General features: G+C 52.1%; 2 protein-coding genes and 1 pseudogene across 2 annotated transcripts; 1 reads left to right on the forward strand and 2 right to left on the reverse strand.

Moving 5' to 3' along the window:
* Positions 1 to 210: 210 nt before the first annotated feature.
* LOC149333606 (kelch-like ECH-associated protein 1) lies at positions 211 to 23,213 on the reverse strand. The gene is made up of 5 exons (XM_089557757.1): positions 23,166 to 23,213; positions 20,580 to 20,803; positions 16,928 to 17,231; positions 7,033 to 7,280; positions 211 to 851 (listed from the first exon to the last, which is right to left on the reverse strand). Exons 1-5 carry the CDS (start codon positions 23,211 to 23,213, stop codon positions 566 to 568), a joined length of 1,110 nt encoding a protein of 369 aa, XP_089413883.1. The 3' UTR covers positions 211 to 565.
* Positions 23,214 to 24,637: 1,424 nt separating this feature from the next.
* LOC149333607 (uncharacterized) lies at positions 24,638 to 25,549 on the reverse strand. Its single transcript, XM_089557758.1, has one exon. The coding sequence runs from the start codon at positions 25,547 to 25,549 to the stop codon at positions 24,638 to 24,640; it is 912 nt and encodes a 303-aa protein (XP_089413884.1).
* A 24,675-nt stretch (positions 25,550 to 50,224) lies between these two features.
* LOC149333608 (uncharacterized) overlaps positions 50,225 to 51,728 on the forward strand; it is a 2,048-nt pseudogene continuing 544 nt past the window's right edge.

Below are 51,728 nucleotides of genomic sequence, written 5' to 3' on the forward strand. Positions count from 1 at the left end.
GATCGTCCATGAAATAAGTGAAGCAAGAAATAAGTGAAACAAACAAGAAATATGTGAAGATCATCCATGAAGGCAAAGTTCGTGTCCCGAGGTAGTGATAAAAAAAAAGCCAACCTTACTGGCAACAAGGCAAAGCACCCGTTCGCTCAATTGCCGACTTAGCCTCTTGTATACCTCCCCTGTAAGACTTGTCTCGAGGAAATAAAACAGAGCTGTATGTAAACATCACATCTGTGAGTGTGAAAACGAAGATGCAGCCGGTAACCAATGGGCTTAAAAATTTCTATCAGCTCGCATAGAATAAGTCTAGACTCGTCCCAGGGGCAAACCTTCCAAAATGTCCGCAATATTCAAACTCGTTCTGCTTTCATTTCACTCTCTACTAATTTCACATTTTTACTCTTCGCAGTGGTTATCACCTTTCTTGCAATTTTTTTATTCTGGATAGCCTTTGAGAACGCTTACCGTGGAAATAGGGAGAAAGCCAGTGCAGGACAACCTTGCGCCTTGCACATAGGCTTTACGTAACACTTAGTCATATTAGGCATGCGCTCTGCCGCCGTCATTAATAACGGTGTTGCGTGGACTCGCAGAATCCCGGCGGCAGCGGCAGCGCCCCGTTGGACACGATGTTCCGTAACACGCACAGGGCCTCGTCGTCGTCCATGATGCCCCACGTGACCGGTCCTCTGATGAACTCCACGGTGGTCATGGTCAGGAAGCGCAGCTTCGGAAAGAAAGGACGCATCACAACTTTCAGCTGCAGCGGGGAATCCGTGCCTTGGCTCCTGACGCACTGCTCCTGGGCCCAGCGCATGGCGAGTTCAGCCAGCGCTATCTCCGGGACGCACCTAAGAAGACATGGGAGACAGAATGACTTTTCTTTTCACACCTGGGCGGGAAAAATGCGAATGTTCTCAAAGCTCATTGTGCGGACGAGGAAACGGCGCTACAAAAGTGTTACCAGTTTCCAAGTAGAATGTCTAAAGGACCATCAGCTTTCGATAGCAAACATACGAAAGTGGACACAGCCACCCATCTGTGCACTGATATTTAGTTCTAAGTCTAGTTCGTGAATGTGTCAAGCACCTTTACGTGTGAGGAGGAGGAGGAAAGCATTTATTTAGTAATTTTCAGAGAGGTGCTCGGGGAGAGGCCCCTAATGGGTCTCACCCCTTACAACACTAGGCGGAGTCCCTCATTACCGGATCCCGTTGGTCCAGACCGCTACACAAGTCCGCCGAACCAGGGCCTGTTGGGCCGATAGTTCCTGGCAGCTGAGCAGGGCCGCCTCCCAGTTCTCTCGGGTAGGGGAAGGGGTGATTGGGGGGAGAGAAGGATTTTTTCTGCATGCCCAAACCATGTGGAAGGTGTCGGCCACCTCCCCACAGAATGAGCAGCGGCCGTCAAAAGAAGGATTAAAGTGCTTGAGAACCGCCGGGCACAGCAGTGTGTTTGTAAAGAGCCTGAGGAGAATTCGTTCGCCAGCTTTACCCAGTCCTTTAATAGGAATTGGGTATCGCCGGTGTTCGGCACGATAATGCTCAGTAATTTCTTTAAAACAAAGGAGAGGGCTGCGATCTGGGTTAAGCTCCTCCCAAGGGACGCCTGGTGCCCGGTGAGTGAGTGCGCGGGCTGCCTCATGGGCGGCTTCATTACTTGGCATGCCTTGGTGGCCGGGGACCCATATGATTGAACGATGAGTTGGATCGCCGTCGCGAGTACTGCGGTGTAAAATTTGGTGAGCGAGTGGAGTGATCCAACCGAACTCAAAGTTACGACAGGCTCCGCGAGAGTCTGTGAGGATGAATTTAGAGTCGGGATGGGAGGCTGCGAGGGCGATCGCCACCTCCTCCGCATGCGTTGAGTTGAGCGCTCTGAACGAGAGGCCGTCCACCTGTTTTCCCTCGTGTATGACTGCAGCCGTGTACCATTCCCCCCTGGAGCGGTAGGGGCCTGCAATGTCGACGTAGAAGACGTGTTTCTTTGAGCCATAGTGGCGGTGCAGGGCATTCGCCCGCGCCTGGCGCCGGCCATTATGGTCCTCCTTGTTCATCTTAGTCGGAAGGGGTCGAACGTAGAGGGCGCTTCTCCACAGTTCTGGCACTCGAATCCGTTCCATGGTATGGTGATCATGTCTGATATGTAACCGGTCCAAGATGCGGCGACCGGACACGGTCTGGGCGACACCCGTGTATTGGTTAACGAGATGCGCCTCGCGGAGTTCTCGATAGGTGTTCACCACCCCCAACGCGAGGAGTCGCGCGTTGGAAGTGGATATCGGGAGGTCGAGGGCTCTCTTGAAAATTTTGCGGAGTACAATCTCCAAGTGATCTTCGTCATGTTTCCGTAAGCGGAGGTAAGGAGTCGAGTACAGTACTCGACTTGTTACGAAGGCATGCGCGAGCCGCATCGCATCCTTACTTCGCAACCCTCCTCGCTTGTTGGAAACGCGGCGAACCATTCGGCCCACCTGGTCGCCGACTTTGCGGAGTTTGGCAAGAGTTGTGTCTGCCTTACGATGTTGATTAATGAAGAGACCGAGTATTCGTAGCTCCTTCGCTTCACGGATGGGGCCGCTTGCGAGAGAAAGCTGAACGGAGATGTTGCATTTCGGAGAAGGTCGAATATGCACAAATTCAGACTTGGACGGGGAGCACTGGAGGCCGCAGTATGTGGCATAGTGGTAAACTATGCTCGCCGCTGCTTGCAGGCATTCTTCCATCTCTCCTATGTTTCCCGTAGTGGCCCAGATGGTGATGCCATCGGCGTACAGCGCATGCTGAACACCGCCGACTGCCGCCAGCTGTGCCGGGAGATACATCATAGCAATGTTAAAGAGAAGCGGGGACAACACAGCGCCTTGTGGTGTGCCCCGCGTTCCCATCTCAAACGGGCCGTACTCGGTCTCTTGTATACGTATATAGGCCAAGCGGTGTGTTAAGAAATCTTTGATGTAATTGAATGTACGAGGACCACAGTTGATCTCGCTAAGGTGTTTTAGTATGACGCCGTGTTTAACATTGTCAAACGCACCCTTGAGATCGAGTGGTAGGACTATTTTGTCGCTGTGTGGGTGTTATATGGGTTCGAGAACCTCGTGATGAAGCTGTAAAAGGATGTCTTGTGCGGACTTACTGGGTCGGAAACCGAACATGGTGTCAGCAAAGGAGTTCTTGCTCTCGAGATATTCTGAGAGGCGGTCACGGACCATCGTTTCCATCAGTTTCCCTACGCATGAAGTGAGGGAGATGGGCCGGAGGTTGTCTGTGTTTACCGGTTTCCCCGCCTTTGGGATAAAGGTTACCAATGATGTCTTCCAATCCGGTGGCAACGAAGTGTCCCCGGTCCAAATGGCGTTAATATATTCGAGTAGGGTTTCGTATGCCCGATCAGGAAGGTTCGCCAATAATTTGACTGTGACCTTATCCCTCCCGGGCGCCGTCCCCCTGCGCATTTTGGCAAGAGCCGCGCAAAGGTCGTGAAGCTGGAAAAGTTGATCCAGTTCCGGATTATCGCAGCCTGCATACGAATAATCCCGCCCCGCGCGGGTCTTGATCCTGATTGAGGTATTATGAGCGCAAGGTGTTCGCTAGCTGCTTCGTGTTTCCTTGAAAGTTGTGTATCGCGCGCTTGATGTGTTTCTGTGTTTCCGAGCGTGTTTGTGTGGGGTCTATGAGAGTCCTGAAGAGCCGCGAAGTGTTGCGGCTGGACATATGTCTTGCTGCGCTGTTGCATCGATCTACCCAGTTAGTGTCTGCGAGCTGGGCAGCATACTCGGCAGCTTGCTGGGTGAGGTAAGAGATGCGAGCGCGGAGTTTACGGTTGTGTTTCTGCCGCCGCCATCCTGTACGCCGATGACATCACTCTGTGGGCCACGCAGGGCAGCACAGGGGATATTGAAACCAGCCTGCAAACAGCGGCGACGATAGTAGACCGCTACGCCCGCCGCTGCGGTCTTCAATGTTCCCCTCAAAAATCAGAATTTGTGCACCTCCGCCCCTCACAGAAGTGCACAACTAAAATATCTCTTTCTCTCGAGAGTGGTCCCATACGCGAAAGTGATGAGATACGGGTACTCGGACTCTGCATCCACAAACACAGGCGGCCAGACACTACATTGGCCAAACTCCGTAAGGTGGGGGACCAGGTGGGCCGCATGGTCCGCCGGGTTTCCAACAAACGCGGAGGGTTACGAAGTAAGGATGCCTTGCGGCTGGCAAACGCCTTCGTAACTAGTCGAATTCTCTATTCGACTCCTTATCTCCACCTACGGAAACAAGAGGAGGATGCCCTTGAGGTCATCCTTCGCAAAATTGTTAAACGTGCCCTTGACCTCCCCATCACTACTTCGAACAGCCGGCTTATGGCCCTTGGGGTGGTGAATACTTTCCGGGAGCTCCGGGAGGCGCACCTTACAAACCAGTACACGCGTTTGTCGCTAACGGAGTCGGGTCGCAGCCTTCTTGCTCGACTCCATATACAACACACCCCTCCAATGGAAGACAGGTTTCGCATCCCGGAACTGTGGAGACGTGCCCTCCACGTGCGGCCTCTTCCAGCAAACATATCACATGAAGACCATAATGGTCGGCGCCTGGCACGAGCGGAAGCGCTAGCCCGATATTATGGCAACAAAACAGGTGTATACTACGTGGACGCCTCCGGCCCTCACCATGGGGGATGGTACACGGCCGCGGTAGTTCACAACAGCAACACAGTTAACGGCCTCACTTTCAGAGCCCGCAATGCAACACAAGCAGAAGAGGTCGCGATTGCTCTCGCGGCCTCACATTCCAATTCAAAATACATAATTACCGACTCGCGAGGGGCCTGTCGGAACGTCGAACAAGGCAGCACTCCCTTCCTAGCCTATCGAATATACCAAAATTGCATACGGGATACGGACCCCGCACACCGTCACCTCATATGGGCCCCTGCTCATCAGGGGTTGGCAGGAAACGAGGCAGCAGACGCAGCCGCCCGCGCGCTCTCTCACCGGGCTGTTTTCTCCTCCCCACCTGATCAGGAACCCGATTTTAATCCGGTTTATACGTTCAAAAATATCGCAACCTACTTTCAAGATAGCCATCGCCTTTACCCTAGCCCATGTAAAGGCCTCAAGAAGGCGGACGAGCGGCTTCTTCTCCGCCTGTTCACCAATACATTGCTGTGCCCGGCAGCACTAGAACATTTTGACCCCTCCTTTAGCGGCAACTGCCCGCACTGTGGTGCGGTGTCTTCGGACACCTATCACATGGTGTGGGCCTGCCCCTCCAACCCGGCCATTCCCCCTATCCCCAACCCAACCCGGGAGGACTGGGAGGCGACCCTGCTCGGCTGCCACGACTTACAGGCCCAACAAGCCTTAGTCGGGCGCGCCCGGGCGGCGGCTACCGCCACTGGGGTCCCAAACTAGGGACCTCCACCTAGTGTTTGTAAGGATCGGTCCCTTACGGGCCGATCCAAACACCTCCTGTTCTGAATAAATGTTTTCACCACCACCACCACCACCGCCGCCATCGCTTAGTGAGGCTGCGGCGAGCTTCCCAGAGGTGCATCAGGTGGTTATCCACGTCAGGTGCACGCTCCGTAAGCTGGATATGGTTTTGGTGCGAACGGAGTGTTTGCATAAGTCCGTGTGCCCAAGTGGAGTAGTCCTGTTCCATGAGAGAAGTTACTGGGAGGGCCTGGCGGAAAGCGTTCCAGTCGGGAAGTTTGGCTTGCACAAGGGGGCGACGTAAGGGCCGAGTGTAAATGATAGTGTTCAGTATGCAGTGGTCGCTACCGAGGGTGTCCTCGGTGTTGATCCACTCTGCGTGTTGGATGTGTTTCACGAGGGTAAGGTCGGGGCAAGTGTCCCGAGTGACGGAGTTCCCTACACGTGTTGGGTGGACCGGGTCGGTTAGAAGAGTGATGCCCAGCGTAGATATAAGTTCCGCCAACTTACGACCACGCGTCTCTTCCTTGCAATAACCCCACATGAGACAGGGCGCGTTAAAATCGCCCACTATCATGAGGGGGTCGCGACCCGCGATCCTTAGCGCTGCGCTAAAGATGTTAGAAAAAGTGATGTTTTTGAGTTTCGGGGGGCAGTAGATATTAAGTATGTGTGCGGGGCTATCTGTTCGCCGCAGGGGGAGGACAGAGACCATCACGTACGAATATTCCAAATTTAGGTCGAGATCAACCTCCTGCGCTGTGTAACCCTTATGGACTAGGATACAGGTGAACGGGTCTCGTTGAAAAGCGTTATAGCCCGTGAGCTTAACCGCATCTCCGGTTTCTTGCAACGCAAGGACTGCGGCGGGGTGTTCAAGGTTGTCAATATACGCCCTTAAGTGGGCGCGTTTGGTCCTGTTTTTGAAACCCCGACAATTCCATTGCACAAGGGAAAAAACTTGCTGTCTTTGCGGGGGGCGGCGCCCTTTAGGGTGTTGGTTGGGAGGGGACGCAGCCATGTTGATTTGAAGGGAGACTGCCTTGGAGAGCCGGCACAGGTTCCGTCACCTGCGGCTGGATCGGTTCGGGCTCTTCCTTGAGTTCGGTTAGATCGATGGGGCGGTTGAATATTGATGGGCGGTTTGCGTCTTTGAGGGGCCCCATTCGGCGTAGAAGCCTGGGGTTTGACTCCAGCCACGTCTTAATATTGGCCGTCACGGTGGCCGTAACCGTGGCCGTGACTGACTTGAACAGGTTTTCTTGAATTTGGCCGAAATTTGACATCTGAGTCGCTAATGCGGCAAGGGCGTTTTCGAGGGCGGTGAAACGCGCGTCAGAGCTAGATGATGTCGGGTCCACCGGCACTTGTTGCATCGGTTCCGGAGCTACCTGGGCAATAGGCGGGGAGGACCGAGCCGTTTCTAGCGCATGAATTTTGGCCTGGAGTTGAGCATTTTGAGCCCGGAGAGTCTCGAGCTCACGGCGGAGGTCCGCAACCTCCGAGTTAAGAGGGGGAGGAGGAGGAAGGGTTGGTGGGGAAGAACGTAGGGGAGTGCGGGGGGACGGAGGAGGCCCGTCTCGGCTGCCTACCTTTGGCTGTGATGTCTTCTTTGGTGTGCCAAGCGGACGGCCCTCGAGAGGCGGAAAATCTCCGTTCTGGAATACGGGTGCGCCTGGATCACGTGACGACTTTTGGCTTGTTGATGGAGGGGACTTGGAGACACGCCCGGGCAACGCGCCCGCCGGTGGCGCTGGTCCGGATGTGCCTTGCACCAGCTTGTTGCCAGGCGTGGGAACTTTTGGAGTGGTGTCAGCTCCTGGGGGCACTGCACACTGACGTTGCTTTCGTTGACCGGTTGGGTTTCCCGGTCGTTAAATGTTTTAGGGGAATCCCCCAAGGTGGAGTAGATTTGTAATAACGGAGTAATTACTCATTGGCATGCACCCGAGCGCAGCCACACGGCTACAAAGGAAAGCTATACAGCTTTCTCAGAAACTTCGTAGTTAAAGAAAAATTCGTCCTGATCCGGGGTTCGAACCCAGGACCACCGCTACACGGGAGCAGTCGCTCTACCAATTGAGCTAACCAGGACGGCAAGCTTATGGTAGGGCGAGATCAAATTGATCAATAACTCGAAGTGGGAACAGTGTTGGTCAAAAGTTTTAGGGGAATCCCCGTTGCAGCCGCCGGAATTTTGCTTTGCAGTCTTGCGAGCCCGTAAGGTGGCCGCCACCGCAGACGATGCAGGAAGGGATGCACTCGTGGGTCTCCAAGTTTCCGTCTTCGAGGTCTGCGACCGTTTGGCCGCAGTGTCCGCAGCGATTGCGTTGAGGATCCGGGCATAAGTCCACACGGTGGCCGATGGTGCCGCATCAGAAACACGCGGGAATAGTCCGCTTGTATTCGCGTACCAAGGTCACCACACTGTTATAGTGCACGTAACGTGGCACTTTATGCCCCACGAAGGTGAGCAGGGCAATCGTCGACTTCCCCAGCTTGCGGATGAAGGCTATCTCTCCTCCGCGCCACTGGACTTTCGATTTCAGGGTGGTAGAAGTTTCCTGCTCATGGACGGTAATGATCCCCCTGCAGACTTCACCGTTGACTTTGGCGTGACCGACCATCGGGATGGAGCCTTTGGAAGCTTTCAGAGTAAAATCACGAGCGAGCGCGTTCGCCGCATTCACGTCTTGAGTGGTGGCGATAACGATATTCTGGTCCCAGATGGGCCAGATACTAAGAGTGTCCACCGAGGAGGCATTAACATAGGCGGAGAGCAAAGCACCAAGCTCACCGTTCTGCAGAACCGTCTTCAGGGAGACCGTCATTCTGGGCTTGATGACGATCGTGAAGTCTTCTTTACGGAGTCGAGGCATAGCGGTAGGCCGCCATTTCGTCGATCCAGCTGTTTGCGAGAGCTGATGGTTTGAACTTGAAGTATTTGGATGCACAGAAGCAGGGGCACTCACGGTGGGTCCGTTCACAGCCGAGGTGTTCAGGCGCTGCTGGCGTTTGCGAAGTGCCACCAACGAGAAGAGGCCTTCATCCACGATCTCCTGCGTCGGATTGGAGGTTTCAGGAGAAGACGGGGCTTCTGCGACGACTTCAGTCCATGCCATCGTCTCGGGATCGTACCCGCGGCGAGCGGAGGCCGCCATGGCGTCCGCGGAGAACGCTGGAGACAGGCTGCTTGGCTTTAGGCCTGGCTAGGGCTCCCACGGGATGAAGACATAAATGGGCCTAAAAGGCGCAAAAATTGGCCCACCCGGTCGAGAGCGATGTCTTCGGGTGCCGGGTGATGTTAACCGTCGAGTACAAGCAAAATTTTCGCGGTCGTAGGGAATTTTTCGGTAATCCGGACGAAAATTGTCGGAGCCGAAATGAGGCGCGTCCGCTCGAGACGCGGCCGGCGATCGCTTTTCTACGTGTGAAGATGCTCAGAAATTGACACAGAAATATTAAGGCGAAAGACTTTAATGCCTCATACTGTCGTTAGCAGACGCGTCGGCAGGAGTGTCGACAGACGCGCTGGCAGCCGTGTCGACAGACGCGTCGGCAGGAGTGTCGACAGACGCGTCGGCAGCCGTATCGACAGACGCGTCGGCAGAAGTGTGGACAGACGCGTCGGCAGGCGTGTCGACAGACACGTCGGCAGGAGTGTCTGGCGCATACTGGAATATAGCTGTCGATGCGAAGATCCAACTCCACACAACCTGATTTGGGCTCCCGGTCACCAGGGCCTCCAGGGAAACGAACAGGCCGATCAGGCCGCCCGCGCACTCTCTCCCCGGGCTATCTCCCTGTCCTTGGAAGGGTACTCCCAATCAGACAATCTGGCCCTTACATTCAAACAAATCACCGATTACTACAAGGAGGAGCACCGGCGCTACCCGGCCCCTTGTAAGGGTCTGGATCGCGCTGACGAGCGCCTCGGCTGCCGACCAAGCCATGGACCAGCCTGTGAATTCCTCTACCGGGAGCCAGGGAAAACCTCCAGCTGCGCCACCGCCGCCTCAAGCCGGTGCAGCGAAGCCCCTCGGACCTCCCCAGAACGGCGGCTCCAAGACGTGGGCAAACGTTGTCAAGCAACACTCCCAGGTGAGCGGCGCGGGCAGGGCAGCTTCTCCCTTCCCTCCCCCTTCCCAATCCCAACCACGGACAATCTCTGCCGAACAAAAAGAAATATCTGCTCTCCGCGAGCAGGTTGCAAATTTTCAAAAGCGCCTCGCAATAGCGGAGGCCCGCCAAAATTCCCCCAACCACACCTCTGCCTCACCCGCAACAGAGGCAATGGAAAGCGACGCAACCCCTTCAGGACAGGCTGCGCATGCCCTCACGGCACTCGAGGCGAGAGTGAGCGCGCTCGAAACTCAAGTTAACAACAGAATATCCGCATTGAAAACGCAAATCAATGCCACACTTACGGCGGCACTCAACAAAATTAGCCACCTTGCGGCATCTATCCCAAACCTCATAACCGCTCAGTTCGCTCAACTCACCCGCGCTCCCAAGCGCGCTGGCCCGCTCAAAACCTTCGCAGGCCGGCAGCTCAAAGCGTCTAGGCGTCGAATCGCCGGAGAAGAAGAAGAGGTCCCCTGTGCCATCCCCAGTATAGAGAACGCTCCTCTCTTTGGAGCCACTGGCTCTCAAGCCTCCTCTCTCCAAACTCACAACTCTACCCTTGATCATGGCGGGCGCCCCTAGAAATAGGAAGCATCCGCGAAGCAATTCGATCCCTATTCAAATTGTACAGTGGAACTGTCGCGGATTCAAGGCACGCACAAAGCGAGCCGATCTACGCCTTTTCCTTACAACTTCCCAGAATTACCTGGTGTGGTGGCCCTTCAGGAGCCAGGAAATGGCGCCACCCTTGCCAGTTACACGGTGTACCAGCAGGATGCGCAGAGCTGCCTCTGCGTACATAAAAATTACACGGCCTCCCTGGTTGACCTGGATCTTAGCGCTAATTTCTCCTATGTAATGGTGACGATCCTTCCGCTACGCAAACAGGACCCCCCATTGCACATACTCAACATTTACTGTCCCCCAAAGCTACCAAATGTTACATTCGGAGATGTCTTCAGCCGAGCTTTGAAGGTTGCGAATCGGGATCCCCTCATAATCGTTGGGGACTTTAATGCTCCCAGCACCTTATGGGGGTACACACGTGAAGAGAAACGCAGACGCAAGTTGGCGGAGCTTGTTTCCACACTGGGCCTTACTCTTCACACGGATCCCGCGCAACCCACTCGTATAGGTAACTCCGTTACACGCGATACGTGTCCGGACCTCACCTTTACGAAAAATATTCGCTATGCAGATTGTAGGAACACCGAGGAATCCCTCGGTAGCGACCACTGCATAATTACCACTACAATCCATACCAAGCCACTCACAAGACCACAGGCTAATGCAAAACTACCCGACTGGGCCAAATTTAGGAGCAGCTACACCAATCCTCAATCGATAATGGACCAAGGATACTCAACGTGGTCCCAACACCTAGTATCCCACTTGAAATCAGTCGAGAAAAATGTTCAACTCTCAGAGGCGAGCCCGGCGGTGGATAACCACCTCCTCCACCTCTGGGAGGCACGACACAGCCTAGTCCGCCGCTGGCGTCGTCAAAAACACAATCGGAAACTCAAAATTCGCATCGCGGATATCACCCAACAGGCGGCACAATACGCGGCCCAACTCGCCGACTCCAATTGGGTGCACCGATGCAACACTGCAGCTCGGCAAATGTCGAGTCGGAGTACGTGGCGCCTCTTCCGCGCCCTTATTGATCCGGCAAAAACCCGTACTGAGACACAAAAACAGCTTCAAAGGGCTATACATAACTTCACTGGAGACACGGCCAAACTGGCCGATGCGCTCCGCGACAAATATTTGAGTATACACCAGGATCCCCGTGGTCAGGCGTACTCGTATGCAGGTTCCGAGAACGCGGATTTGGATCAACCGTTCCAGCTCCATGACCTAAAAGCGGCCCTGGCTAAAATGAAGCGAGGTACAGCACCAGGCCGGGACAAGGTGACGGTAAAGCTTCTTGCCAACCTCCCAGATCCCGCCTACGAAACTCTCCTCGATTACTTCAACACTATCTGGATTGGAAGCACACCACTCCCCATAGATTGGAAAACGGCACTAGTAACTTTCATTCCCAAGCCAGGTAAAGCCATTAACACCGACAACCTCCGGCCCATCTCCCTCACTTCGTGTGTGGGGAAGCTGATGGAGACTATGGTCCGCGACAGATGTCGGCTTTCCTGGAACAGCAAAACATTTTCGCAGACACCATGTACGGTTTCCGCCCACACCGGTCCGCACAAGATGTCCTGTTGCAACTTCACAAGGAGATTCTCGACCCCGTCGAGCACCCCAGCAATGATAAAGTAGTCGTCGCACTTGACCTGCGGGGGGCTTTCGACAATGTGACCCACGAGATCATCCTATCCCACTTGTCGCAAACAGACTGTGGGCGCAGTACTTTCAATTATATCAAACAATTCCTTACAGATCGCCAATCCTATATCCGGCTGCAAGACACAGAATATGGCCCATATCAACTTGGCACACGAGGGACCCCACAGGGAGCTGTCCTCTCGCCATTACTATTTAATCTGGCCATGATGAAGCTCCCTACCCAGCTGGCAGAGGTCGCCGGTGTGCAGCACGCTCTGTATGCGGACGACATCACCCTCTGGGCAACACAACAATCGGTTGGAGACATCGAGACCAACCTGCAACAAGCGGCAGCTATTGTGGACGAATACGCTCGTCGCTATGGTCTTGAATGCTCCCCGAGCAAATCGGAATTTGTGCACATACGCCCCAACTCAAAGTGCACAACCAAAATTGCCCTTTCCCTACTTAGCGGACCGATACCTGAACACGAGGAGATCCGGGTACTGGGGCTTTTCATTCATCATAGGCGCAAGATAGACACTACCCTAAACAAGCTACGTAAGGTGGGGGACCAGGTGGGTCGGATGCTCCGCCGGGTGTCCAATAAAAGGGGGGGACTACGATGCAAAGATGCCCTGTGGCTGGCCAATGCATTCGTGACCAGCCGGATTTTATATTCGGCTCCCTACCTCCACCTACGCAAATGCGATGAGAATGCCTTAGAAGTAGTTCTCCGCAAGATTTATAAGAGAGCGCTCGACCTCCCCATAACGACGTCCAATAAGCGTCTCCTCGGTCTGGGGATGACCAACACCTTTGGGGAGTTACGAGAAGCTCATCTTAACAATCAATACTTGCGCCTAAGCAAAACACCTGCGGGGAGCCGCCTTCTGACCCGCTTACACATATCCTACGCAACACATACAGAAGAACGGGTCCGCATCCCTGAAGCCTGGCGCTTTGCACTCCAGGTGCGACCCCTTCCGAAGAACATGACTGCAGACACCCATGATGGTCGCAGTCTCGCGCGGGCGGAGGCTATTTCTCAACAATATGGCCATAAGCCAGGTGTCTTCTATGTGGATGCGGCCGGCCCACACCATGGGGGTTGGTACACGGCGGCCGTCATCCACCAAAACACTACAGTTCAGGGCCTTACTTTCCGTGCCCCAAACATTACATTTGCGGAAGAGATCGCCATTGCACTGGCCGCCGAAGATCCAGAGTCCCGAGTCATTATTACGGACTCCAGGGGCGCCTGCCGCAATATTGAGCAAGGGTATATTCCAGACCGTGCTTTCAAAATTCTCCACGCATGCGAATACACAGGGTTTCCGACCCATCGTACCATCGTGTGGGCTCCGGCTCATGCGGGTCTTGAGGGGAACGAGGCAGCCGACGCTGCCGCCCGCGCGCTTACTCACCGGGCGTCGCCTCATCCGCAGCCTGATCCGGAATTCAATTTCAATCCGGCCATCACCTTTAAAGAGATCACCTCTCTTTATCAAAATTTTCATGGTCTCTATCCCCCTCCCTGTAAAGGCCTCACCTCGGTGGAGGAGCGCTGGCTTCTCCGCCTCTATACCAATACTGTACTGTGCCCGGCAGTACTTAAGCACTTCAATTCTTCTTTCTCGGGCGCGTGCCCACACTGTGAGGAGGAGTTTTCGGACACCTACCACATGGTGTGGGCATGCCCTTCCAATCCTGCCTACCCACCCCACCTCCACCCCACTCGAGAGGACTGGGAAGCTGCCCTGCGCGGCTGCTCCGAACTCCATGCCCAACAGGCATTGGTAGCTAGAGCCCGGGCCGCTGCGGAAGCTACAGGGATCCCGGACTAGGGATCCCTTCTAGTGTTTGTAAGGGGCGGGCCCTTCCGGCTCGCCCCATCGACCTCTCACTGTAAATAGAAATAAAAGTTTTCATCCTCCTCCTCCTCCTCCTCCTCCTCCTCATCAAAATTCATACGAACACTGTACTGTGCCCGGCGGTGCTTAAACATTTCAATACATCCTTTGATGGCACGTGCCAGTTCAGTGGGGAGGTAACTGACGCCTTCCACATGGTTTGGGCGTGTCAATCAAATCCATCTATCCCCCCCAACCCCAACCCCACCAGAGAGGACTGGGAGGCGGCCTTGCTCGGCTGTCAAGACCTAAACAGACAAAAGGCTTTGGTTCAACGGATGCGGGCGGCGTTGCTTGCCAATTGGGCACCGGAATAGAGGCTCCACCCAGTATTGTAAGGGGAAAGGGCCAATACGGTCCTACCCCAATCACCTTTCTGTAAAAAACTTCATTTCCGATAAATGTTTTTCACCACCACCTCCACAGACACGTCGGCAGGAGTGTCCACAGACGCGTCGGCAGCCGTGTCGACAGACGCGTCGGCAGATTCGTCCACCTTTCGGCGTCACTGCTTAAAAGGCTCAAGGTTCCAGCATGAATAAAGGCGCATCTAGTGAATCCATGGGCTTCATAAATAAAATAAAAGGAGTAAAGTCAAGAAAAGGAAAATAAAAATAAAAATAAGGAAATAAATAAACAAATGAGATGTGAAAATAAAAATAAAAACAATAAAATTATTTAAAGGAGCAAATATAAATAAAATATATGAAAAATAAATAAAAACAAACAGTGGCCAGGAAACGCTTTCGCCTTGCAGCACTTTAGAGAGCCAAAGAGCCGCCTGAATTTTTTCGCAAAAAAAATTGGTCGGTTCGAACCCGACCGCGGCGACCGCGTCTCGATGGAGGCGAAACGCAAGAGGCCCCCGTGTGTTGTGCGATGTCAGTGCACAATAAATATCCCCAGGTGATCGAAATTATTCCAGAGACCGCCACTACGGCACCTCTTTCTTCTTTCACTGCTACCTTCCTCCCTTCTCTTACGGCGCAGTTGAGGTGCCCGCCGAGATATGTGAGAGAGATACTGTGCCATTTCCTTTCCTCAAAAACCAATTTACCAATTTAGCAAATGTTTACAACGCCAACGCGAATGAACACAATGAACGCCGGTGGCCTATGGCTTCAGCGCCGCGTTTCTGGCAAAACGTTGCCAATGCCAACGCATGCAGCGCAAACCTGCCACTACCGCCTATTAGCGTAAAACATGGTTAAGGTGTCCACTATTCCAGGAGGGCAGTTATGCGCCTCCCCTCTGATTCAGGTGTCCACCGAGATGTGGACACCTAGCGCTCACCTCACGCTACGTATGTCCTGGCATACCATAGCTAAGCCACTGACAATTTTATATACACCACAAACCACGCAGATGGCGATGCGCAATCGCTACTGCTCATCAGAGACGGAGACCGTCGGCGAGGCGATGGAGAGCACGCGGAGGCGGCGGCGGCGGCGGCCCCGGCCAGTACCTCCTAGGTATTGCCCCGGCGCGCCAGCTGTGCCCCGTGTGACGTCACCCACTCCTCGCGCATGCGCAGCTTGGCCTTTCCAGAGCTCCGCGAAATGGTGTGATGTGCACACCACACTGTCGAGGAACTTTTGGAACGCGGCAGTGGTGCGTCGGACATCGGAGCGCCGTGCGTGCCAGTCCCGCGTTGCGCGTGTGCGCGTGCGACTGGTGTGCACGAGGCAGGCACGAGGAGCGTAAGGCTACGTGTCAGGAAACCGAGGTGTAAAGGAAGACACCGCACGAAAAGTCTAGTCGTTCAAGCGTGGAAGTGTCAGCGGTCGGACGTTGGGTTCGAGCTGCCAATGACTTCCCTTGAATCACCGACGCAAAACTAAGCCTCATTCAAGCGTGGAGGTGGCAGCCGTCAGACTTCGGGTCTGTGCTGCCGTGGACCTCCCTTAAATCAACGACGCAGGCCTACTGCGATCGCCACTTTGCTGCCACGGTTTCCTTAGATAGGCTGCACAAGCCTACGGTGTTTACGGAACGCCATCTACAGGACCCGGCTACAGTTCTCCTGCTGCAGCTGCCCAGTTCTTTGCGGCGACTGACAAGAGTTGGTCAGCGTCTCCCGTGTCATCTCCGTTCCTCATTTTCTGGCTCTCTACCACCGCCTCCCTGAACGCAACGCCAGCGACGCATCGCAACTCGCCAACCCGCGTCTGTGCTACCTGCAAGGCATGCCCGCACCATCTCGGACGCTGTGTAGCCGGTGAACACTCTCCTTTTTTATCTGTGGTGTTTTACGCGTGCCTAGTGTGTGTTTTCCTTAGTGTTTTCGTATCTTTTATTGGCTCCTTTCCTTTAAAATATAAACACGGCTTCGTGCTGTTTTGTTTGATTTCTTTGTTCCTTTCTTCGAACCTGCACGCGAAAGCGTTCCCCTTCAGCAGTCGGGGACGCGTCCACCCGATTCGCGACAAGTGGCTCGGCTACTAGCATAGTGTTGCTTTCGCAACAAAGGCGTTGAAATTCAGCCAGACGGGGAGGGCTGGCGCCAGGATATTCAATAGGGTGGCGCGAAGACTGGGTCGGCGAAAGGGGGGGGGGGGTGATTCATTTAAATTTTTGGTAGGCATGACCGTTGGTTTTGATGTGAACGCGTTTCTACAATTTCAGGACGATGTCTGAGATTGCCATGAACGGGAGCTAAAAGCATTTCATGTCTGATGCCCTAAGACAGACTGGCCCTCCGAGAGTGTATTCCTTGCCTTTGAAGTTCCTTACTGGAAAACGTGAACTACAGTTTGCAACCATGTCACGTCAACCACGTGGCAGAATGAGATATATGCCACGGATCCCTTTTGAATGTCAATAGAAGTCAGCGCAATGTTCATTTACGCTGTTTATCTTTGAGACGAGGAAATATAACTGAGTTATGCCGCTATTAATGATTACTGTTATGAATATGATTCTGGACTTGACAAGTGTACAGAAAGCGCCTCTCGAGAGCAGAGGTTCAGAAGAGACATTGCCCACGAAACGGCACATGCTCACAATAATGACACAAAATACGGCAAGAATTTCTCGCCAGTTCCGCATTGACGGTTCGTTAAGTGATGTCATGAAGTTAGTGGGTATATCATGATTATAACGCTGGATGGGGCAACGAAAATTATTCGCTAGCTAGCTACAGCAGCACTGAGCCATACCTGACGTGTTCCAGTATAAAGTGGATGGTGTACGGCTGTGCTTCCTCGAGGTCCTTGAACGACAGAGCAGGTGTGGGCGACGACAGCGGCCAGGATCGCATTATTTCTGGAACAAAGTAGTCCATAGCTGGGTCGCCGGTCACCGCGTAGTAGTCCAGGTACGAGCACAGATTTTCGGGACTCAGATGTTCTTGGATGTAGTCGCTGCATCCTTCTACCAGTGACGTTATGAGGTACTTTCTGGCCGTTGCTCTTGTGTGCAGTGCATCCAGTACAGTGTTGATTCGGGCACAGCCAGAGTAGAGGTACCTGCATCATGTATGCATGGATGGATGATAAGTGCGTTTCCTCTGAATAGGGGCGGTGGCAGGCGTAATCTGATTTTCCCGTCTTCATTTTTTAATCCGTCAACATTGGAGCCCCATTGTGGGCACACGCCGGTGTCGGCGTAAGCAAAGTTGCGTACACGGAAGATCCACCTGCCACTTGCCACGGCCAGCAGCTGGCAGAGTGGAGAGAGAAATCTCCACTTTTAAGAGAGAGAATGGCTGTCACTGGCAGAAATCTCTCTAAACAAAGTGTGATTAATGAAACGAATTTGCAAAACGGATAATGAATAATGAGTAAGAATGACTCAGAAAAAATCAAAATGTGAAATGCATAAAAAAATGAGCAAGAAAAACGAAATATTAAGAATAAACTGACAATGAAGAATGAAGAAGAAGCCGAAGCAATTTTATAATCAGGCAAGGTCGCCCTGAAACTTCACAGCTACACAAATGGCCACGCAGTGCTCACAAGCTTCTAATGTTAACGTATTGGAAACGGGCAATGAAATTAAGCTCCGATAATTTTCTAGACCTTTTCAACAGCATTAAATGTACTGCAAGTTCACCCTTCTTTCAAATAAAAATTATAATAATGTTGAGGCTACGATAGACCTGACCTCTAATTGCGCGGAAGACAACGGAAGCAAATCAGGCGCACCACCAGCCACTCCTGTTCTACCCCTGTGTTGAACTGAGACACTTTTATTCGTAGCATTCGAAGGGTTCAGTATCCGCCTAAAGAATAAAAAAGTTTTACCATTTTGCAGACAAAGTGACCAGCACACTTTGGGCGGCGAGAGGTGGCCTACAAGTAAATATAAAGGCAACGAGTGTCTGCGGTACAGAACTTTCAACGGGAAGTCGAGAACCGTCTGGAGCAGTCTTTCGGCTGAGAACGGCTTAATGAAGATTGCTGGTGTCTAATCATAAGGCGTTTACGTTGCGTCACTCAGCCTTTTGCCGAATAAAAGCGGCTGCGCTAAAGCTACCTGGATGTAAGCACCTTGGTCAGACGATGGCGCTCCTCAACTTTCCTCTTCACATCTCGTGAGGAACACTTATGGGGTTATGGTATCGTTCACGCTCCTAATTTTGTTACGTCTCTCAAAAGCCAGGTCACTGCGAGGGTGTCTATTTTTCTTGACTTATGTGCCCAGCTGGAGGCCAAGTCACACTTTTCGCATCACATATTAGAAGTGAGAGCAGCTGTTCGCGCATGCTTGTCTGGTACCAGTAGCATAGCCAGAAATTTTGTTCTGTGGGGGGTCGTGTTGCAGCGTGGCCTCATATAATTTGTGGAGGGATCAAACGCAAGAATAATAACTGTATTGCCATTGACAATGCCACTGTGTATTAGATAACGCCAGGCACTGTGTAGACAAGTGAAATATCTATTTTTGTAAATAAAAGAATGTATTGGTATGCCATAAATGTCTTGGCATAACTGATACCAATTCTTCCCTGTTTTTGCGTATTTGATAAGTAAAGAAAAAATCACACGAAGTCTAGAACTATGTCAATCCTAAACGAGCAAAGCAGTGCATGCCGCTGATATGAAAAACGTAAAGGCCATAAAATCAGCAAGTAGGGGACAAATACATTAATGAATCTTTGTCGTACAAGAACTTTTACAGTTTTGTGCATATGCAACGGCCAGGAAAAAATCTCAATCACGGTGTCCTTCGTTCCAGTGTGCTGCGCAGCAGCAGCTGTCATCGTTCATGTACTGCGAGTAATTGCACTGAAATTTTAGTCGCAGCAGCGAGCACAGGCATAAACCAGCAGTTCTTCAAAATATACACTAGAAGTGCAAATATAAAATGTATGCTGTTCACTTTTGGGGAATGACGGCACAAATGAATCACCACAACGCTTCGTCTCATCTGACCTCGCTGCGTGCTTTGTCAACTTGTCTGATAGTGTGTGATTTGGCTTGTCTCGTTGTATGGTCCGATGAACGAGATTAAAAAAGACAGTGCACCTTTGGCGTCAAAATTTTATAAGAATAATAAATGAATTGAAGTTCTCCATTTGAAAATCAAAAGCACGACTTTTGAAATCTCAGGTCAGATTTCGCCTCAAGAGTTTATGGGAACTTTACGCGCGTTAAGTTTTAGAATTGAAATGCGTGGCTGCATAGACTCCGTGGCCGCCTCGAGAAGCCGCGGCGAGCCCGCTTTTGGCGGCGATCCCGCTGTTTTGGTCAGCGGTGCGTGACAGTTCGAAAGATTGGTTCTGGTTTAGCTCTGGTTAACCCTAGCTGAATTGCGAAAGCAACTGAGCGCGTTCTCTCTGCCTCTCTTCGTTCGTTTGTTGTGGACCCTCTTTTACGCTCTCCACAGCGACCAGAATCCACTGAGGCGAAGCGCATATGTATATACCCCCCGCGAGGCGACACCTCCTCTCCCTCTACTCCAGCGGAGCACAACTGGTGGAGCGAGCAGCGACGGCCGCGGCGTCGACCGCAGCCCTCTCCTCCCTTGATTGAGTATGCTGTGCTGTTTGGAATGAAATCTGCTGCTGCTTTTGCCAGTCCTCAAAGATGCGCAACAGAGGTTCGTCAGGAACGTGATGTCTCGTCTTAACTGTGTATCCGCGTCCCACGGCGAATATAGTGTTGACCTGTGAGCTTTGCGCCCTCCGACGATTCGCATATGAGCCGGCAGTGGCTGGACCTCGCTTTCCTCCACAAATGGAATCATGGACACGATGTCCACGGACCTGTACAGACTTTCCGTACGGCGATCGAGGCTGGGGATGCACGAGCTGTAAAGTCACGCGCTCAAGTGTTCAAGCTACCTTTCTGGGACAGCAGCGTAGAAGGCAGCGTTGCTTTGGCGCTGTGTGTTCGTTTTTGCCTGCATCCCACGCCGCTGCCGATCGCAGCGTCGCTTTTGTTTACGTGCACCCCTGTCAAAAGTACACAGCCCAAGCGGTTTCCTTGTGAGGTCTGCAGCATGCCTCGTTATGCATCCTTTGTGACCGTAATGTATGGAGAGAGGAATGGCCCTGCGTCCTCAATGCTCCCAAGGTTTGTACTGCTTGATGCACCAGGGAGCCAAGCTAAACAGCTTCGAAGCAAACCACTTGGGCTGTATACTTTTGACGGGGGCTGTACATGACGTTTGTCTAGGCCATTTCACCTGCTCTGGGGAAACCTGCGCGAGCGAGTGGAGCCCTCCTTCCATTTGAGCATGCGCCAGTATCTCTCTCGCAAGTTGCTTTTGTCTGAAGGCACTTTGGCATGGGTTGCCTCTTTCTGACTGGTGTACCACTCAAGATGGCGGTATGCCCAGGCGAAAGAGGTTGATACTTTTCTGGTCCTCACCTGAGCATGATGTCAAAGCCGTCTGGGTGGACGTCTGGTACGTCGACGACGCCCCTCTCAGCAAGGTCCCCGAAGAACATGGCGTGGAAAACTTCGCTCCTCAGGGCGAGGAGGAGCTTGTGGGCGCGAAACTTGCGTTCGCCAACTTCGGGGAACACATCCGTGCGAACCGTGAAGTCGACGTCAGTCAGTCGACCGCTGTCTAGAGATGCTTCGAGCTCGATCTGCAGCGAGGTATCAGAAATTACGGCCGCGGATGACAGTGGGAGGATGGGAATAAATAGTAAATAGATTCGTGCAGAGCTACAACAATTTAGTGGTTTAGGCTTCTAGAAGGCGTCGTCTCCACATAGGACTAATGTACAAGGCTCATGAAATGGTGTTCAGCAATGTGGCTGTTTGGGCGTGTTATTGAGACATGATATAAAGTTGAAGCTCACAAATAGACGAGGACGGTGAAAGAGACGAGAGACAAACGAGCGCTAACTTTCAACAGTTTATTGTGAATAACAAAGCAGCATATAAAGGATAATCGTGGCCAGTCATTACACATGCGCAGTCCGCAACCACTCAGTGGCGACGCAAGTAATGTAATTCCTTGCGGGATAAAGCTGTAGGGCGTAAGCTGCTCGGAGATCCTCACAGAAGACAAGACGTCTGTTCTGTTCAACCGTTTATTCTCTGAGTAACGGAGCTGCGGCGGGGAGCGCGGGAGGCGCGCCCCGCCGCTGCGAGAGGGAAAAGGGAGGAGAAGGAAAGAGCGCGCCAGATGCGGGGCGCTCGGGGTGCGGTCGGGTTCCTTTGAAGGGACGCCGCAGACTTCGACCGCAACGGCGTTCACCTCACGTTGCCGGAGGCATGGGGAAGAAGCACGCGTAAGTTGTGCCGGCGAGGGCTGGCGCCATGGCTGGCGCACTACACGGCTCCCCCCCGAGAGAGGAAGCCAAGGCGACGAACGATTTACTTCTTTGGGCAGCTGGGATGCCAGTGGACGCGACGAGCCGGTGGTGCTTGCTGTCGGTCGGAAATGAATGGGGCTGTCGCAAGTGCAGGCGCCGAAACGCAAGAGACTGGGGCCTCGATGTACGCTGGCTTGAGTCGTTCGAGCGCCACTGCATCTCGTGTTCCGTTCAAGTCTACCAGGAAAGTGGAAGGACGGCGCTCAAGGACGCGGAAGGGGCCGAGATAATGGGGTTGGAGGGAACCACGCACAGGGCCGTAACGCACGAAAACATGGCTTGCTGTGTTTAAGTCTGGAGTCACATAGACAGTGCGTTGGTGTTCTCGCGTCGGCTGTGGTTGAAGGTGGCGGAGGATATGCCGGAGCCTGTCGACGTATTCACTTGCTGTGGACGGGACGGCGGGTTTCGCGCTTTCCAAGAAATCGGCTGGAAGACGAAGAGAGGTTCCATAAACAAGCTCGGCACAGGCGCACGAAAGGTCCTCTTTGAAGGCAGATCGGATTCCGAGCAGTGTGAGCGGAAGAGCTTCGAGCCACTTGACGGGGGGTCCGTGCGCCGTAAGCGCTGCTTTGAGGTGCCGATGGAAACGCTCTACGAGTCCGTTTGTTTGTGGATGGTAAGATGCAGTCCGTAGCCGTGCTGCTCCGAGCAGTTTGAGGAGTTCTGTGAAAAGCGATGACTCAAACTGACGACCGCGGTCCGTGACGATGGTTGTGGGGCAGCCGAACCGCGCTACCCAAGTAGAGACGAAGGCCGCGGCGGCAGTGGCTGCTGTGATGTCGGCGATTGGTGTAGCCTCAGGCCATCGGGTGAAGCGATCGATGCATGTCAATAAATACCGGTAACCTTGACATTGGGGTAGAGGGCCAACGATGTCGATATGGACTACTGCGAAGCGTTGGTCGGGGTGCAGGAAACGCTGCGTTTGGGGCACAGGGTACCGGTGTACTTTCGCACGCTGGCAGGGTGCACACGCGCGGACCCAGTCGCGAATGTCGGTGTTCATGCGGGACCAGACAAAGCGGGATTTGATCAGCTTTTGAGTTGCACGAATTCCAGGATGGGAAAGGGTGTGCAAGGATTCGAAGATTTTCTTGCGGAAATCGATGGGCAAAACGGGCCTTGGCGTACCTGTGGAGGTATCACAAACGATTGGCACGCCTTCAATGAGGACTGTCTCGAGCTTCAGGGATGTTTGCGCTGTACGTAGGCGGGAAAGCTCGGGGTCGCTTGCTTGCGCTGCAGACAGTTCATGTATGTCGAAGGGAAAGGAGGACGAAGTCGATGTTTCGGAACGACTGCGCGTGACGGCATCGACGCGACTGAGGGCGTCAGCCGGGGTGTTGTCGGCACCACTTATGTGTCGGATGTCAGTCGAGAACTCAGATATGAAGGAAAGTTGTCTCACTTCCCGTGGCGTATATAGGGATGCAGAACGGCCAATTGAGTAAGTAAGAGCCTTGTGATCCGTGAAAATGGTAAATGCTCTGCCCTCAAGCAAGTGGCGGAAATGACGCACTGCCAGGTATATGGCGAGAAGTTCGCGGCCAAAAACACTGTATCGTGTCTGGGCAGGAGTCATGCGTTTTGAGAAGAATGCGAGGGGTTGCCACACGCCACTGACCTGCTGCTGAAGGACAGCTCCGAGCGCAGTGTTGGAAGCGTCTGTCATGAGTGCCAGCGGATAATCGAGGTTTGGGTGGGCGAGTAGAGTGGCGTCGGCCAGAGCGCGCTTGATGGCATTGAAGGCATCGTCCGCGGTGGTGTCTCAGTGTAATGTTTTCGCCGAGTGCTCGCCGCACAGCATGCGGTCAAGTGGTTCGAGCAGGGTGGCACAGTTTCTGATAAATCGGCGGTAAAAATTTACGAGGCCAAGAAACTGGCGGAGCTTCGTGCTTGAAGTGGGCTTGGGAAACTCGGTGATTGCTTTCACTTTTTCGGGAAGCGGGCGGATGCCGTTGTTGTCCAAGTGATGGCCGAGGAATACGAGAGCTGGTTGCCCAAACTCACTCTTTTCGGTGTTGACAACAATGCCGTTAGTCGAAAGACGCTCGAAAAGTTGGCGGAGGTGGTGCAGGTGTTCTTCAATACATGAACTTGCCACGAGAATATCATCCACGTAGGCGAACACGAAGGGAAGGCCACGTACAACGGAGTCGATGAAACGCTGGGAAGTCTGCGCAGCGTTGCGAAGTCCGAATGGCATTCTTAAAAATTCAAACAGTCCGAATGGTGTCGTGATCGCTGTTTTGGGGATATCTTCTTCTGTTACAGGGATCTGATGATAAGCCCGAACAAGATCTATTTTTGAAAAGATGGTTGCACCGTGCAGAGAAGACGTGAAATCTTGTATGTTGGGCAATGGGTATCGGTCCGGGACGGTCTTGGTGTTCAGAAAACGATAGTCTCCGCATGGTCTCCAGTCTCCTGACTTCTTCGGGACAAGATGGAGTGGAGATGCCCAGCTGCTGGATGAAGGTCTAATAATACCAAGTTCCAGCATGTGCTCGAATTCTGCACGGGCCACCTTGAGTTTGTCCGGAGCCAGGCGTCGTGGGCGAGAGAAAACAGGTGGTCCCGATGTTATTATGTGGTGCTGAACGTCGTGGCAGACGGGTTGAGTCCAATCCGGGGGTGACGTTAGCTTTGGAAATTCATTAATCAGGGCTGCAAACGGCTCTTTGGCAACTGTAGCACATGAGGGTGCTACATCGGTAGTTGCACGCGCTGTTATGCCGTGAATAAAGAGTTTAGTTGTGGAGTCAATGAGACGCTTCCGCTTGACGTTTATGAGGAGCTCGTGCTTCGTTAGAAAGTCGGCACCAATTATGGCAGAACCAACGTCTGCGACTAGAAATACCCACCGGAAGACCCTTCGAAGCCCGAGGTTGAGCGTCACAGAGCGCTGTTTGTAAACAGGTATGCGCGTTCCGTTCACTGCTTGCAGGTACGAAATTGTAGCGGAAGCACGCTCTGCTTTTGTGGCTGGGAGAACGCTCACCTGGGCCCCGGTGTCAATAAGGAATTTCTGTCCGGTGGTTCTGTCGTAGACGTGGAAAAGGCGACACTCTTCTTGGCACAGACCGCTCGTCGCCGCTAGTGGTCGGCTGGCCGGTTTTCCGTCCAGCTGCAAGGCAGGAGGCAGTGGCGGGCGTTGGCGCCGAAGCGACGGTGGTAATAGCAGATGCGTGGGCCTGCGGATGGACTTCGCTCACTCTGTCCGCGCTGTCGAGGCGTTGAGCAGCGGTGACGTTGGCGTCCACGGCGTAGAGGCGGCTCTGAGTGCGTGGTTGCCGCAATCAGTTTTTCGAGCTGCTGACGAAGGCGGTCAACTTCGGAAGGCGTAGCGGTGGTGGATGCAACATGCGACGGCTGAGGAGTGGTGATGGGAACGGCCAACGGCGACGACTGTGTGGGAGTGCTGACGGCAGCGACGGTCAAGTGCGGGGTGGCCACTTCCATCACCTTGTCGGCTAGCGCGGCGAGTGATGTTAAGTCCATGGTTGTGGCTGTGGCAAGCACCATTTGGACGTTGGACGGCAGGCGCTGCAGAAAAAGTTCACGCAGCACAGCATTGTCCTTGGTCTGCGCACTGCTACCGAGAAGCTGCGTCATCCGCCGCAAGAGCTGACTTGGTCGCCGGTCACCGAGCTCCTCGGAGGAGAGTAGCTGCTGTATTTTCGTCCTTTCGGACGCCGCCGTTCGTTGCAGTAGGGCTGCCTTGAGGTCATCATATGGATGTGCAGGAGGATTGGTGCTGAAAGAGGTGAGTAAGTCGGACACCTCCTCTGCAGCTGTTGATGGCAGTGCGCCGACCACGTGGTGAAATTTCTGCTTCTGTGATGAAATTCTCGAAAGTTGGAATTGAGATTCCACTTGCAGGAACCACACGGCTGGGTTGCGTTCCCAGTACGGTGGCAGACGCACTGTGACTGCAGAGACGGCTTCGCCGGGCACATCTGGCGTTGTCTGGTTGAGGTTGGGCGTAAATGGCTGATTTTGTTCCATTTCAGCTGCTTGCGTTGACGTCCTGTCTTCAGCGTGGGGAAAAGCTTGGCTCTACGTTTCTTAGGTTCGTGGAAAACCGGGTCACCAATTGTAGGGCGTAAGCTGCTCGGAGATCCTCACAGAAGACAAGACGTCTGTTCTGTTCAACCGTTTATTCTCTGAGTAACGGAGCTGCGGCGGGGAGCGCGGGAGGCGCGCCCCGCCGCTGCGAGAGGGAAAAGGGAGGAGAAGGAAAGAGCGCGCCAGATGCGGGGACGCGCGGGGTGCGGTCGGGTTCCTTTGAAGGGACGCCGCAGACTTCGACCGCAACGGCGTTCACCTCACGTTGCCGGAGGCATGGGGAAGAAGCACACGTAAGTTGTGCCGGCGAGGGCTGGCGCCATGGCTGGCGCACTACAAAGCAATAGACGGCTTGGACACGCAGTTTTCCCCTGAATTATCTATTATCTGTGCCTCGATAATTTCACGCGTTCGATGGAAGGTACTTCTGGTGACAATGATGCATTCTGTGCGCACCGTAGAAAGTGTGAGTCAAGTGATGACCCCAATGAAGCACCAGTTCCGATCAAAGTGCGGAACCCTGTGTGAAATCCAGCTGCGTGCCTTTATACAAAGAATGCACCATTGTCACCAGAAGTATCTGCTAACTAACGCGTGAAATTATCGAGGCTGAGATAATAGTTTAGGAGAAAACTGTGTGCCCAAGGCTCCGTGTTGTGCGCTTCAACTTTATATCTTGAAATGGGAGCGACGACCATATTCCCCCTGCACAGATACTCCAGTTAATCCCGACGAGTGTGCAACAGTGGTGTGTTTTCGACGTTCCTGTATTTTTGTAAAACCAGAATTGTAAGTCCTTCCAATTTACTAAAACGTTTGCGTTATCACGCCGGTGTCGTTTAATTAACGTGCAAATTCACTTTAAATATACCGTTTCGTGCTCTCTTAACGGTGATCTCTGCGGATGACATCGGGCTTATTACGTCACAACGGCGTTCGCAAACATCAAACACTTGTGGGACAGGACATCGGCTCCGTGTTTGCTAGCCACGAAGCGATCCTTACGGGCCTAGACAACCTGGATTGCGGACGCAGAATCCACGGCTTCGTCAAAGCCTTCCTGTCCGATAGAACTGCCACCATCGGCATAGGAGACCTTCGATCGGACAAAATTCGCACTCCAAACAAGGGAACACCCCAAGGGTCAGTTATCTCACCCCTACTCTTCAACTAGCTATGATAGGCCTAGCTCGAAAACTAAAGAACATCGAAGGCATCAGGCATGCAATGTATGCTGACGATATAACAATCTGGACAAACACGGGCTGTCTCGGAGAGAAGGAAGAAAGGCTACAGCAAGCGGCCTCTTGTGTAGAGCAATACCTCGCAGAAAGAGGACTCGCATGCTCGACCGAGAAATCGGAACTGCTGAGAGTCTGGAGAGGCAAGCAAAACCGGACCGTCCCAACCAACGAGGACCTAAAACTCAACGTCTACCTAGAAGGGACGCCCATACCCGAAAAGACAACAATAAGAATTTTGGGCATGTGGGTTCAATCCAACCAGCGCAGTACTCACACTTTTACCCTACTGAAAGCAAAAACGCTACAAGTCGCACGCATGATCACCCGCATCACCAACAGGCGACATGGCATGCGTGAAGAAGACACACTAAAACTAGTGAGCAGCCTAGTAGTTAGTCGAATCACGTACAGCCTACCCTACCAGTGCCTCAACAAAAATGAAATACAACAAGCGGATGCCCTGCTACGCAAAGCGTTTAAGACAGCGCTCCGACTACCACGCAACACGTCTAGAGAAAAACTAATGGCCCTGGGATTACACAACACCTTTGAGGAGCTACGAGAGGCGCAGCTTGAGTCGCAAAAACTCAGGCTGTTGAAAACAACGACAGGAAGAGCGCTCCTGCAGAGGCTCGGATACCGCGAGCAGATGCGAGAAATGTCGAGGACAGCAACGATCCCCGACGAGCTTCGCAAGACCCTCAAGGTAGCTCCAATACCAAAAAACATGGATCCCAACCTCCATCGAAGCAGAAGAGAAGCGAGGGCCGAATTCATTGAGAAAACATACGCTCATCAAGCCACGACCGTGTATACAGACGCGTCTTGGAGAGGAGGAGATACCAAAATCGGTTTAGCGGTGGTGGTCGATTCGTCTTTACGCGAAATGACCAGCGCGTCTCTCCGAGGCTGCACAGCCGCAGAGTCCGAGGAAGTAGCCGTTGCTCTAGCGGTGGCGGAGGGCTATAGAACCGGGCGGTCACTAACAATACTCACGGACTCTCAAACAGCCTGCCGAAATTACATGAATGGCAGGATAGGTCGTCACGCGCTCCGTATACTCCTCGCAGCGAGCGGCAGAATTAAAAACCAGGAACAACAAAACGACAAGATCCCACACAAAATTGTGTGGGTACCGGGGCACACGGGGGTGGCAGGGAACGAAGAGGCCGACAGGATAGCTCGAGGATACATTACTTTCCGAGCATCCGACGAGACCGCCGAACTCGCGCCAGCACCCAGGGAATATTCGGCCATACTACAAAACTATAGAGGCAGAAGAATGCGATATCCCCCACCGCACAATTCTCTCAGCAGAGAGGAAGCTGTCACTTGGAGACAATTACAAACAGGCTCTTTCCCAAACCTATATATACTAAACAAAATGCACCCAACGATATACACGAACAAATGTCCCTGGTGCGACGAAAAACCTACACTATACCACATCACATGGGCCTGCCAAAACATACACGTGGTCCCCAAAATACAAAACCCGAGTGCGGAGCAGTGGGAGACTCTGCTGTCCAGCGACCGCTGTGAAGACCAACAAGGTCTGGTGCAGCGAGCTCAACGGGCGGCAGTGGCCAGCGGAGCCCTGGACTGAGGGCCACCGACCGCTGATTAGAGGCGGACGACTTCGACAGATAAGGCTCCTGGGGGTAGAACCAAGACGTCTCTGAAGATGCCCCCAAACCTCAGGAAAAACCATTAGTGTAAATAAAGTTTTCCCTTCCTTCCTTCCTTAACACACATTCGCGTTTCACGCAACTAAGCAGCATAAGAAATTAGCAGGATCAATCACTGCCTTTTACATAATTGCACTTAGTACACCCCGAAAAGCAGCATATTTCTAAACTACAAACTAACAGCCACACAACGGGCTTCCACAGATTTATGCATAGGGCGCAAGAGAGCGGTATCATAAGGACATTAGAGGAATAATGCAGGTGGTTGGGCAAGTGAGAACCACAGTTGGCGTTTTTTTTTCCCTTTAAAGGGTGCTCCACAAAAAAAAGTAATGCTCACGAAATGCCGGAAAGCAGGCAGGTTTTTCAGAACAGCCATTGTGTCCGGATCCTTCAAATGGAAACGCTGAAAAAAAAAGGAAGGCATGGCGGTGAATACAAATGAAAACAATCAAAACTACTCTGTTTTTACGCCTCTATATGGCGCAGGTTCGATCCCGGCCGCGGCGACCGAATTTCGATGGAGGCGAAATTCTAGAGGCCCGTGTACTGTGCGATGTCAGTGCACGTTAAAAAACCCCAGGTGGTCGAAATTTCCGGAGCCCTTCACTACGGCGTCCCTCATAGCCTGAGTCTATTTGGGACGTTAAACCCCAATAAACCAAATTACACTGTCTCAAATTATTGGATCCATTGCCTAATAATACATTAATGATGTCCTCTACAGACTTTGTTCATAAAACAATTCACGAGCAACTCGACACAAGCTTGCACTCACTCGAATTCTTTTTCCAATAATACCTTCCGATGTTCATTTTTTCCGTAAGTAGTCCGAGGTTGGAACTAGTTGCACCCATAAATCGCAGTTCAGCCTAACGTGGACCAATTTATCAGGCTAGCTGAGAGCTCAGTTCTTCCATTTACTTCGGCGTGAATCTGTTCTTTTTTCTTTTTATTTAAAGTATGCAGGGGTCATTCCTGTTTTATGACTTGATTCCTTCCTTGTCTATGTGACATGAGTTGCCTGCGTATGAGCCTTTGTTAAGCTGCAAACTTCATTCACGGAAAAATTATTTGTATACCCAATGCTCTTGTCCACTCCTGTAAAAATCCTTAAAAGAGATTGGCAGTATTCTGAAATAAACAAATAAATAAATAAAAATAGATGTCCAACCCTAATTGAGCGTGCCCGACAAAGGGCGACCTCAAAATTTGGCCTGGGTCATTTCGAAAAATGTGGTCCGGGCCACCCACCGAAAAGTATTTCACAGCGTTGAGATTTCTGTCATATCGTTGCTATGGTGTCGCTTGTGGCGCCACCATTTACGTCACCGCTCTTTAGCTTCCATGTTCATCCACGTTAGCCTCCGTGTTCATCCGAGAAGCCGCGCCTCGGCAGAAGGTGCTTAACACGCCTGGCTGCGAATGCGAAGCGAGATTCTTCTTCTCTTGCTTTGGTATATTCTAAGGGTTGGCCTCTACCCCCAGCGTGATAGCTGTGGCGAAGCAGCCTGTGACGTCGCATACAGGGCGAGCGCTCTGTAATTGGCTGCGCCGACTGTGACGTCATGTGTCACACGTACATACCTCCCATTGGCTCCTCAGCGCCGCAGCTGTGTGCTCCCTCTCATCCTCTTCATCTTGGGCGCGCGCATAGGTGCAAGAGTCTTCAGGGGCGTATAGACCTTTGCATCGTGCAAGGGAGTTGTCGAAACTCCCCATCCCTGGACTGCCGGAAACGGCCGATTCTCGCCCGCGGCCCGCGCAACACGTGTTCATGCGTCAGCACATTGAGAGGCGCGCTGACTAGGCCGCGGGCCGACAGCGCGTCTCTCAATGTGCTAGCGCGGGGTGCTCACGACAGTCCAGTGAACAATATGGCAGCGCCCAGGGAGCCCTTAATGTGTGCCGTGCGATGTCAGTGCACGTTAAACATCACCAGGTGGCTGAAATTATGCGGGAACCGTTCACTACAGCACCTCTTTCTTCCTATCTTCTTTGACTCCCTCATTTATCCCTTTCTTACGGCGCGGTTCGGATGTCCGCCGAGATATGTGAGACGGTTACTGCGTTCTTTTCTTCCCGAAAGCCAATTTTCTGCTAGTAATGCTACTGCGCTAAAACATCCTCAGAAAGCGCCTAACCTAACCGAACGCATGTCTTAACTGCTCACGGAGCCGCTTTAATTCCGTGTTCGATATCGAACGTATCGAGCTGAGAGCACAACGGCGGGGTGGTTTTATTGTGTTTCAGGCTAACAAAAAATAAATAAATTGATTTGGTGGTGGTAGAAAATATAATTCGGGCCTTGTGTCGCTGTAACACTCGTTGAGGGTCAATGATTGTGGGCCCCCAAATGGTCGTCCTAGTGCTAGATGATTGAGATCAAATCTGCGTGAGACCGATAGCCCACAACCTCTAGTGGAAAGCTGAGCCTGCCTTCGTTCGCGAGTCGAACCGCAAACCAACTCATGCATGACAGTCTGGCATAGGACTCTCGGCCCGCAAGTTGCCGGATTAATGAGCAACTGATCGCGCTCGAATCTGTGTGAGATTTAAAAACTGCTGGTGGAAACTTGCGCCAGCCATCGGTCGGGAGATGAACCGTCAAACAGCGCAGGCAAGGGTGTCTATGAGAACACACAAACCACAGACGTATCGGGATTTACACGAGCGTGAAGCAGCACAGCCCCCATATGCACTCAGTTCCATCCCACCAACTTCAGCTGGCTGGTCAGCGCAGAATCTGCGGCGCAATACGCGAACTTTAAGCCGCCGCATGACAGCGCACATTACCAACCACGTGGACGGGAAGGAAACATTTCCGCCATTGCGGCGGCTGCTGAATCGCAACTGAAGCGCCCGGCTCGATACCAACTGAGCCGCTCATCTGCTGACCCTCTTTCTAGGAACATATTTCGTGCACGACAAGTACAAGTGGCGTGAAACTCCGCGGTGCAAAGGCAGTCAGGCGCGTGACACTCACCGGATCAACGTGCACAGCATCGGAAGTTGAAAGCGTAGACATGAAGTGCGGAGAGCCTTCACACGTTCGCGCGGACTTCCAAAGGTCGTTCTACCACACCAAAGCCATAGATGAAGGGATTCCCGAGCGTTTCCTTCCTATCACGCCTCTGCAGGTGTCGATGAAATGCGCGATGTCACCGGCGGAGAGCACGGACTGCTTCTGGCAACCGCGAATCGAGCATGAGCCCTACTTGCAGACGATGACTTCAGCGCACCGTTATCATGTCTCGCAATCAGAAATCGACGTGGGCCACTTGTTGCATCGTTACACCCGAAACGAGAACGCATGCCGTTGCTCTCGCGGATGCTTCTTATGGGTCACAGGAGACAAAATCTTCTGCGCTTTCTTTATATTGAGATGCGGGACAAGAATGCTGTCGCTCTTTCTAGTAAGCGATAAAAATGCTGGTTTATGTTTGCTTTATCACGGCACGCTGAACGGAACGCGCGGATACTGCAATGCCAAGTGACTGGTGTGTGCAGTTGGGCCTGGCAAATTAACCGACTGGTCCTATATTGGAGTCTTAAGGCGTGAATGGATGGATAGAAAACTTTATTAAGCAAGCGAGTTTGGACCGTGCAAGGTCTCAGGGCCACCGCACAGCCCTCACATTACGCGCATGTGTCCAGGCCACGTAGGGCCATGGCAGTGGCACCCCGGTTTACACTGCGAAGTTGCGTGTCCGCGTTCTGCGACGGAAGGCCTCCCATTCCTCTCATGTTCAGATGCCGGCTGTCCCTACGGGGCAGGATCAGCAGGGCAGCCGAAGAGGATGGGGTCCATGCAGGGTGGCTTGTGATTCTCCGCAGAGAGTGCACTCTGAGGAAACGGGGCGGAAGTAGGATAGAAGCTTAGGAGTGGGAAGAGTTCGGGTCTGGAGTTGCCTCCAGAGGATTTGTTGGGAGTGGGATAGGCGGGGGTGCGGAGGGGGATAGAGTCGACGTGCAAGGCGTGCTTGTTGAGTAATTTCTGAGAACGTGGGTGCCCGCTCCCTTGAGAAATTCCGGCTGGGGTCGCCATTTGCCCGGCAAATAAGTCCTCGGGCTACATTATCGGCGGCTTCATTTCCGGGATTGCTAGAGTGAGCCGGCACCCACAAGAGCTCAATACGCCTATCGGGATTTAGGGTTCTGTCACCCACACTTCGCGCACTTTTACGTGGGATGTTCCCAGACACCCTTAGAGCGTGTGGGGGTAGCGGTCTCGGACTCGAAGTAGATGCCCTCGACTCAGCGTGGCAAGCTCAGCGGAGACCAGCCACCAAGTGACAAGAGGTTTTTGGGCGTTCGGTGCCCAGCTTTCGCTGGTCGCAAGCCAGAGAATGGGTCGGAGCCAAAGGTTCACAAACAAAACAGTTTATACAGCAAAAAGACGATACAGAGGATTTCACAATCACTAGTACAAACACATACAGAGTGATTAACAGAACAATGCAACTCGTGCAAAGTTAAACTCGAGAGAGAATACAATACAAAGGAAATATTACACCTAAAGTGCACTAAAACAGGAGAGAGAGGTAAACAAGCAAAACACAATTTGTTCACCGGGAACTGCGGCAGTCCGACGACCAGAGTTCCATGACGATGCCGTCCCGCAGACTGGCGAACGTTGCCTCGTTGGTCCGATGCTGGCCGAGTGGTGTTTTCCCGGGAGTCGAACGGGCGCGCTTCGATGAAGCTTAAACGGCGGTCCGGACTGACTTGACAGCGGTCAACGTCCTTCTTTTATAGGCTCGCTCTCATGTCTGTTTGTTGTACGCGCCAAAGTAGGCGCGCACATACACGCAGCATCTGCCGTACAGCCTCCCCTCCTTTCTCTCGCCGGCCGCGCGTCCCCAGAGGTCGGGGGTCGCGTCTCAAAGTTTCGAGCGTATTCCGGCGTGGCGCCATCGTGGCGGCGTCGCCGACGTCCGCGTGCAGAGGAGGGGGACACGTCTTAGCGCACGCAAGGCTTCTCCCTCTTCTCCCCGTCAGCTGTAGAAGCGACTCGGATGTTCCAGAGAAATCTTCGTGCATGATTCATTCCCTCGGCGCACGCCGTGGCGATGAGCGGTGGTGGAGGAGAGAGAGAGCACACGCACACAGGCTAGGCGCTCCGCGGGGGTTTCCTCCTCTCCCGTTTGTCTCGTGCCGGCGAGACGCGTCCGCGCGGCGCCGTTTTTCTTTGTTTGCATCTAAAATGCGCCGAATTTTGTGACACTGCCCCTTCCTTTAAGAATATTGTGTAACAATATTCACAAATCACAAACTTCGCGCGCACATGCATGCGCTCACAAAGTCAGTGGCGAATGCCAAAATACATACATCAATACCTTGATGCTTTCATATACATAACACAGTACAATAGACAGATTGCACTCCAAAACACGCCGGAATTCTGCAGTACAATGACACAAGACTACAAACATGGAGCACGCAAGTACAAGGCACACTTTCGCCTATACTTCCAAATTCGGCTCACACCGTGGGCTCGGAACAGAGCTGTTTCGCTCAACCTTTCAGTCGCGCTTTTAATTCTCTTTCTTACGCGACTCTGTGCTTTCTTCGTGTCTCGCGTTCTGGTCTTCTTCCGCCTCTTGCTGAGGCTTCTCTTGCGAACGCTGTTGTGGCCCAGTTTCCGATTCGTACGGCTCTCTGTGTTTCTGCTCAAACTTCGCGCTCTTCCTCTTTTCCTGCGGCTAGCGCGTCTGTTGCGAACAAATTTTACGCCAGTTCGCTCATGACGGTTCCGCTCCTCGTGTTCTCCTTCTCGGCGCGCGCTCTTCTGTTTTCTTTTGCGCCTCCACAAGGAGTCCTTACGCTGGGCTCGTTCCTCTGAATTTCTTTCTGACCTTGCTGCGGTGCCCGTGCAGCTCGCTTGCATTCGGCACGGCTGTCTTCAGCTTGGTTCTGTTTCTTCCCGTTTTCTTCCTGAATTTTCTCCAGGGCTTCTGCTTTTCGGCTTCACCTGCTTTGGTGGTGTCCGACTCATTTCTCTTTCTTTTTACTTCCTTCCGAACTCTGCTTTGGGCTGAGCCTAGTTCGCTGACGATTGCGTCATCCGAGTTGTTCTCTCGCGATGTAGCCACTGGTTCAGCTCTCTTTTGTTCTTCGAGGACTGCACTTTCTTCTTCCAAGTCATTTTTCCTTTTCTTCTTTTTCCTCTGTCTGACCTTTGCTCGAGCCCAGTGCTCGGCGGACGGCTCAGGACTGATTGCAGAATCTTCAGAATTCTTCCCCTTCTGATTCATACTTAAGTTTGTCAGTTCGTCACTTACAGTGCAGTTGTAAGCAGACTTTTCCCCAGTCTGTTCCTTTCCTTCAACGGCACGTACTCCTTCCTCAGAGACAAAAATTTCCTCGCCTTCCTCACAGGCAGAAATTTCCTCGCCTTCCTCATCGGGAAAGCCGTCCTCGCAGCTCGAGGGTTCACTCGGAACGGTTTCCGGGTCTTCAATCGGTGCGCTCTCTTCAGGTATTACCACGTCTGAGCTTTCACACTCAGTGCCATTTAACCACTCCTTCTCGTGGTCGGCACTGCAAGACTCACACGTGTTGCACTCGGAATCCTCCATAGAGATCCGAACTGCTTCTTCGCCCTCAGGAGGCTGCCCTAGGGTCCCCTCTAACTGAACCGTCAGGTTGGCCTTAATTTCAGTGCCTACTACTTGAGCAGTAGCTACACTTTCAACTTGCTGAGGAAGCGACACCCCGGTCTGTTCTTCACTCTCTGTGGTTGCAGCTGCAGGCACAGACGGTTCCAAAACCTCACTCTCACTAGTTGAGCTAGTTACAACCTCCTCCGTGGTTGTCAACAAATTAGACTCGTTAGTCTTCCACCCGGCCTCTCCGGGGTTAGGCTCCACTGGATCCCCGACGTTCTTCAAACGCCGAACTTCGGCAAGCTTCCTCTGAAGGATTGCCATCTCTCTTTCAAAAGCCCTTTCGGCCTCTTCCTCTCTCCTTTTACGTTCTCTCTGTTCTTCTTCTCGTTTCTTTTCCCTCTCTTTCTCAGCGGCTTCTCTAGCGCGCTGTCTTTCTTCTTGTTTTTTCTGCCATTCTCTCTCTCGTTCCAGAGAGCTTCTCTGCCTCTTCTTGTCTCTTCTGCCATTCTCTTTCTCTCTCTTCTCGAGCCCTCTCTCTTTCCTGGTCCACCCATTCTCGCAGTTCGGCTCCGGTCATCCCCATCTGGAGACCGACCTCTATTAGCTCCTTTAGCTCCTTGAAGCTCATATCTGGAGCCCGAACTCTACATTCAAGGCAATGGATACCTCTAAACGGTGAACATCACTAACCGCTTCGGCGCGGCACCTCACAATATCGCTCTGCTGCTAACACTCGTTTATGACCGCTTCGTAAACTCCTTCCGACTCTTTCTCCGTTCTCTGCGCTTGCAACACCAAACGTCCTGTCGCGGACGCCAGAATATATTGTCACCCACACTTCGCGCACTTTTACGTGGGAAGTTCCCAGACACCCTTAGAGCGTGTGGGGGTAGCGGTCTCGGACTCGAAGTAGATGCCCTCGACTCAGCGTGGAAAACTAAGCGGAGACCAGCCACCAAGTGACAAGAGGTTTTTGGGCGTTCGGTGCCCAGCTTTCGCTGGTCGCAAGCCAGAGAATGGGTCGGAGCCAAAGGTTCCCAAAATAAAACAAAGTTTATACAGCAATTGAGACGATACAGAGGGTTTCACAAACACTAGTACAAACACAAAGTGATTAACAGAACAGTGCAACTCGTGCAAAGTTAAACTCGAGAGAGAATACAATTCAAAGGTAATATTACACCTAAAGTGCACTAAAACAGGAGAGAGAGGTAAACAAGCAAAACACAATTTGTTCACCGGGCACTGCGGCAGTCCGACGACCAGAGTTCCATGACGATGCCGTCACGCAGACTGGCGAACGTTGCCTCGTTGGTCCGATGCTGGCCGAGTGGTGTTTTCCCGGGAGTCGAACGGGCGCGCTTCGATGAAGCTTAAACGGCGGTCCGGACTGACTTGACAGCGGGCAACGTCCTTCTTTTATAGGCTCGCTCTCATGTCTGTTTGTTGTACGCGCCAAAGTAGGCGCGCACATACACGCAGTAACTCCCGTATAGTTTCCCTTCCTTTCTCTCGCCGGCCGCGCGTCCCCATTGGTTAAAGTCAGGAGTCGTTTCGCGAAGGTTCCAGCGTGTTCTAGCGTGGCGCCGTCGTGGCGGCGTAGCCGACGTCCGAGTGCAGAGGAGGGGGGCATGTCTTAGCGCACGCAAGGCTTCTCCCTCTTCCCCCGGTCAGCGGTAGAAGCGACTCGGATGTTCCAGAGAAATCTTCCGCATGGATGACCCATTCTCTCGGCGCACGCCGCGTCGGTGAGCGGTGGTGGAGGGGAGAGAGCGCACACGCACACAGGCTAGGCGCCCAGCGGGGTTTCCTTCTCTTCCTTTCGGGTCGCGCCGACGAGACGCCATGCGCGCGGCGGTTTTTCTTTGTTTGTTTCTAAAATGCGCCGAATTTTGTGACAGCGGGACGATGTAGGGCGCGAAGGAAAGTGAACTGTGGTAAAATTTGTAGAATAAGGCTGGCGATGTGACGACGAACTGAGAGGAGTGATAACTGTGATTTATCTTTCAGCCCTGACACACTGATGTCGTAGGAATATGAAGAATGAACGAATCTGGCTGCTCTCTTTTGCACTGCTTCAAGTGCGTTGATAACGTAAGCATGATGCGGGCTCCAAATTACGTGAGGCATATTCTAATTTTGACCTGGCAGGTGTTTTGTATGCTAGTAATTTTACATGATCGGGGGCATGGCGGAGATGACGTCGGAAACAACCTAGTGTTCTATTAGTAGATGCGGTAATATTAGTGATGTGTGCACTCCAGGACAAGTGGTTACAGAAGGTGACACCTAGATACTTATATGATAGTGAAGACTGTACAGGGACGTTACTAATTACGTATGGGAAATCAATTGGATTATGGCGGCGGTGAAAAGACATGCGTTTACACTATTGTGGGTTAAGTTCCATTAACTAAACTTCACACCATTCCTGAAGGCGGTTAAGGTCCTCCTGGAGAGAATTTTGGTCATTAATGGTAGTAACTGAGCGGTTCATCTCAATCATCTGAAGGAGAGAATTATTGCAATTCGTCTAATTCCCACCCCGCTTCGTTTCAAATTTTCGAATTCGGTGGCGTCCCTTCATTCACACTTAATGCACCTTAATTCATCTTCGCTCACTCTCGACATTTCTGTAATTGTGAAGTATTGATTATAATCCGATTAACTTCACACCCCTATCGTCCACGCAAAGTATTCATTCGGACATTCAAATTTGGCGCCGCGTTGGCTCCGCCCACACTACCGGCCCCGCGGTACGAACGTGGTAGGTCACGTAGGGGCGTCACGTGGTACGGCAGTTCCCGCGGTTCAAATTTCGCACCAATCCGGCCCCACCACGGCCATTTTTAAGGCGAAAGCCTTTTGTGGCTCATACTCGCGGCCACGGCCACATCCGCTGTAACGCTGTCCTCCACAGATAACGCGGCAACTCTCCAGGATAGGAGAAAATAATGGTAGCACCAGATAGGGGGGACAAAGTGTAACCCCGACGCTAAGTTTGATGACCGTATATTGATTAGTTAATTAATTATAGGCAATTATAGCGAAAAAGCAACGAAAATAACCAAGTGCGTCGATATAGCGACGGGAACGGTGTGACGTGACTCCACCAGAAGTCGCCACAGCATAGTGAAAATTATCACAGAATGGGCGGGAAAACTATGGATTTGTGTGAAATTAGATTGAAAAATGTGTAATTAGCGTTTAATATCACCGAAAGACCTATGATTTGGGTAAAAGTTGCTCAAAAACAAGGAAAAGTGGATGATGACGTCACATCAAACGAAAGAACGTCGAAGCAGTGTGATCAGCCGCCAAGCAACAACTGCCTACGCGCTGCGCGTGCGCAGCGTGACGTCAGCCCTTCCTCTCGCCACGCTCTTCTCGGTCGTGAAATGAATACAAGCGCGGCAAATTTAAATCAGTGCAATGAGTCGCAAACGGCTTTCGCGTTCCCGCACTTAGAGATATCTAACTCTCCAAAGAAAGTTTTTGGTCATTTTTCTGCCTCTAAATAATTAACTAATGATCCGATCGTAACCAAATTCCTTGTCCGGCATCCTCGTATCATCCTGCTTTGATTACACCACTTCTTAGACGATAAATTATTATAGTTCACCGCAATCGCTGCAGACACGTTTTGCGGACACGAAACCGCCGACATGGCCTAGTGATGCTTTAACATTAATAATTTCAACGCTCACTGACTAGAGTGTTTGCATAAGCAGTCACATCGCACAGCACAAGGGTACCTGTGCGTTCGAGTAATGAAAATTGGTTTTGGAGGAAAGGAAATGGCGCAGTAATTGTCTTACATTTCGGAGGACACCCGATCCGCGCCGTTAGGGAAGGGAGGAAGGTGGGAGTGAAAGGAGGAGGAGGAAAAAATTGCCAGTGTCTTAGCTCGGCCAACGTTTATAGATACTTTTTTAGTTCCATAACTCCTCCTCTGAAAGCGGGCGCTGCTTGTACCCGGGCGGTGAGAGGGCGCTGCAGTCGAGGTTTGCGCGGTCGCCGGCGCGCGCGCTGCTCCTCTCCTGCAGTTACTACTTAGCCCGTGCGTGGGATTGTCGTTGCCTTTTTTTGTCCATTTGTGTTCCTGTGCGCTCTGCGAACACGTGGTCCCCATCGTGCACTCAGAACAACAAACCCTGCTGGCCGTGAAGCAGCTTTCGAGCGCGACGATGCCCACTTGCTTCGTGCCCGGCTGTACCAGCGGGTACAAGAGCAACCCGGAGAAACGCCATCCGGACGCAAGCAAGAGGAAATATTAAACCCACTGCATCAAATCAAACCGTTGAGTCCCTGAGGGTGACATTGATGTCAGTGCTGTCCATTATAGACTTCCTACACAACAAGAGCCTCAGCTATATATACTCACAGCGAAGTTAAACCAAGACCCGCTTGATGTAATTATACTGGCACGTGGAAAAAGCCTAGAAATGCTCATATATAATCTGTTTTTTTTTAATTCAGACATTTTTTGGCCTAGTGAGATCATTAGGAGGTGACGAAGACCACCCTACAGTGACCAAGTTCAGCCAATTATTTAGGCTGCTTTCTTTTAAACACCTGTTGAAGTAGCTGTGAAAGGGAACTGTGAGACGGGAACTGATCGTGTCTTAATTAGTGCCTTCGAGAGCCTCGGAGAAAAGCGTCGCGACGCCCTCATCCAGAAAAAGGCTAGAAAGAATAGATCTGGCAGGAGCTGATGGCGATACTTTTCAGGGACCTCTCCGATGCCTCCAACGACCACAGATACTGTGTTCCATCACCAGAAGAAACAGCCTTGTACTATTTGGCAAGCTATGTGGCTTTCAAAATGAAAAATAAAGCGCAATATGGACTCTGTGATGCAATGTGACGCACTTGGCAGGCAGGATTCTCTGCCGCGTGAGGCTATGCTCATTATTGAGCGCGAGTATGTTAGTGGCAGACTCGCGTACCCTTCCGAAAAGATGTTTGCCTGTGTAAGTGCGGTAGAGGGTGCTATAAAACAGGATTGAAAGGGCGAGTTGTTCGGCGACCTGTTTTGGAACGTGCTGGATTCTCTTGTAAAAAAAGGCACGAATAGTGTTGGTTTACCAGAGCATGCTGAGGTGTTCACAGCTCAATTAATTTACTTTTATTTAGTGACGCGCATGCACTTCTTTGCGAGAGCAAAGTGCTTGGAAAATAGTAGCGCCGTTAGAGATCAAAAAGAGCGAAAGTAGCCGAAGCTTGTCTGACAAATTAGTTGACAGAAAATCTGTCAGCAACAATATTTAGTGGATTTGTGAATAAAATTTTTCTATTTAAATGCCAAGGGCCTTGAATTACTCTTGCATTTCGCCTACACCGATATCGAACTCGCGGCTTTCGGGAAAGCAGCCGCGGGCCGTAGCCACCGAGACAGCAGCGGGTTTTATTTGCACCAGTATTGCTGTAATAAAACGTAAAAGTAATTTTGCGCGAGACACAACAGCCAGTCGCGAAAAACTGGTTCGGCGGATAATCCGAATCTATTGAAGTAGCAAGGTTAGGTTCATCTCACGAGAAGCAGAATCGAAGCATGCATGCATTTCGTCATTGCCCGTACAAAACGGCCGCTTGTGACACGGCTCAGAATACCGCTCTTAAGTTCGCAAACGCGCCAAGCACACATATGTTATGAAATACCTCCGGGCAAGAGCCGGAAAAAAAAAGCAGTCGCGCAGCGATGATTCGAATGCGAGTGCTCGTGCAAAACGCTGCACGCTAGCAGACGACTCTCGCTCTCCTAGCTCAACCCGCGATTGCAGCCCCGCGGTGGCGGGGACGGCGACCGGCCGCCTGCTCCCTACGGGCGCTGCGAGGAGTTATGGAACTAAAAAAGTATCTATAAACGTTGAGCTCGGCTATGCCAGAATATAGGTAGCGAAAGCGGAGGCGAGCGCTACGACGTGGCAAGCGGTGTGACGTCACACCAAACGGCGGCTCCGCGGCGAGGCGCGCGGTGTGACGTCATGCCACATGGCGCGCGGCGAGATCGCGGCGTCCGCCAGCTGCGGCAGTTGCTAGGCAATGGTTCAAGGTCAGTCTCTGTGCCTCCTCGGAGCACTGCCTACAGCGAAATCGCAAGTTCGTGACCAATGTAGCTTTCACTACAAAACTTTATTGAAGTGAAGGGGAGTTGTGCGAACTTATGGGTGGGGCCCTCAATCCAGGGCTCCACTGGCTTCAGGTGCCTTGCGTACCTGTTTCATGAGGCCCCGTTGGTCCTCCAGATTATTGCTGGTCAGCAGCGCCTCTCGCCGCTCAAAAGACGTCTTTTCCGTGTCTATAGAGCGTTTGGTTTGGCCCCACATCTCCACGAAATGGGGAAGAGTGTTGGGCAGGCCTGGTACCAGGACACTTGTCGGAGTGTAATGTTGGGTGCATGAGATGTGGTCTATGAAGGTTTGAAAGTGTGTTCGTCTGTATCTGCCGCCAAGAGACGCATCTGGGGTGTCTAAATCCCTAAGAGGTGGGGTGAAGTCCGGAAGCTGTCCTGTCCGGAAGCTGTCCAGGAAACATTTTTACGCCTTCAGCAGGTACGCAACACGCTTAATTACTAATCTGCTTAAGCAAGTTGTCTTCAAGATAATATGCATAAAAAGGCTCGAGGGCTTCTTTACAAGATGTTTTATTGCGAAAGCAATACTGCTTGCACTTTTCTGCCATCGATGGAGGTTCAACCTTCGCTCCGGCGCAGCTGCGGCGCGCTACCACGTGACCGCGTGACGTCACGACAAGAGGAGAGCTGGGGGCCCAACTCGTCTCATCGATGGATGTTCATCCTTCGCTCCATCCCAGCTGCCGAGTGAGGGCGCTCGCTAGACTGGGATAAACAGGGCTGCGGCTGTGCTCCTCGCAGTGCTGTGCTATGCCGGAGGATGCGTACAAGGCGAGGCTGGAACGGTGTGCCGCGGCCAAGCGACGGCGCCGTGCCGAAGAAACAGACGAAGAAAGGCAACAGCGGTTGGCGAAGCAACGTGCGTGTGCAGCAGAATGGCGAGCACACCGGCTTGCTGCGGGTGCATCTGCAAGTTCAGAGTCAAAATCCATTTCTTTACGGATCACCAAAGCGTGTTCATCGGAATAAATAAAACACATTTCCAGTAGACCCATGTTGTGTCCAGAGTGAATCCATACGGGTAACCATGTTAGCAGAACCAAGTCGTGACCAGAGTTCCACTATACGGGAAACCATGTCCAACTACCAGCAGAACCAAGTGCAGCCAGGTGTTATTGCTTTCGCAATCAGCCAGGCTTAACCAAGCTAAGCCTTCAGCCAATTTTTTTCGGCTTGTGCTATATGGCCGCAGGTGCAGTTGCAGTGCAATATTTACGTTTAAAAATGGAACACCTAGAGAGAAGCGTGGCCATCACAAACGTGACAACAGAAAAAAAGTTCAATTCACCTGTTACCAACACGCACACGCATGCGTAACTGCCTATGGCAGGACTATTTTGTTGCCCCGGACTTGCTATTCTGATTCCTGTGCCACATGCGTGACAACCAACTCCCTGCCCACAGATCACCAATCCATCTACTAGACAGATATACTGTGTCTTGCCAAGATGGACACCCTGTCTTAAGGCGTCTGAAACAACCTCTGCGACCGTTATTGAATGTTTATGACGTCTTGACAAGATATGCAAGACATCTTGAGATAGTTACAAGGCATTTCAGGCATCCTGAAACAATTTGTAGACACACTCTAGGTCAGCTAACGCTCCCACTTTCTTGAGCTGCAGTATTTTTGGCAAGAACTGTTGTAGATCTCAAAGACAAATTCTAGAGTTCCACACGGGCTTGAATGACTATCTACAAACATCTACAAGACGCTTCTACTGGTCCTTGTTTATGGAGATGCGTAAGCGTGCCCACGAAACAGTTTTCATTTCTTATTTTATTTTTCTTCTCTGATATGAATCAAGACGTTCAAATAACAGAACGTCGCATTTAAACAGGCTAATTCCAATGCACCAAGCATAAATTAAAAGGCACGAACATACCGTGATGTGTTCACCGCTATGATGTGGAGTCCGATTGGTGGGTAGTAAAATCTGCGCTCTTTAAGCTGAATATTAATTTGTAAACACAGTGTTTTCCTTTCGCTCACAATAAATATGCGGTTCCTGGAGCTACTAAAGGCGACGAATGAAACCAAAAATCAAGAAAACGTCACGCAACCTTTCTACGCGCTTGCGTACTCAGAGAAAATCTCCCTTGTTTTTAAGTCCCGACAGCGCGTTTGTTTCAAATGCGATAGAAATTAGGTTGTCGTCGTCCAAAAAAATTCCGGCTTTTCTCAAAAGGAAACTCCTTTTTGCTCGATAGTAATGACGTCATATTAAATGTCTTGATTGACGGCTTATTAATTGTTTCTTGACTTTAGTACTCTGCTGTGAGTTCGAGCTTCCCTCGGCTATACACTTGTCTCTTTAGTTCTTATTTCTCATTCCTATGGATATTCCTGCGTGCATGCATAATGCCCATGGTCTGACAATGTTTGTGTTCGGCATTCTTTTACTCTTTAGTCTTTCCTGCGGCTAAGTGCAGTCGTTTTGTGCACGTCAAAAGCTTCCATAATTTCTTACGCTGAGTTGATGCAACCAGCGAAAGAAACACGAACCTGAGTAGGATCAGGAAGGCGCTTCTGCTTGTTCTCACGTTTCCTTAGCTCGTTTCGCTATGCTAGAGGTATGCGAAATGGCCCGCACTGCCGCTCCGTTATAGCCCTCGTGGCATTTGCCACTTCACGTCTTTTTCGCTATATTCGTGCGCAAATATGGCTACAAGTTATTGTACGCGCTGTCGAGACGCAAGGTAGCAGATCCTACCGCTGCCACCAGTTGTTGCGGTTCGAGGTAGCGTGGCCAGTTGTTGTTGCACCAGGGGGGCTCGTACAGGATGAGGAACAGTCTGAAGCTTCGAAGTTGGAGATTACAAAAACAAGCAGATTTAATGGCAAGAAACTAAGACACTTATTTACAAAAAGAAGAACAAGGAATCAAAAATTAAGAGTTCATGACGTCGAATGACTGGATGAGCCTTTTACCCAGGGCCCAGAGCCAATGGATGATCCTATTCTCAAGGTTCAGAGCCACACTGGATGAACCTATTACCGAAGGTCCAGAGCGTCGTGCTCACTTTGGTCGCAGGTTATATAGCCCAAGGCTCCGCCCTTTCACCAGGCGACAATACATCGCGACAGAAAAGATCGGCACTAGCACAGCCAACTAAGACACCTGTTGAGAGCCCGCACGTGGGAACTGGCGAGGATGAAGATAAGTCCGCACCACTGTAGCACTGAGTTGGCCGCTCGCGTCCATCAAACACAGGTGTGGCAGGATGACGTCACAGACGCAGCTGGCCAAGACACCTGTTGAGAGCCCGCACGTGGGAACTGGCGAGGAAGATGCTAAGTCCGCATTGTGTCGGCCGCTCGCGTCCATCGAACACAGGTGTGGCCTGTTGACGTCACAGCCGCAGCTGCGCAGGCTTCCTCTGATTCGTTCCGGGTTTTTTTTAAGACGAGGGACACCCTTTTTTTCCCTGTCGTCGGTTGCTTCTCGAGGGGAGGTCGGTTTCGCCGAGCCGAGTGTGGGAAGAGCCTCATCGGTCACTTCCCAGAAAGTCACCCTTTTCTGTGAGGTCATCGTGGGGTCAAGTTTAACGACCCGTCGAAATTGCCGCTGATGGGTCGTAACAGCTACCTCCCCCGCCAGACGAGTCTCGGCGAGTAGCAGTCATCGCTGCTGCACGAAGAGACGACTGGGGCTAATTGCTCGCAGAAGTATGCCAAAAGCCCTCTGCCGCTCGCAACGTGGTCTTTTATTACGCCGGCCAAATTCTTTGAGGCGTCTCTGAAACTTCAACCACATGCGCAAACAAGCACTCAACCTCCCTCCGAGCAAACCAGTTCCAAAAGAGGGTGCTATAATCCGGTTAGTATAGCCGTTGTGAATAGCTCACACTTAAAACCCCCAAGGACCCACGCAAGCTGAGAAAAACCGAACCTGCTACTGTACACCTTTACTTTCAGAACCGCACAAAAAAAACTATTAGTCGCAATTTTGGTTCTTAAAGAGCATTCCGGACCGCTTAGAAAGAACAGCTAAGCGCGTCCGCATCTTCAAGCAATGTACTCTTCTTGCACGTACTTTATAAAATCAAACGTCTCTAAAAGCAGCAAACTGATCGAAATTCATCAAGTTTACAAAAACCACTCACCACTACCACTAAAAACTGAAAACTCGTTTGCCTTCACCCCTGTCTCGTTTTTTTTACAGTGAGTCAATGCAACAAAAAAAAAGGCAAACACTTATTCCTCGAATTGGACATTGTTCAGCCGCGCCCTGCGTGGTCGTTGTCGGATGGCCGGTCCACAAGCAGGTGCTTCAAAAAAACTGCGGGGTTGATTATTTCCGCCTCCGCGCGGCCTACTATGGAAAGGGCGCCTTCTCCATTTTTTGTCCCGGCTTGTCGCGTCCCCCTCCGACTCACGAGCTCTCTGCGGCGCCCCTTTGTGTGGCTGTCGAGCCCTATTCTCCGTAACGCTAGTAACGCGTAGCATGCGTCACGTGTCCAACGACTACGCCGTCTGTCCCTCTTATGGCCCGCAAGGGCAGTCACCTGGGCTTTCATCGGGCCTATCCGCCTGCGGGAAAATTTCACTGATTTTCCTTTTCGGTCACTAGCTTTCGTGGTGCCGTCCCTTGTGGATCTGCCGGCCTTTGCATCAGCATCAACACCTGCACTGGCACTTCTCAATTGCTTGTCGCGTTCGCGATGTTTCTTCAATGGACAATGGTGCTTTCGGCCTGCAAGGGCAGTGACCTTGGCTTTCCTCGGGGCCAGCCGCCTTCGGGAAAATGACACTGTTGGTTTACCCTTTCCCTCAACAGTTCTCGCGGTGCTGTCCCGCGTTAATATGCCGGCCCTCGCATCAGCATTAACACCTGCCCTAGCCTTTCTCAATCGCTTGTTGCGTTCGCGATTTTTACTGCGCAGCGATGCTAATTGCGCTTTGCTCACAGTGCTAGGCGGCGGCTCAACTGTCGTATCGTCCACACCTGTGGTTCCATCTGAGCACCAAAGCTCATTTTCCTGCTGCCCTTCTTTCGGAGCAGCATCAAACCCATTTCGGGTTACAGAATCAATCTCATCTGTACGGCACTTTTCCGCGAACGTTGCGCTCTTGCCTGGCGCTTCACTGCTGCCGTCAGGCAATTCCGGCCGCTTAGTACCGCCTCAACTTCCTGACTGCCAGTGCTCGCCAGCTGCACCAGCGCTTTCCCTTCCCTGGTTCTGTCATCGCGTTCACACCGAACCTCACGGCATTCTTTCTGGCGCGGGACCTCTGCCTTATCTGCCAACGGGCTATCTGTCTCACGGCTTACAGGAAGCGCGTCACACCTTTCTTTTTCCTCGCAAAGGTTTCGCTTCTCCTGTTCTTTCTCCACGCGGAGGCTTTTCTGCGGAATAGTTTTACATTTCTCGCCTGCCTCCTTTTTGAGAAGAGGTACTACTTGCTGGGGACAACTGCCCGACCTCTCGCTCAACTCTTTTAAGTTACGGAGCTCAATCGCCCGCTGCAGAATCACTTCACCCATCTCATGTGCCATCTTATTGAGAAGAGGTTCCACTTGCTGGGGACAACAGCCCAACCTCTCGCTCAACTCCATATCTAACTTACTGAGCTCAGCCTTTAGCTTCAGTAATTTTGCTTCATTCTCACGTTCGCGCTGACGCCACTTTTCCTCTCTTTCTCGCTCTTCCTGCTGTCTGAGCTGCTCTTTTTCCTGTCTGAGCTGCTCTTCTCGCTCTTTCTGCTGTCTGAGCTTATCCTCTTCCCGCTCTTTCTGCTGTCTGAGCTTCTCTTTTTCCTGCTCTTTCTGCTGTCTGAGCTGCTCTTTCTCCTGCTCTTTTTGCTGTCTGAGCTGCTCTTCCTTTTTTTGTTCGATGAGACTCCACGCTTCAATGAGCTCCTCATCATCTGCCCCCAAATCAGTAATGGCCTGAATTATGACCGGTTTTCGTGCTAAACCCCTTGTCTCAATCCCCAATTCCTCACACAACAGCAACAGGTCCGGCTTCTGCAGCTTCCGTAGGTCCATGATAGCTATGTGTCTGAGCTATTTCCAAAACAACTATGGAAAAATACCAACCTCTAAGATTTAAGCACAGGTGTCTACCAGTTCTAAATTTTAACCCTCTCTTAGAACCTGGTCCACATCAGAGGAAAAGCCAAGCACTCACCCACACACGTGATCATGACCCAAGACAGCTGCACTCACGCTGGCCGACCATTGTTGTCGCTTGTGGCTTCAGATTCCCATCACTGATCAACAGCTGTTGGGTCTTCGTATCTCACCAGTCTCTTCGGATCCCAAGGCTTCGGAACCCAGGCTTCAGATCCCAGGCTTCGGATCCCACCGCTGTTCACCAGTTGTTGAGACGCAAGGTAGCAGATCCTACCGCTGCCACCAGTTGTTGCGGCTCGAGGTAGCGTGGCCAGTTGTTGTTGCACCAAGGGGGCTCGTACAGGATGAGGAACAGTCTGAAGCTTCGATGTTGGAGATTACAAAACAAGCAGATTTAATGGCAAGAAACTAAGACACTTATTTACAAAAAGAAGAACAAGGAATCAAAAATTAAGAGTTCATGACGTCGAATGACTGGATGAGCCTTTTACCCAAGGCCCAGAGCCAATGGATGAACCTATTCCCAAGGTTCAGAGCCACACTGCATGAACCTATTACCGAAAGTCCAGAGCGTTCGTGCTCACTTTGGTCGCAGGTTATATAGCCCAAGGCTCCGCCCTTTCACCAGGCGACAATACATCGCGACAGAAAAGATCGGCACTAGCACAGCCAACTAAGACACCTGTTGAGAGCCCGCACGTGGAAACTGGCGAGGATGAAGATAAGTCCGCATCACTGTAGCACTGTGTTGGCCGCTCGCGTCCATCAAACACAGGTGTGGCAGGATGACGTCACAGACGCAGCTGGCCAAGACACCTGTTGAGAGCCCGCACGTGGGTACTGGCGAGGAAGATGCTAAGTCCGCATTGTGTCGGCCGCTCGCGTCCATCGAACACAGGTGTGGCCTGTTGACGTCACAGCCGCAGCTGCGCAGGCATCCTCTGATTCGTTCCGGGTTTTTTTAAAGACGAGGGACACCCTTTTTTCCCTGTCGTCGGTTGCGTCTCGAAGGGGAGGTCGTTTTCGCCGAGCCGAGTGTGGGAAGAGCCTCATCGGTCACTTCCCAGAAAGTCACCCTTTTCTGTGAGGTCATCGTGGGGTCAAGTTTAACGACCCGTCGAAATTGCCGCTGATGGGTCGTAACAGCGCTTAAAGTTTACATCTCGCGGGGCCCCTTTATTCTCATGATCTCATTGTGGACATTCACCAGCCCAAAACCGCTTGCTCTGTTTATTTCATTGCAACTTATAAGTACTTTTTTGAGAAAAAAATTCGCAATGGCTTAGTTCTGGTTAAGCCTGGATATACAAGCGAAAAGCTGCAGTTATGCTTTGTTTGTTTGACGTCATGGCTGTCGCAGTTCGCGCACAATGTACTGGGAGCACCACGATAACGGTGGAGGGAAGCGCGCTATAGCCCTCCCTTGGCATGCGTAGTAACTGTGGTAAACACGCGGCTGCAACGAAAGGGCAAACTGTGGCGAAGAGGCGAGCGCGCAGTAGCCAACTCCCTCGCTACCACTTCTGGGTCTTCTTTTCCTCCTTCCATGGCGAATTTCTGCGCCTCTTCTACGGCCACCGCCGCCGCTCACGCGGTCTCGCAACGCCCTGCGAAAGAACCTTCCCCTCCGCCGCCGCCGTCTCAAGAGGAGAAGACGGTGGCGAGGAGGAGAGCGGCCACTTCTATGGCCGCAGCTCACGCGTTCTCGCAGCACTTGCGAATAAACCTTCTCCTCTTGAGACGGCGGCGGCGAAGGGTAAGACGGTGGCGAGGAGGAGAGCGGCTTCTTCTATGGCCGCCGCCGCCGCTCACGCGTTCTCGCAACGGCTTGCGAAAGAACCTTCTCCTCTTGGGACGGCGGCGGCGACCGCGCGGCAGCGGCGAAAAGTAAACCGGTGGCGAGGAGGAGAAGTGGCGACGTAGCGCGCGCCGCGGCGGCGCCGAGGGGTGGCTCGCGCGAAGCGCGGTGTTGACGAGCCTAGTGAAGCTTTTCGCTTCAAAAAAGATCCCGAAACGGCAAACGCTTGATTTTCTGTGGGTTTCTCGCTTTTCAAGTGATGTTTTGATCTCTCGTGCGGGGTGCGTTCGCTAAGATAAGGTGTTAAAAAAGAAATAGAAAAAATTACCTTCTCATGCACCATGTACTTGGGTGCAGAATGAACTGGACTGCAGAGCAATCCATTAGGATTTAAAAAGTGGTGATTTGGTGCTTTAAAGGCGGCGGGACGGGGAGTAGATTCGAAAATGCAGACTACGACATGGCTATGCCTAATAGTGAGCTATAAAAACCTCTAAATACGCTGAGGAGCCAAACTTTAATAATCGGGAGGTTACCATTAATGTCAGGTAACCGGCTGAAACGCTAACACGCGTTATTTATTTGTAGATATGCCCCACATGACAATGGAAAAAAGCATTTTTTAATATTATTGCTGTTGCAGCCACCATGACATCCAAGCATGTAATCCGGGATCAGGAGTGACAACACATGGCGCCATTTGCTAAGAATACGAACCCGTAGCACAGTGCCACTGGAGTGTCTCGTGCGCTCTCCTGTTCGAAGCCGTGCTAGGCTTCGTTCCTTCAGCTGATTCCCAGATGCGGTGGTCTCAGAGCACGCCTCCAGGGGTGATCACGTAGTGTGCGACCAGTGGAATCGCCATGGCCGCATCTGTAGATCTGGAGATCATAGCAAAAAACAAGAACTCAAGTTCTGAGAATTACTTAGAATGCTTTGTGCATAGCAGCATGAGTACCAACACTTCCTAAGCGCAGCTTAGAGCGTTGTGGAAGAAATATACCTACTTCATTTGGTAATACGGCACCGACGGAGTTTTTTGAAACGGCGATACTAGCATGGATGGTGTGGGAAACCACTACCCTTGGCTTTGGAGACTCGAACACTTGGTACATGGGCTTCGCAGCGAAAGCTCCTGGGCCGCGGACTAGCTCAAAGGATGCTGGCTCATTGAAGCTATAGCCTCATGGAACGAGGCCTTCGTTGAGAGAGTTTGGACCGGGCAAGCTTTGCCTGTGCTGTTACGATGACCAGTGGCTGAGGTACCATGGTTCCGGCAATGAAAACGATGGCGCCTTCCTCATCGCCTGGCTTCCTAGACAACACCCCTGCATCCGCGAGGTCCGTGTGCACGGCCGTACACACATAGACCGGCTCTACTTCATCTCGTCTGTAATCGTGGGGCCAGCGAACAACCTGCAAAGCGTCGTACTTCATGCCTGCCGTGGGCTTGTGCCTCAGAGCAGATTTCTCGAAGCCTTTGGCCCTTCGAAGTGCCTGAATGTGCTTGACCTCAGCAACGTTCACGTCAGCGACGCCCGGGCGCCCAAGGTGGCTGATGTGCTGAGCGGAAACGGGTAAACTCTCCACAGCGTCAAGCTGATCGGCAACCAGCTCTCTGGAGATTCTGCAAAAGCCCCGCAGAAAGTCTTCCGACTGCGACATCATGGCAGAGGCCTTAAGGAGCTGCAGCTTTCTGCAGAAGCTCTCGTTGGTGGGTTTATGCGAAATAGGTATGAGCAGGGAGCCCTTAAGTGGACGGTGAGATCGTCTGTACTGTTTGACAAGTCTGTTTTGTGCGTTAGAAAGCATTCTATCATTTCAGCAGCTGGCCTTGGAAATGACATCAATTAGTAACACAACGGGAGAGGAATTGGGAAAGTTCTTCATTGGCCCTCGCTCACTTCAAACACTGTCACTACTAAATTGCCGTTTTAATAGCAGAGGGGCTACATGTATTGCTGAGGCATTTCTATTATCTATCAAATTTGGAGCACCTCAATTTGCAAAACTGCTCCCTTGAAGCAGCAACTGTCAGCAACTAGTGCGTGTCAATTCCTTCTACCATTACCTCGAGAAGCCTCGTTCTGCCGGAGATCAGCCGCACATCGCGAATCCTACAAGAGAAAAATTGCACTCTTGAGCTGCTCAGACTGCAGCGTCCTGGCCGCGTCCAATTTTGGCTGTTGGTAGACCAGCCCTCGTTCGTGTGCGCAACCCTGGCACAGGCCCTCGGATACGCTGCAAAGGCGATCTGCCACCGCGGAGCTTGTCGGCAAAATCCTGCGCTCCGTGTATGACTCGTTGACGTTAAATCATTCACTGCGCTCACTACACATCGACTACGAGGGCGGTGACACTGGCAATGATGGCACAACACAAGGAGCACTCACCAGTGCTCCCTGTGCGGCACTCAAGGCATGCGGGTGCTTACGGAGCTTTCACTTAAACGTGCGCAAGGCTTCCGACGGCCTCACTAATGGCCGAGATCTTTGACGCCCTGATGTGCAACCCACGCCTAAGAAAACTTGGTAACGTCTCGACCGACCTTGAAGACTGCTC

This window comes from Amblyomma mixtum, chromosome 8 (assembly GCF_055824585.1).
Source record: "Amblyomma mixtum isolate Tamu chromosome 8, ASM5582458v1, whole genome shotgun sequence".
In the NCBI taxonomy this organism is placed as follows: Eukaryota; Metazoa; Arthropoda; class Arachnida; order Ixodida; family Ixodidae; genus Amblyomma; species Amblyomma mixtum.

Coding starts and splice junctions, on each gene's coding strand:
- LOC149333607 (XM_089557758.1), bottom strand. CDS start 25,549: ATGGAACAAAATCAGCCATTTACGCCCAACCTCAACCAGACAACGCCA.
- LOC149333606 (XM_089557757.1), bottom strand. CDS start 23,213: ATGACAGACGCTTCCAACACTGCGCTCGGAGCTGTCCTTCAGCAGCAG. Junction 7,281..16,927: donor TCCACTTTATACTGGAACAC/GTCAGGTATGGC, acceptor AACGAAAGCAAC/GTCAGTGTGCAGTGCCCCCA. Junction 852..7,032: donor AGAAGACATCACAGCCAAAG/GTAGGCAGCCGA, acceptor ATGTCTTCTTAG/GTGCGTCCCGGAGATAGCGC.